At 41.9% G+C, this 71,414-nt stretch overlaps 3 protein-coding genes across 7 annotated transcripts; 2 read left to right on the top strand and 1 right to left on the bottom strand.

The window, feature by feature from the left end:
- Positions 1–23,465: 23,465 nt before the first annotated feature.
- On the top strand, positions 23,466–37,845 carry CHRNB4 (cholinergic receptor nicotinic beta 4 subunit). The gene is made up of 6 exons (XM_026110181.2): positions 23,466–23,664; positions 28,392–28,537; positions 30,193–30,237; positions 30,365–30,474; positions 33,909–34,881; positions 37,016–37,845. The coding sequence occupies exons 1-6, from the start codon at positions 23,610–23,612 to the stop codon at positions 37,154–37,156; spliced, it is 1,470 nt and encodes a 489-aa protein (XP_025965966.1). The 5' UTR covers positions 23,466–23,609; the 3' UTR covers positions 37,157–37,845.
- A 5,425-nt stretch (positions 37,846–43,270) lies between these two features.
- Positions 43,271–50,921, top strand: CHRNA3 (cholinergic receptor nicotinic alpha 3 subunit). 3 transcript variants are annotated; one of them, XM_064517550.1, is made up of 6 exons: positions 43,271–43,334; positions 44,952–45,091; positions 45,159–45,203; positions 46,154–46,263; positions 47,335–48,346; positions 49,729–50,921. In XM_064517550.1, exons 1-6 carry the CDS (start codon positions 43,280–43,282, stop codon positions 49,855–49,857), a joined length of 1,491 nt encoding a protein of 496 aa, XP_064373620.1. In that variant the 5' UTR covers positions 43,271–43,279; the 3' UTR covers positions 49,858–50,921. The 3 variants fall into 3 exon arrangements, with proteins under 3 accessions (XP_064373620.1, XP_064373619.1, XP_025965987.2); XM_064517549.1 differs by having other exon boundaries at positions 44,949–45,091; XM_026110202.2 differs by lacking the exon at positions 43,271–43,334 and having other exon boundaries at positions 44,304–45,091.
- A 6-nt stretch (positions 50,922–50,927) lies between these two features.
- On the bottom strand, positions 50,928–71,169 carry CHRNA5 (cholinergic receptor nicotinic alpha 5 subunit). Of its 3 annotated transcripts, none has more exons than XM_064517552.1 (7): positions 70,912–71,050; positions 66,438–68,945; positions 59,836–59,987; positions 58,937–58,981; positions 57,457–57,566; positions 55,609–56,440; positions 50,928–53,485 (listed from the first exon to the last, which is right to left on the bottom strand). In XM_064517552.1, the coding sequence occupies exons 2-7, from the start codon at positions 66,517–66,519 to the stop codon at positions 53,324–53,326; spliced, it is 1,383 nt and encodes a 460-aa protein (XP_064373622.1). In that variant the 5' UTR covers positions 66,520–68,945; positions 70,912–71,050; the 3' UTR covers positions 50,928–53,323. The 3 variants fall into 3 exon arrangements, with proteins under 3 accessions (XP_064373622.1, XP_064373623.1, XP_064373621.1); XM_064517553.1 differs by having other exon boundaries at positions 66,438–68,942; positions 70,912–70,944; XM_064517551.1 differs by lacking the exon at positions 66,438–68,945 and having other exon boundaries at positions 70,912–71,169.
- Positions 71,170–71,414: the final 245 nt, after the last annotated feature.

Here is a 71,414-nt window from a genome sequence, read left to right as displayed (position 1 = left end):
GGGGAGAAGAAAGGATCCTGGCTTTGAATTTCTACACAGATCAGTTTATTTGTATGGGCCAAAGGGAGCAAGGTGCCAATTAGTCTAAATGGAGGCCAAGGGAGCTCCTGAATCCGGTTCTTAGAGGACACCGTAGACGCACTTTGCTTGGTTTGCACACTGTAACTCCCTGGATATTTTGCCCTTAGCAGAAGGTATTCCCCACCTTTCTACCAGTTTGACTCAGGCAATCTTGTGGAGCAGAATACTTAGCCTTTGCCAGGGCAGGCCTCCAAAAATATCATTGTTGAAAGGTATACTGTCCTGCATTTGCATTTGTTTTTCTGTTCCTCAGTCTCTGAATTTTCTGTGAAAGAGTCAGAAGCCAGTCACACTATGACAGAACATATTCAAAAAGGATTGCAAAGCCTTCAATCCAATTTCCAATATAAAGAGGACTTTTTGGTTGGACTTTCCATTCCCCTCCCCAAATATAAAACATCTTAGTTTAAAAACCTGTCTCATTGTCCTGACATTCCAGCTGCTGTAAATAGCTCCTTTCAGACTAAAGAAAAGGTCCTTTGCATAATCATAGCCTGGAGATGACACCACTAGAGCACTTTTTGTAAGTATTTCTAAAACTACGGGAAATCTATTGAATACTCTGGGCAAGTGAAGCTCAGACTAAAAGCTGGCACATGAACAAAGCTGAATAGTTATAATTCAAATTAATTTGTTGTGAAAAATGGGCACTATGTACTTGATATGGAATCCATAATAAAATGCAAGATGTTAGTTGTCATGGATATTACCTTGTTGATGAATTATTTGCTAATTCTATATATGTTCTTATTTTCTGCATTTTTTCCTCTTTCCATGCATTGCATACAAGACATCAACAAAGAATAATAAAAAAAGAATAACCTACCTATATAAAAATGCCCTTGCTGTGTTATATATGGAAATTGAATTTAGAATCTATGCAGGTATCAGACTGAGAAGAGAAAAGGGAAGAGGGAGGTGGTGGGAAAGCACAGGGAGAAGAAACAAAATTCTTCCAAGATTTCCTCACCCTCTGATCTTAGATCTGGGATCCATCATTGGGTGGACAGCTTTGAGTTTGCTACCTGATAAATGATGGAAGTAACCATAATCTCCCCAACTTGCTCCTTTTAGGATCCTAAGGAAGGTGAACCTAAGAGCTGACAAGATAATTCAGTCATCTGACCCTGGCTTCCGTTTCGGATGGGAACACTAACCACGCTAAGTGTAAGTCACCAATGTGAAATAGCAGTCTTCCCCTACTGAAGGGATTGGGACACTTTGCATCACTTGGCATTAATATACCACCTTCTGCAAAGGGAAGGAAAAACACATTACTTGGCTTGCACAGTATAGCCCAACCACTGTAACAGCTGGAGATGTTACTGAGGTATGCTTATGTAAGTGTGCATACATGAACCCTATTAGCACAGCACTTGACAGTTTCCCAGCTTTAAAATTCATTTATCCTCTCAATTTCTCAGCAAGGAAGAAGAGAGAAGCTAGATGACTTGTCTAAGAACACAGAGAAAGCAGGAACAGGGTGAGGGATGGGCTGCCCACGACCTGGACAAACCCAAGCTTCAGCAGCAGAGCTCTGCAGGACCAGCACGTGCCGAACCATCAGTGCAAAACAAAGTCATGAGGAAACATCATGTAATAAGCCAGGCCTTGGGCAAAGCCAGGAGATCTTTCTGGCCTCCTCTCCGACCACTGCAACTCGCCAATAAGCTCCAGCGACTTTGGCAAGGCTCATGCAGGATGCTCTTACTTGCAGTCAGGGGCCAATTCTCTATTCACTAGTGAACCCTCTTACACAGCAACACCATCTTCTCCCTGCTGCTAAGACAAAACTTACAGATGTAGGAGAAATGGTGATAAGAACTGTCTTGCCTTTTGGCTGCTCCATTTTTTCCTGTTATTTTAACTACTATTATTAATTAAATCATCAGCAATAAACTGGCAGGAAATCATCTTTTCTAGTGATAGACACAAGTTAATTGCTGCAAGATAAAACATCTTCAAATGAAAGCACAGTTATGAGCCCAACAGCAGCAGGGCATGACATGACTTCCCCAGAAGCATATACCACAAGGAATCAGTTACAAAGCAAGCACCAGAAACAAATTCAGTGCTACATCCCCTGTGAGCTGTACCGTGACAGCAGTCTTCCTAGCAGAATACACAGTTGGCCCTGAAGCCACATATCAGGAGCTGAGCTATTCATTTTTTGCCTCACAAAAGTAATCAACTTTTGCTATGCTGCATTCATCAGAAAAATTCTCCTTTAGTAGCCTGGTGATGGATGCAAATTGTTTGCTAAACAGTGATAGGAGGAGGGAAAACACAAACACACAAAAAAACCCGACTTTTTTTTTTTAAATTTAAAATCAATAATGCCTGCAATAAATGGAGAGCCAGTACCAGAAATTCCAGTATCTTGTTACCAGGCTTACAGTGCCTGTTTTCCATCCCACCCGATTAAGGTGAACTCGAGTTTGCAAGGCCTCACGCTCGAGCGACCATCCCCAGGAGCTGTGCAGTTCCCCATGGCGCGTGAGCCAGCAGGACCAGTGGTGACGCAGCCAAGTTGGCCTCACATTTTGATTCCCTCCCCAAACAACCAGCAGCGCTGCCAGCGTGAGCATCGATCTGCTTACGCCGATGACTGGTTGCGCACAGGAGGCGACAGCTTCCCAGCCCTGTGCTCCTCTCCGGGTGCCCGGGGATGGGCTGCTCTCCGAGGAGCAGACAGAGCCTCACCGCCAGACCGTACCGCACTGCACCGCACCGCAGGCCTGCCGCTCCGCTCTGGGCTGGGGCCAAACCTGCCTTGCCGCCACCGAGCTGCTCCAGCTGGCTGGCTCCTCCTGCAGCGCACCGTGGAAGAGGTTCATAAGGCACGTGGGCCAAAAGCAGCGTCTGCACGTGAGCAGAGGGGTGACAGCCGGCGAGGGGCTGTGCACAGTGCTGGTGCCGCAGGACCCAGACTACTGCCATGTCAGGTGGCAAAAATGGGGGGATTTAGCTTCCTTACATCCCTTATACCTTCACAGCTGTGTTATGAAAGAAGCCATGGAGTTCCAGCTGAAACGGCTATAAGCCAGGTACCGGCACTTGCTAGGCCAGGCTCTCGCCTGAGCGGACAACGAAAGGAAAGCCCAACACACACCACGTACATTCAGCACTAGGAGGAAAGGAGGTAACACACAAAACCAGCACTAATGCTGCTCCTGGATAAACGAACAGGAAAGGACCAGCTGACACAGGGGCAAGGGAAAGGGGAGGATGGTTCAGACGCACTGTCACATGGAGGTCAGGGAAACGAGACTATCTGGTTTGCCAGCACACAGCTCTCCAGGCAGCTGGCAGCACACACACGGCAACGGCTGACACTGAAGTAGCTTCATGCATTTCCAACTCGCTGTGCGCCCACTGGCACAATAAAATTGGAAGCAAAAACAGCTGGCATGTGAAGCAAAGAAGAGGAGGTGGGTAAAAGCAGGGGAGAAGAGTAAGAAGGTGCAAAGAGTGAAGACAGAAGAGGTGAGAGACCCATCTGAACTAAACAGTGAAAGGGATCCTGTGGAAAGTCAGTTCATGAGGATGCAGGAATAAACCAATGCTGACAGAGTTGAGAGAGAGAGAAGAGATTGGAAAAGAAGATTCAATACAAGAACAGCCCTGACATTTAAAAACCCCATACACTATGCATACACGAAAGCAAGTAAAAGCAAGGTTACAGCAGAGAGGAGAAGCCAAGCTCCTTAACTCAAATGGCACTGACTTTATGGTTTATATTGCCTTGTTTCCTGGGGAAATGAGGCTTTTCTCACACATCACACCCCTATCTATTTGGCCCCCAGTAACACCAGAGCTTCCCAGCTCATTTCAGCATGCCCACCAGGAGGACTGGGCTCCAAACATCCCAGCACCTTTGCAGACAGGCAACCAGCTGGGGGAGAAATCCCAGTATGATCACCTTGTATTAAGCGCTGGTGAACCTCTACTGGAAACAGGCTTGCAAACCAGGCTCCTTTAGTGCTGAAGCTCCTGACTCTGATCTAGTCAGGACTGCAAGCAATCTTCCTTGCATGACTCAAGCCACTAAAGATGATGTGGCTACACACGAGCTTCTGGGTTTTGCTGGTGGTGAGGTTTGGGGTGACAGCAGCTCCTTAACAGTAACAGCACAACTTAATATTGTATGCAGTTAGCATTAACTCCAAACACAGTCTGACCTACATCTACATAAGCGAACCACCTACTTTGGGGAATACAAACCTGGCCTTGGTTTCAGTAACGGGTTGTCTGGATTCTTTGCATGACCTCAAGCAAATCAGTTGAAACAGCTCCTGTGCTAATATTCAGATGCTTTAAAGTGTTGCCAGGCAAACTGCAAAGGGTTGTCCCCCTCTCCTCCCATGCATGCACACAGGCACACTAGTCCTAGGCATTCTGGTATTCTGTTGTCCTAACAGCTCTTACCTGTAAAAGCATCTGTCTCGCACACAAGCGGGTTGCCTAGAGCTTTGGGAACCTGTCAGGCAGCTGCCCAAGGAGACTCGGAGGCATTGCAGCGCTGAGCTGCACAACCTCCAGAGCCCCCTCCATGGGTCTCGTTCAGACCCCAGTCTTGCAGACTGCTCCTGGTGATGAGTAGCTCCAGGCAGGTGGCTGGAGCAGCTGCCTGGGCAGAGCGGGCTGTCGGGGAGGCACTTGAGCCTCTTGGCACCTTGGTTTCCTCAAACAAGTAAAAACTCTGAGACAATGAGGTTTCCTTTATCAAAAGACAACCTCCTGGGGAGACACTACTGCAGAAATACTGACTGCGCCCACAGGCAGCCTTTCAAATGTACTTCAAAGCACAGCATTGTTTCCAGCACTTACCAGACATCCATCCAGATCAGCAACACACCAGAGTATTTCTGTTTTGCCTTGCACCAGTGAGTTTAAAGCTATCTTTTGTGATGACTGCAATACAGAAGGAGGTTTCAGGCATAACCTTTCCAACTGAGAGTTTTTTATGCCCTGTCCCATTTGCTTTGAGATTCCATCTCTTTTATTGCAGCTGCCTGAAAACAGCCTGGATATGTAGCATATTAATAAAATGCTAATCTGCCTTAATTGAAATATTTTTCAAGTGTGCATAATGAGGTAATAAGGAACATCCTAAAGATAATTTAGTAAAGATCACTGAAGCCAACATAAACCTCAACCTGGAGATCATAATTGCTTGGCAAAGCCTGAGGAAAAAGAGACCTTGTGGGATCTGCAGTTCCCTACAGGCTCACAACCTGGCTACCCCAGGCTCATGCAATACGTGAGGGCAAGAACAAACAAGCTGGAGCTGGACTGAAATTTCAGTCCAGCTGTGCTTTGGAGAACATAACCCGCAGCAGCCACCAGCACTGCTTTTGGTTTAACAGGAAGCAGCGTTTCACACTGACTGTGTGCGTGTGCTCAGATCAACTCTACCTCTGCAGCTCTGGAGCGTTCTTGGCAAAGGAACCCGCACACACACAGCAGGGGTAGCGCTAAGCGGCGGATCAGGCAAGTGAGTGCTCCGAGCACACGAGCTGGCAGACGCAGGACTTAAGGAGGCGGCAGAATGGGATATTCCTCCCTACCCACCACAGGGCGATTAGTTTTGGTCAATCAGCCAGAGAGGAATGAAAGCAGAATTCCAAAGTTAGCTACTACATCACATGCTAATATTCTGTGCTTGGTTGTGAATACCCTTCTCCAAAATCATCCATTTTACCAGGAGACCCACTTAGTCACAGAAAGGCTGAAATACTTCTTCAGGATGTAGAGAGGTTTCCCGACCCACCCAGAATGCAGGTTTCCAAGATGCTCCTGTTTAACACCTCTGTACGCTAACAAACAGCATCACCCGCTCTCTCCTCTTCAGCCCTAGCTGACAATGACCTACAATTCCACTCAAAGCAGAAGAGAAACTACACTGGCTTGAAAAAAATCCAGCTTCATTCCCGACACAGATATTTGTATTTTTTTAATCTACACATTCTGCTTTCCAGTGCCAGCCACTCACTTCCAACAGCCTCCCTGTTCCTAATGTTTAGCCCAAAGCCAAGAAAGAATCACTACAGTCAGACATACACAAGCCAATTTGTTTATAAATGGATTATAAGCTTTGCATATCAGAAAACTGAGCTTTTTTTCCTTTTTTTTGTGAGAATTAAGGAGAGCCCAACAGATTCATCCAAAAGGGAGGTTTTTCAGTCTTAGAAGGATACACCCTCTCAAGGCCAGCTTCCCTTAGCATTGCTGGAGGTGCTTTGGAAGGCCTTTCACATCTTGATTTTTAATTCTCACACCTTCAATTTAAGGATGATGAATCTTTAACAAACAACAGATTTCTGCTTCCTTTCTCTAAAGTGCAAATTATTCAGTTAAAGTAGAAAAACAAGAAGTGCAAAAAAATCCAAACAAATTTTAAGTACCCACAGTGAAAATCCCATCCCATCTTGCTCCTGATTCTCTGTAGCAGCCATTTCACTCTGGTCCTTAGTTTCCGAGGCCACAAGAGAGCTGAATTTAATATAAGTGAGGGGAAGTCTCTCCTTATTTTAAAACCCTAAATAGTTTTTTCCTTACACTTTTCACCCACCTTTATATAAATCAGAAGCAAATCCAGCTCAGAACATCCCTGGGATAGCCATATACAGAGAAAGGATTGACCACTCATGCACAGACTGTTCTTGATACTGCTTCAAAGAGGGTGACTGCTTTTCTGATGGAGCATGACCTCTTCAGCAAAGTGGAAAGTTCTGCAAAAAATAATCCAGTTCAGTTAAAAATCTGTTTGCTTTTTAATTGAAAAAATAAAAGACAACTTTTTCCTCAATTTTCTGCAATTCTCAAAAGCCAGTTTCAATAGAAAAAAATGCCTTAATGACTAAAAAAAGGATATAATTTCCTACCCTGCTATCACACTCTTTCCTCTGCCCTACACCTCCCACTGTTAGCCTGGTAAGTGTAGCTTCACAGTGCCAGCTCTAGGAGCTTTATCCCTCCACTGCCACAGGCCTGTGGAATGAGCACTTACCATCACGGGGTGCAGCTGGGCCAAGCAGCCTCTCTCCATGCCCCACATGTGTGGGAGCTGCTGAAGCCACGGTCAGCACAGCACCTCTCTCTGTAAATGCTCTGAAGCTTGCTGCCCAGTGCCAGTGCAGAACCTGATCACTAATTATGGAAGATTTGTTTTATCTCCTCTCCAAACCTACAAAAAGAAGAAGAAAAAAGTTAGTATTAATTAACAGTACAGCACTATCATTTTCTATGGCATGTGTGTCTTTGCTGATATAAAAAGTATTCTTTAGGGAATGCTTAAAATTCTTGTATATAAAATGGTTGAGAACATTCAGATTGAGCTGTCTTTCGCTCCATTTTCTTTTTAAAAAGTTTATGTTGAAGCTATTTTAAATTCTTCATCCTGACAGATCTACCCTTTATAAAGGAATCAAGCATTACAAGCTCTCTGGGAAACTCTCCCCCTTCCTCAGCCAGTGTAACTGATCCCTGGAGGAAATCTAATTCGAGGACTGTTTCCAAACACCTTGATTTCCAAAGCCTTTCATCTTCCCTCTAAGGCTGGTTCAGCTCTGTGCTTCAGAGACAGCCACCCAGGCACAGCATCCTCCCAGAGCACAAGCACTGATGGGGCTCGGGGCACCAGGAGAGCTCGGAGGATGCACGTGGTCACTGGGCCAAACCACACAGCTCTAATGGCAAAGGAGTCACCTCTCTCTCAGATGCTCACATTCAGCTGCTGTCCTCAGGTGAAAAATAACCTCTCGCTAACAGTCGCTAATTCTTGCAGCTCTAACTTGACAAAAACTAACTGCACTTAGAAGTAACTGAAACCTTAACAAAATGGTATTTGGGCAGAAAAACTGCTCAGGTAAAACACAAGAAGTCAGGGCATTTCTATATGACACAAGGTAGGGGCAGACATAAATCCCCAAGCGAAGTCTGAATTTCAAATTACTGCATATGCTTCAAACCTGCATATGCAGGTCTATGGCTTCCTGTACTGGGAAGTGGTCATTTAAAGTAGAGGAATTAGAAAGAAAGGGATACAAATATTTTAAAAGCTCTGGGAAATCAAAGCAGAGGAGGCTGGAAGCATTCCACCCCAGAATGTCTCCAGTGCAGTGATCGTGATGTTTACACGCTACTCAAAATCAAAACATTTTGCTTGGAATGATGACAAAACAAAATCTTTTTAAAAATTTTCAGCAAGAAAATTCTTCAAGAAATTTGTTCAGCATTGATTTGGCCTGATATGTTTGTTTTTATGCCAATTCCCCTAAATCAATTACTCCTACAGCCTCAAATGGGACCGTACCAAGGAAGTCACAGACACAGTTCTAGCCAAAATGGGATTGCATTTGTTCTCTTGCATGCTGGCACGCTTCAGGCTGTCACAAATAAGGAGCAGATGGAAGTGTGGATTGCACTGGGTAGAACTCTAAATAGATTTTAGCTACCCAAGACACTGTAGTCTCTGGAGACTCTCAACTACATATAAGAAATCGTAATGTTCCAGTTGAATTCTATAAATATACCATCTTCACTGACAAGCAAATGTATTATATGTTTATATTTAGCTCATACTCACATTCAGAGTGACTGTTGCTGTATTTTATGTGACAACAGGAACTTATTGTGTTTGACCGTGCACTGGGATAGACAACTCACAAAAGAAATCTAATAGAGATTATATGGACAGCTAGAGATTAATCTCACACACATACACGAGGTAATTATTCAGGAGAAAAAAACAGATCATCTACTAAGCCAGATGCCTTGTTAATTACATTATGTGCACTACTTGCCAAGTAAATAAATGACCCAGTGAATCAGATCTATGACTTGCTGAATCAGATCTATTACCTACTGAATCAGATACATCATCTCTTCAAATAGAAACATAATTTCTTAAACCAGAGGCAATATATTATCTAATATGTCATACGACATGATGAGCTATACTAGATCTATGCTAGTTGAAGAGAACATCCCAGGAGTCAAAAGCTGTATTATCAGCCAATAACTAAAAGAGCAAAGATGCTCCTCTATAAGCAGGGAAAAATCACACAGAATTTGGAAGGAACTGACCCATGAGCCTGTAGTGAGCTCACCAGCCCAACACTGCGGACACAAGAACTACGAGCACCTTGACAAATTACAAAAAGAACTTCAAGAATGATTTATGGTCTGGGAAAAAAACCCTGCTTTATTAATGAGATACCAAGAAGCCCAATCTATTTTGTTGATCCAAAAGACAGCTAAGAATCTAAAACATATTTAATAGGGGAGATTTCAGAGTGCAGCTGGATCTTTGACAAGGACATAATGATATCCAGGGGCTGAAACCCAAAAATAATGCACAAACTTTTAAATATTAAATTAATTAATCAGTGGAACTGTGCTATTTAAAGATATGGTTATTCTTCATCATTTGATGTCTTTAGCTCAAATGTGGAAGTTTAAAAGTTACATTCTGGATTAACCTAAAGTTATGTGCTAGAGGTAAGACTCCCACGGTGCACAGTAGGAAGGACTCCAGATAATGTGTTCTGATTTTAGAGTCTACATGTCTACAAATGTCACACAAATACATAACTCTTACATTCTCATGAAGTGAATCTTCCGGTGCCTACATTAACGTATATGTGAACTAAGAACCCAAATCGTTCCACGTGCTGTGTATTCACACACTGAACCCTACAGCAAACAGCATGCCACGGGTAGAAAAGCTGTCATCAATTTATTGTAAGACTCTTCTGCAGTTAGACACAGCCCTCTGTTAGGACGGGGGAACAAGTCTAAGAAGGTGGGAAAGGTCAAACACTGGGAAGGTTTGAACTGGATACAAATCCATCCCATTCCCTAGGGAAGCAGCACAGGTATGTGACTGTGACTTCTGAGAACTGAGAAGAAAATTCTAATCCTGATCTTCTCACTGATCTCCCCCACGACCGGCCTAAATTGCATGCTCTCATTTTACCTTGTTTTCCCTTCTATAAAATGGGACTAGCAGTATTTCAACTGCCTAGCAAAATACTTTGGTAGCTGTGCCGCACATGTGCTATGTTAGTATTAGACAGGGAATCATCATAACCTCTGGCCAGAAGCAGAAGTCTTGGGGTGAAAATTTGGCTCCGGAGCTGGGTAGCTTTTGGAGGACAAAAAGTTTTATACTTGTGAAGTCCTGGAAATTTTCAGAAGATAAGTAAACACACAAAAGAAAGCCACTGTATCCCCAGAGGGATACACATACAGCTGTTTTGTGATCCAGCCTAGGCATAACATTGTCATTCTGCAGCACTTTTAAAAGCTCTAAGTGCTGCTGTTGTACATCGCACAGTGAAGCCACTAATCAGACATGCACGTGAAATGCCCTTACAGACAAGAAATAGATACACGATATAAAAAAGCACGTCCTGCCCCAAGGCCCATAATCCAGGATCACATAAAGAAGAAGAATGTCCTTACAAGAGACATAACATTCGGCAAAACATTTTTGCTAAAAAACATAGAAAGTTTTCCTTCACAACTGAAATGAAAAGGACGTGGAAGAAACACTACAGCCGTACACCTTTAGGACAGGATGTGGGGAATGCCATATATATTTAAAATGACAGGAGTGACATAAATGATCCTGTGGTAACCACGATTTGGATTTACTTATTGGTCATGAAGTGCCACCTCCCACGTGGACCGTCTGTCCTCGGAGGCAGCTCTGAGCGCACACAGCAGCACGTCAGACGTGCCATACGGAGCACAGGGATGTTCAACGCCGCAGATGCTGTCGGACAGAGCTCCCCGTGGAGCTGCGTGCGGCTTGGGGACACCACGTGCCTGAGAACGGAGAGCACGTGGGAGTCCCAAGACCCTCGCAGCATCGGCACGGGCCTGGCCGGCTACGGAGCTCCGCAGAAGCACCAAGGGCACCTCGGTTCGGGGAGGCTGTCAGACCGCTTTGCGGCCGGTACGGGAGGAGACCCTTGCTGCCGTTCCTCATCAGCCCCCCTTCACGCAGAAACGTCAATATTTGTGTGCTCCTTTTCGCTTGGAGAAACAAACCGCTCCTGAGTTCTCATAAGCACAATTGCCACGAAGGATAATAAACGCCAGAAGTGGTCACAAAACGGAGGTCCTCGTAACGATTTCCTTTGAGTCATAACGTATTATATCCACGCGACAGAACACAGAGGCATCGCTAATGATAGCACAATCTGTCAGCATGCAAGATGCTGTGAGACTTCGTGAATTAAACCCCATTATTGTCCTAAATTATAGATAAATTTCTCCCTTTACTTGGTGATATGCAACATATTTTTTCTTTGGGGGAGTTAGATAATGTCAGCACAAATTACTGCTTTCCGCACAGTGCGGATAATAGGACCAGAGGCATTAAAGGAGCTTATGAAAACCAAATCGGAATAGACAGAAGGAACTGCTTCCCTTGACTTGGAAATAACAAATTTTGCAGTGGCGTGCTGGGTAAGGCAAAGGAGAGGAGCATAATTTGGGACACTGAAGCAGCTTTAAGAGACTCAGATAATTAAAAATCAAAATTCAAGTTCAGATTCTTGCTCTGGATTACAAAAAAGCAATAGAGGTGTCTGTCTTTGGGGGCTCATACCCCCCTATTGAATATACATTGATGTGCAACACTGAGATAATAGGTTACTGTCTGGTAAACTAGGGAGCTTTATTTTTGGCTTGGAAAACAAATGAGAACACTGTTATCTAGAGTGGTTTTATCGATGATCTCCTATTCTTTTAGTTTTTCCTGATGGACCAATGTTCAAGAAAGTAGAGAGGAAAGGCTGGAGCTTACTCGTCTGGGAAAGGCTCGCAGGTTCCCCGCAAGGCAAGGTTGGCAGGAGGCGGAAGTATCTTTTACTAGATCAAGTGATACAATCGGAAAAAAAAAAAAAAGAAAAGAAAAAAACCCAAAACAACAGGCAAGCTTTCAGACATATGGCTCTATAAAATTCTTTGTTACTTGATATACAGATAATTAATTTGCAAAGCCTAGAACAGGGAATTACTTCATTATCCTGCATAATTTTCCGTTATTATCATGTTGTTATTGCCCCACGTGCACCAGCAGTCAAGCTGCAGGTTGCCATCTGCTGGCTCTTCGTCTAAGTTTCAGTATTTTTATCAGAGCGGCTGGCTCACGCCAGGCATCCTAAAGGCTTGTTACGGGCAGGCGCAGGCAGGCCGGCGACTGAAGGCTCTCAGCGCAGCGCTGCCCAGCTACCCGCACGGAGGGTGTGCGGTGGCCCCTCTACCCCAAAGGCAGATATATTGGGCCCTGCACATCTAGCCTGGCCACACTTCTTCACAGTTAACATGTTTAACTTTTAACGCGGGAGGACAGATCAAATATATGTTGCATGCTAAACACTTTCCGAGCACTAGCCAGCGCTGTCAGTGCCTCTGAGGAGGCCTGACATTAAAAGCACATTAGGCATTCAGCTCTGTCCCACCAGAAATAGCACCAAAGAACTTCTGCTAGGAATTTCTGTGCTTCCGCGGACAACTGCTGTCCGGTTGCCCGTTTCGCTCTTCGCAGCCCGTCCCGCTGTGTGCACCTCGGCGGCTGCGGCAGCTGCCCGCAGGCAGAAGCAGCAGCACTGGTGCTCCCCGACGAGGCTCTGGCCGCCCGTCGCTGCGGGCCGCGGGGAGCTGCAGGGCCTGCCCAGGCGAGCGCTGCGGGGCAGCCGATCTGCCGGGCTAACACCGGCTCCGCGGAGGGATCCGGCTCTCGCCGACAGCGCTGGCAACAAAGGCCAGCTCCAGCAATACTTCCTGTTAAACCTCAATGGGAAGCTGGATTTTATTTTCCTTTTTTAAAAGGAAGAGGAATCTCGCTGCTAACCTCCTGCGCTGCGCTGAGAGTCGGGGCACTGCAGAAGCCTGAAAACTAGAAGTGGGAAGTCCAGCCAGTCCCCAGCTCTCAAACGGGCTTGTGCCAGCCCTCAATGTGATTTGAATGATCCTTACTTGGAGGCACTGATGATGCAGGCTATTGCTCAAGATGTATTTAGCACTCTAGCCACACCTGGGGTTTTGTTTTTAAGGAAGGGGGGGAAGTATTAAAAGTTAAAAGGACTTTTATGCCTACTAGTCCCCACGAAGGACCATTGCCAGGCTAGCTTCACGACAGACGATCCTGCTCCAGAGCTCGAATCCCCTCAGAGATCTGCAAACCAGTCTGGAAACCAAGCCAGAAAGATCTCTGTAGTTCATGACGGAGCTGTGTGGAAGGACTTCTTACTGCTGCCTGTCAGCGCGCACTTCTGCAGGGCACGGGCAGCATCGCGCTTGCTGCCGCTCCCGAGCGGCCAGCAGCGGTTTCAGAGCCGCGTGGGCGGCTGTACATACATTAAAGAACAAGCGAAAACCTCTTCAGCAGTAAAAGCATTAAAGTGTGAAAGCCACAGTAACACAAGGCTTCCTTTTGTTTTCAACTCTGCTTTTCATTCATTGCCGTCCAAGCTCTTTGCAAACATTAGTTAATTCTTTGCAAATCATTAACTTTGCTTTACACCTGGGGAAACCGGAGCACCAAGTAGGTATGGCAGTTACCCAAAAGTGGTGCCGGAGGCTGACGGTAGAGCCGAGGACAAAGCCCAGGTCTTTGGGATCCCAGTCTTGTATCCCAAAGCCCTCCTTTCTCTCTGCTTTTCAAATACATTCCTCTTGCGATGCAGCAGTTCCAAGTAAAAAGGTCAGTCCCAAGCAGCGCGGCTGCGGCTCACCGCCCTCCGGTTCTTCCCTTGGCTGAGGCATGCGGCAGGTGCAGCGGGTCGATTCTCTGCATCACCAGCGTGAGACACAAAAGCCTCTGGACTCCATCACAAACCGGTTTCTTTTTTTCTGGTGCACAGGTCTTCTGAATGGCAGAATAATGGCCCACACATGCTAATGCCCCCTCCTATAAGCCTCAGTGGGCAAAACAGCCATTACGCTCCTGGCACGGGCCCAACCCAGTGAAAGCAAGGCAGGAGACGGCGATGTGCAGCTCTGCCTCAGTGAAGACGACTGATGTTCAGAAACAAAGCAAAGCTCTTCACAGGTACTGCAGCGAGATGTGCAGCCACTCGGCACCACAGCACACCAGGGTTTTCCAGATGACCATGCACCCACAAGAAAGCTCTCTATTGCAATTCGCATCCTGCGGTATACGGAGGCCGCTCGAGAAGGAAAATCATTCTATTGCCAAGTAAACACTGATCCTTTCAACACAATTTTGTCTGCTCAAAATTTGCCAACCTCAGAGGTAAGCGTCCTGCCACACTGTGATCTGAGCAAGATCTGCAAATCTGGCCTTGCAACACTAAACTCTACATACGGCTTGAAAATACCGTGTGTGGTTCATCCATAACATACACTTTTAATAGCCAGTAGAGCTTTCCTCAATAGCTTACTAATTACTGCAGAAAACACCATGCTAGTGTAAGAGTATTACAGTGTCAATCTGCATGGTTGAATGTGTATTTGCCTTAGCACGGGCTGCTTATGCTTTCCTGTCCTTGCTCTTGGGATAGGTATGTTTCATCTCACAGGAAAATTATACACTTCACTTCATAATTTATGGTGCTCATAGTAAACAGTTGTTTGCACCAGGATTTCACCATACAGTGTTCCAGATGCTTCAGTGAAAAAGTATAAATACTGAAAAAGCTGGAAATAAAGCCCTATTATCTGACCCTTAGGTTGAGCCTGATAAAGCAGAATAAAATAATGAGGATGAAAAGGGGCAATTCTTGCTGAATCTAGAATACATGTTTTAAATCATAAAAATTTATCACTGGAAATTCTATCAAGGGATGTAACACTGTCAGCTGTTACGCCAAAACTGGGAACTGGGCAACAAGCACAGTGATTCGGCAGGCAAGGAAGCACAGCTCCCTAGTCAGATAGCGAGGCAAGGCAGACAAAGGCAAGAAATGGAGCTTCCTGCTCCTGGAATTTACCTTTAGAGTTTACTTCATAAAGCAAGAGCATACAAAATGTTTACACTGCATATAGGAAGGCACTGGTTGGTATTTGCTAAGATCTGTTCCTAGGCATGCACATATTTAGCCTCTTTTTATTATTTTCTTACAAAATGCAGCCACTGCACGAACAGCCAGGGCTTCATTTACAATGTTTAAGAAGAATACATGACTGTCTGCCACCACGCCCTTACTAAAAAGTCAGGGAAAAGCTTCGAAGATAATGTGAGTGCATAGGCCTTTCTGCAATAAGCATCAAATTCTTTCTGGGTGACAGTCTAGCGATTCAGCTAAAGAGAGAGACCACGTCAGATATCAGAAAAGACTTGATTGACCAAACTTCAGGGACTAGATCCTGAGGAGAGCTGAAATCAGTGGTCAAACCCCCAACCAAAAGAGTGTAACCCCCAACAGCATATTTCAAATCCAGGCAAGAGCTGCTGTAAATATCATCAAAAACTTGTGGTCAGCAATAGTAAATGCAGTAGACAGACATAAATGAATGAGCACACATGCAATCTTGGAAAAGGCAATCTTAGATATTTCTACAGCACCTAATGCCATGGAATCTAATTTAGCAGCTAATGTCAGGGAATCCAATTTAATTACTGAGACCAATACAGTTTCTGCACTCTGTACAAGTCAAAAGCCTAGTAAGGAGGAATTTGAAATTCTGAAGACTTAGACGATAGCACAGCTTCTACAACAGCCTTGAAACAGAGAAGGCTGGAGGCAGGATAGTGATTGAGGTCATGCGTCTTAGAGATGGGTGGGAATTAACTCCCCAAGGTACTGCAGCTGTTGGGTGATAATACAGTGAGAAGCGGTCCGCGAGCAACATGACCAAATTCAACGTGAATCTTAAAGAACGAGACAAGCACCATGACATGGATCACGAACTGGACGGGGAATCAGTGCAAAACATGGCATCTCACTGCATTCAGCTCTCCTAGGACTACCTTGCTTAGAGCGTTCTCCTGTGTTACATTTTCCACCGAAAGAAATTTATTCTACTGAAGCTTTAAAAGCAGTTTCCCTAAGCTGGAATTTTAGTTCATCTCCCTCTTTTGTGTATCTCAGCTGTAAGTTTAAAAGAAATCGATAGGATCTCCTTGTGAGGACTCCATTGCCTTATATGAACTGGCCTGTGTATCACCTTGTTTTATTTTATTTTATTTTATTATGCCATGTTGTTCTGGAGTGGCAATTTCATAGGTCACCTCCCCTCTCCTCCTCCTGTTTTTATACAAACATGCTCACTTTAGAACAAGTGGAAGTTTATTTTCAGTACAGCAACAACAACATGTTTTACAGTCCTCTGAAAGACTTTTGTATTTTTCCTTCAGATCCCAGAGAGGATTTCCCTCAGTAAACTTACAGCAAAATTCAGTCTAGATTTTGGCAACATCTCTTCTGCCAGTGACACGAGTATGGCATGCACACCAAAGAAAATGACCTCTTTTATTCAGGGTCATTATTTTTTGAAATCCAGAAGAGAAATTAGGGCCACACTCCAGATACCTCACTTTTTTTTTTAATCTTCCTATCAGTTGATATTTTGCATAAATACAACTGAGCCACAATTCAGTAATACTGCTGGAGTTTTTTAAATTCTGTTTGTGATTTTGCACAAAGGAAAGCCTCTCACTTCTGTTACAATTCACCTCCACTTGTTTTTCTAGCTTCTATTAAATTTTCAGTTTGATGATTGGGAAACAGATTATTAGACTGAAATCTGCATAAACTGCCTGTTAGATTAGATTCACCAAAAGCTATACAGCGAATGGCTCCTCTAGATGTTTTTAATCTTCAAACACTTACCAAAACTCTTGAATCATCACAGTATCACACAAGGAGAAATTCTGCCTACTATATTTATGAAAAATTTGCTTTTTAAAACTTCAGCATGTGATCTTTTTACTTAAGAGTGAAAATTACTCCAATGCCTCGGCATCAACTCAGTAATGTCCTTTGGAGGCTTGCTATAGAGTGTTTCAATGAGGTTATCCCTTAAAGCTGTAATTCACCAGCTGGGCTTAATACCGCCACAGTATAGTTTAAACGAGGAGTGATTTAATGGAGGCGAGTAGTTCCAGCACCACAAATTTGAGATTAAAAAACTCAAAAACTCAAGCTGATGCACCCAGTAACAAACTCCTCCTTTTGAAGCAGGCACTAGCAGAATATCTGTTCACTTGATTACTTGCCACTTCAGGGCATATGTTAAAGACAGCATGAAACAGGCTTATAACAATATTGCTGGTGTTCAGAGTAGGACTGAAATGTTTTGCTGTATGCATGCGCAACAGGTTACCCTGTAAAACATACAAAAGAAAGCCAAAAAGACTGAGCAAAATAAAAGCAACAGCTCCAAAACAGCATAACACATCCTCAGATGCTGCTTCTGCAGTGTTTCAGAGAGCTCTCTGGGCCTGTTACACTTGTGCAAGCTGGAGATTAAAGGTGGTGGGACTAATAATCGGTGAGTGTCAGAGGCCTCATTATTACAGCCCCAAATACTCCAGAAACATAACTGACATGCCAGCTCACAAGGCATAGGTTCATGACTTTCAAAACTGATCCAAAAAAAGAAAGCATTGCTTTTGCAGGAGTGACTTTGTCTACCCTCAGACATTTTTGAGATCCATACTCATTCATATTTGACAATGATAGCCAGAATCATATCCACTGCTACCAAGTCATTTGTATGCAGCATTTGCATTATCATCGTTGTCATATTGCTGAGAGTGGCAACTCTTTGGAACATTTTGTGGGTTTGGAGCAGATTCCAAGGTGGTGGCATATCAGGCACCAACACATATCATCATCACTGTTTAAAACCTTAAAGGACTGTTCTTTATCTGAAAACTCAGTAGCATCCACAGGAGTATGATGGTATTATACCTTGCCTGAAAACAGCTTATTACAAATACCTGTACACATCAGTCAGATCCCATTTGCCAAGGCAAATACATTTACAGAGGTGCAGTACGAGGTGAACTTCGCAACATATGATCTCACACGCAGACATAGCCCATCACTGTAGGGTAAGCCACTTAACGAAAACTAGTTTGTCAGTACACACAGCAACTATTAATCCCCAAAATCTTATTACATTCCAAAGTTTTAGATTACCACATACCAAATACTCTATATATCCATGCCCTTCCCACTGCTTCTTACCAACAGGTGTTTGGTATGAGGACCTGACTAGGCTCATACAACTGACAGTAGTGGAATTACAGTGCCACAGTTTTGTTTTGCCCTGAAGACTCTAAATGAGGACACACTGCAGCACTGTTAAAGGAAGCTGCACCAGTAAAACTTACCCCAGTGACACCTGCACCAGAATGGCTCAGGTACCAGTCTGGTCTGATTTTGCTCTCACACATCTCTACTGGGACTTTACAAGACTGTAACTGCATTTGTAGAGGGGAAAAAAGTCCCAGAAATGCAGAAAATTAGCCCCATAATGAGCTTGTTTAGAGAGTGGTAACTGGGAAAAAAACTATGATTTTACCTGCAGAAGGCCAGGTCTGATATTTGCAGAAGAGGAGTTACTTGTAAGAAGTTCCATTTTTCAACTGAACAGAGAGCAGAGGAAAGTATTCCTTGACGTTGATAAGGTCAGCCAGGATTTTGACAGATATCATTTGACGGACTCAATGGAAGGTGCTAGAAAAACACAAAGTTTGCCATTAGGTGACAATTTTCTATGGCAATTTTCAACCAGAAAGTGACAGCTGTTCCACTAGCAGAATAGTAAGTCAACCCTATGCACTCTGCAAGGCCAGGATTTAATAAGCTCATCTGAAGTTCCTTTTCAATTCAGTTTAGCCATAAGCCCAACCCTGAACTTCATCTCAGTATCACAACTACTGGAAACTATTTGTGGCTTTCCACCTGGAACCATTTATTTTTGGAGCAATTTCCCTATACCTGCGCCTGTCTCATTAAGGAGACCAGCTGTGCCCCAGGCTGTTTCTGCTTTGGAAGCTTCAGCATCTCTGATTGGTTCTTTCCTAATGCAAACAGCAGCTTGAAATCACCATGACAAATCCTCAAAACGTACCTGCCAATTTTCTTGGACACTCGGACATCTTGCATTCCTCATGCACCTAAGAGCTCTGACCAAGACTCTAAGGCAGGCAAAGCATTACGGTACCAGGAGCAATCCACCAGCCAGCTTAGTGGATGGCTCTCTGCCCCACCACTCCCATGCTTGCACAGTACATTAACACGCAAATCCAGAAAAGACCTTTCATTTCAGGATCACAACTTAATGACCAAAGGGAGTCCTACAGCATCACTGTGGGAAAAATGACTGTGTAGCACAAACGATCAAAGAAGAACTTCAGCGACCTGTCAGTAGGACTGAACACAAGTGAATGGCAGAGGAAGGGACACTGCCAGAGAGAAGATAAAGAGCTGCAGTCATCAGACATCCATTCTCCTTGTCCATCCTCTCTTCAGCAGCAAATGCAGTGCAATTGGTGAATGACCAAAGAACTGATGGGTCAGGATTAATGGACAGACCAATGTGGGTGACACTGTAGTAGGTGTCTGCTACAGACCACTTGATCAAGGTGAAGAAATAGATAAGGCCTTCTTCTGACAACTGGAAGAATCCTCACATTTGCAGGCCCTCGTCCTCATAGGGGACTTTAATCACCCTGATGTCTGCTGGAGGGACAACACAGTAGGACACAAACAATCCACAAGGTTTCTGCAGTGCATTGATGACAACTTACTAACACAGGTGATCGAGGCGCTGACAAGGAGAGGCACTCTGCTGGACCTCATACTCACAAACAAGAAAAAACTGGTCAGAGATGCGAAAGTTGGGTGCTGCCCTGGCTGCAGCGACCACGAGATGGTGGAGTTCAGGATCTTGTGAGGAGGGAGCTGAACAAAAAGCAGGATCATAACCCTGGACTTCAGGAGAGCAGGCTTCAGCCTGTTTAGGGACCTGCTTGGAAGAATCCCATGGGATACAGCCCTGGGAGGAACAGGGGTCCAGGAGAACTGGTTTACATTCAGAGACCACCCCAGGCACCAGTACAGGCTGGGGGTCGACCATCTGGAGATCCAACTTTGCAGAGAATTACCTGTGGGTCTTGGTGGACAACAAGCTGAACATGAGCTAGTAATGTGCCCTCATGGCAAAGAAGACCAATGGTATCTTAGTCTGCATTAGGCAGACTGTTGCCAAAAGGTCGAGGGAGGTGACCTTTCCCCTCTGCTCAGCCCTGACGAGGCCACACCTGGAGTGCTGCGTCCTGTGCTGGGCTCCCCAGTACAAGAGAGACATGGAACAAGCAAAGGGCCACGAAGATGATTAAGCAACTGGAGCATCTCTTATACGAAGAAAGGCTGAGAGCTATGACTGTTTAACCCAGACAGGAGAAGGCTTAGGGCATCTTAGCGATGTGTATAAATACCTGATGGGAGGGTGTAAAGAAGATGGAGCCAGACTCTTCTCAGTGATGCCCAGAGACAGGATGAGAGGCAACGGGCACAAATTGAAACACAGGAAATTCTGTTTGAACATAACACTTTTTTACTGTGAGGGTGGCTGAACACTGGAACAGGTTACCAGCTTGTCCCTGACTTGATGGGGTCCTGGGCAAGCCATCCTGGCTGACCCTGCTTGAGCAGGGGGGTTGGACCAGATGATCTCCAGAGGTGCCTTCCAACCCAGCTGTTCTGTGATTCTGTCACCTGTGATCCTTCGGCTCTGTGCCGGCTGATCTCTTTGGTGAAGCAATCCCAATTGGTTTTGTTAGACCTTGAGATCTTATTCAGCTCTCAAGCATCAAACTGTGGACTTGGTACAAGTGCAATGACTTCAGGGCCTATACATCTGTTACTCCTGTGCTGAAGCACAGAGGATATGTTGGCAGATGGAAAATTTGCCTTTGAGGAGAAAAAGGTCAGAAAACAGAGAGTACAAACAGAGAAAAAGATGTGGTCCTTCTTTCTCCCCCAGCAGACTGGTATTTTGCTCAACTGTACCCTTAGTAACTGAAGAGAAAGACACAGCTCCTTGAGAGCAATTCCCTGTACATCGCAGAAGCTGAAACTGCCCAGCAGGCTGAATGGTGTAGGAAGGTCTATGGCCATAGAGGCCTCTGACAAAGCACAAGCCAAGCAGCCCACAGTGAGGAGCAAGAGGTGGAGGGCTCATCAAAACCACTTTGTCTGGGACACACCTACTAGGGGTTTTCACTATTACAGGAGGGTAGTTTTTTTCAGGGAAATGTCTCTATTCTGTTTCTATACGATGTTAATTAAAACCTGGGGGAAAAGCAGGGAAATACAGTGTTATATTTTCACTGCAGTTAGTTCATTCGCATTCACTAGGATTCCACTGGCTCTTTTCATCCAAGCAGATGTCCACAGAGTGACTGTTCTTCTGTTTGTCTTGCTGAAACCATTCTCCTGCTCTGTACTTCCCATGCTGTTTTGAGATAAGAATTCTAACTTCTATGTAAATCACTTAGAGCTAATGGATAGCAAATAAGAGGGAAAAAAGAAAGTGATGAAAGCACAAAAAAGCTTGAAAATAATGTGTAAGACCTAGCACAGGAGATCCCTGATATGAGGTGGATCAATCATTTGGATAAGCAACAACAACAGCACATTTGTGTTGGTACGGTTAAAGATCAAGGCAACAGGATTTGTGTGCTGTGAAAATTTTTTGAGTATACAGATACCATCAAACACCAATTCTTACATAGTCCACCAAACCTTTTATCGTCAGAGATGTTTACATAACACTTAAGATGCGATAGAAAGGAATTAAAAACTCATCTATAAACAAAATATGTAAACATTTAGTAGTTAGAAGAGATCAAAAGGCTACACTTCTGAAATAGTTAAAAATACTATATAACCTGAGAGACTATAAATGAGAGTGTTAGATTAACAGAAATTGCTTGAGATTGCAGGCAAGTAGCAGAAAGGCAAGAATGTACAAGAAATGCTTCTCATGATAGATGCCTGCGAGCTTTTTAAAATACCAACTGAGAAGCCTCAGTGAAGGATATGGTATAATTGACATATCTTGAGTTTTCAGAATAAGGGAAGGCAACAGTCCAAGCCACTTCAAAGCTGACTCGTAGCAGCTTGTTTTATCCAAGGATAAGTCCATGCAGTCAGTGCTCTTCCATTTGTCTCACTGAATCCATCCTCCTCCCCTACGCAGATGAGTCCAAAACACTCAAGAGACTGTTAAAAGGAATAAGGGGAGATTATAACTACCTAGAACTGGAGTAGAGTTTCTTTTCTTGTTGGGCTGTCTCTAATGGCAGCTCCTTTAAAGCCAGTAAAGCGACAACAAATGGGGCTATTTAGTGGAAAAAGCAGAAGTGGTTTAGGCAGAAGGTAATAACTTCTCAACATTACACTGACAGCTTGTCTAAAAACAGCAGCAGATGACCTTCTCCAAATAATCCAAGTCAGAAAGTAACCGTGCTAGATGCAGAAGTAAAGATAAAAGGTCTGGTAGACACATAAATTACTCTGGTAAATCAGGAGTATTTCCATCCCAGCCAATGGAATTAGACTGCTGGGAGACGGAATGAGGGCAGAACTGCATCCTGCGGCCAACTAAAGCAGAGAGGAATGGAGACAGAACAGTATTTAGAAGACTAGCGTCTGCTTTCTCTCCAGGAATTTCAGTCTGTCTTACAGTGCTTGCAAAGGGCTCATAAGCTCTTCTCCCTTCCTTCTACATAACTCTCTCCACGGCACGTCCCAAACGCAGGACACGCTATATTCTGCTGAACTCTTCAGCTGTAAATGATGATTTCCATAGAATTTCTCTAATGCTCCTCTGGAGTGTCTTTATGGCTGTTGCTGCTATTTCTCACCAGGATGCTTTAGCTTTCTTTTAAAATCTCCGTCAAATGCTAATGAGAACAAATTCCCCATTCTTCTCCTCCTGCTCCCAAAAGGCTTTTGGAGTTTTAGTTTTAACAGATCACAGGTAGCATGGGACTTGGAGTGGAAATGGGTTGGAAGTAGGTAATCAACTTTTTCTCTTGACAAAGAAAATGACCCTTTGCTAGGGCTATAATTCATTGACATGACATTCATAACAGAGCTTATGGCACAAACTTACCTCCAGCTCTTCCCGCACACCTATCCCCACTCACTGCACTTTAACCAGAAAGCCTTCTAAATGTTATCTAGCAAGAATTAAGCAGTTGTGTTTTGCAAATCATATTGCTTAGCTTGCTCTTTCATTTCCTCTTATTCAACATTATCACATTACGCTCCCTCTTCTTATGTGCTTTTCCTCTTCACAAAGCTCTTTAAACAGCTGCAAAGGGGGAGGGACCACTATGCTCATGAAAACTCCACTTTGCCGAATGCTTCTGCCAGGTCCTACTGTCTGTCTCTTTCCAGGGATTTAATACCTCCAAGGTTCGGGTTTGCTTTTACATCTCTTCCTTGTGCAACCCTGACAGCAGAGCCTATTGCCGGCTGTCTTTAGTGAAGAACAGTAATCCACTACTTCTTGTTATTGCCATGAGGAATACCTACACCCTCTTTCTCTTTGTAGTGGTCTCCTTTTATTTTAACGGTAAGTGATCTTTTCTTTCAGATACAGTTTGCAGAACAATGACAGCTTTCGGGGCTCGGAGGCAGGAGTGTGATATAAGCTCTCAGAACATTTGTAACTGTCATCACAGTAGGTTGCAGACTTTAAGATGCATGAAATTGATTATTTTGTTGTTTCTGGCTTGTTTGGTATTAGCAAATCCACTGTGATAGATAGGGACAGACAGTAAGTTGGACATAAAATGACGAACAGTAGGAGATGACAGTGATGATCACTAAAGAATGCTCCTTTAGATGCTCCCAGGTTCATCTGTGATGGGAAAAGCAGGGATTGTGTTGAGAGTGAACAAAATAAAAACGAACAGTGTGGCATGAACCATAAATGAGCTGGCTCTCACCCCTCTACAATTATTGACTCAAGTTTTAAGAACTGTGTATTTTGCAAAGTTCATACTTCCTAATTGTCTAATTAGTAGCATGTAAATAGCATTTAAATTAAGTTGTAATAAGTAAATATATGCTAAAAAATTCAAACATACATCACAAACATTTTCTTTAGCTTACCAGGATTTCTCATATACGTTTTAGCCAACATGCACAGCCTGATGGCAGCATTAAACAGTGCATTTACCAAGGGAGTCTCTTCCCAGGGAGAGACTCCACTGAAGTGTACAGAGTGAAATTGGCAGAAAGTGAACTGAGGCAGAATCACATCTTCCCCATATTTATTTATTCATCCCACAGTTGTTTTGCTTCTTTAACTACTGAAAAGCAACTTTGGAAAACATCTGCTTTGTTACAATGGAAGAGTGAGGGCCTACTTTAGATTTTTAGATTACACATTTTTAAACCCCTTGGTATGTCCTTTTTATTTGCACTAATTGTAGTGTGGAAATTAAAACAATCTTTAAAATATAGTAAATTCAGTACTACTTCCATTAGAACAACAAGCCTTCCACATCAGCACACATTGTTCTAGGAGGTTATATAAATGATTTCACTCAAGAGTATGCTGAGACTTAACTTCACTAAGTAATTTCAGAGGATAACAGAATCGTCTTAGTGCTGCACCCTATTTGCTTTATCCTGATTACACATGGGAACTTGGTATGGCACCATTGTCCACATAAGTCATTTGAGAGGGAGGAAAGAGCAAAAATGACAACATGTGGTAAAATATATTATTTCTAAATGTGACTCAACATTTATCAAAATAAATGAAGTCAGGGAAATGGGGGAAATATGCCTTATCTAAGTTTTCCAGTTTAGACAGTGCACTTGCCTGTATTTGTCAATATTTCTCCTCATTCTGTTCTGTGGAAATCACTCCAACATATTTGTCATCACACTCTGAAAATAACCAGCATAACACAGGGTGAGTAGTCATTTCATCTTATATTTTTAAATTATATCATGTAAAAGGGAAATTTTGCACAGGCGACTGAATCAAGTCTGTGTTTTCGCTTCTTCTAGCATGAAACAGGAAGGATCCTGAGGCTTTTTTTTTTAATGGTTATACCCCAGTAGAGAAAACAAACTTGCTGCAGAAACGCGTACCGCAAGTTATGCGGCAATTTGCTCTCCTTGTTATGGAGCAGATGTGTAGCGTGTTCAGTGAAGCTAAGACAATTTACCGAGCTCAGGATCCGCCCCAACCTGTTTTTCCTATTACTGTTTTCAGTATACTAAAATACTCCACCCCCAATTTAGAACTGCTTCATCATTCTTGTTAAAATCATTTGCCTAAAAGCACTTGTCTACCCTCCGGAACATTTCTGGTGATTCCTGCTACTTGGCAAAAACCAGTTTTGCCGGGGAAAGCAGCGCGCTTCCAGTTCTTCCAGCTCCCCGGGGAAAAAGAGGAGTTTTCAAACGCACTGACACTAACGTTTTGAAATGCACGGAAAGACGAACTTGAAGGCCTGGTAGTTTTGTTTTCATTCGGTGCCACCCGGCTAACGTGCAGACTGGCACTGGGAAGCAGGCGGCCACACGGATGCCAGCAGCCCCCCTTTTCACGCGTTACTTGCGGGCGGCCCGGAGCCCGCAGCGGTGCCGTGCTGCCACCTAGTGGTGCTGGAAGCAGGCACCCGGGGGAGACCAGAGAGGCGCCTCGGAGCTGCACTTCAGATGATTACAAGCTATTTAAAGTTGGGGCTAGGATGGCAATCTTATAAAGAATAATTCCTTCCAGGAACCCCTTACCTAATAACAGCAAAATAATTCTTAAAGGGATTCATTATTTGACAAATCACTTTATAATTAAGCCTTGGCCGGTCATTCATCTGCATAAAGTTTACTGAAAGAGGTCAGTACTCTGAAATGTGAGCTGTTCTCGTCAGACACGCAAACCCCACTGTCTGTCCTGATTTACAGACCAGATGACTATGACCATTAAAACCAGGCTTCAGAGAATGAATAATGATCATTACAAATTCAGAATTAGCTTTCTGGAAATATTCTGCAGTTTTCACTGCTTACTGGCTGTTTGGGCAAATGCTCCATATGGTGGAATATTTACAGAAAGAGACGGGAACACAGTGAAAGTGTATTTATTTAACAATGCAAACAAGAATTTACTCTGTTTGCAGCACTCAAACACCACCGTGTGAAACAAGTCAAATGACAATTTATTTATATTTGGCCCTGAATTACAGCAGTCTGCTTCTGTCACTTACCTCTGCAACAGAGGGAATGTTTGTTCAAAAGAAATCAATGAAATAACTTTAACAGAGACGCTGTCCTTAGCACCCACAAGGTTTTTCGCCCATCCTCATAAACACAGAACAATTCATTCCTAGTGTACAGCCCCATTTGCTTCACAGCACCAAATTTATCTTAATTGCAATACCCAAGAAGAAACAAAGCCTGGAGCTTAGCAAGGATCAGCGTAGCTCTAGCTTTATAAGCCTTTGATTAGGCAGGCTTAGGTTGAGAATGAATGTAGTATTAAAATGTCACATGGTACTAAGGCTTTTACAAGGCAACTGTGAATCAAACCCAACCCAGCCCAACAGATACAGATGTATTCACCCAAATTTGTTTTTCCAAATGGCTTGGGAGGTACTTGAGAGGTTGGTTCTGGGGTACAATGTTACAGTTATGTGTGGCAAAACTTGTGCTACTGGTGCCATGCTACACACCGGTCTTAAAAGAACTGAAGCAAGTCTGGTGCTTATCTCAACCTTTCCCCAGAGCTTGAGTAAAAGCTGTTCTTAGATGTGAAAATCTCTTAGATCATTTTTTTTTAATGCCTCTCCTCTTCCTTATTGCCTCAGAAACAGGAAGTTCTTATAATATTTTTTAATATGAGTGGAATTCAGAAGTACAAAGTCTCAAGAGAGACTTGTTCCCCCTGGCAGCTTACTGCCCAGTTCATGTGGAAATTAGACACCTTCCAGAAACGCACCAGACTTTGGCTGTCTACGTGATCCTGGCCTGCTGATGTCTGCCTTTCTCTGTATCTCATGCTGCAATGTAAGAAACACACCAAATTCATGTATCACAAATTTAAAATATGTGCAGAGCCAGTGGTTTTTATTGTGTGCAACTGCTTTGGGGAGTAATGAAGCACATACGCTGCAGGGATCCCCTCCTCTTCTCTGAATTTCTAGGGTGGAGTTAGGTGCCCTTCTACATGGGATGGACATATTTGAAGAATGTTTTTTCTACCAACTGGACTAGAATCTGCTGTCGTTGACACCTGTGTCCACTGCCGTCAGCTGTATCACACAACACAGAATTACCCCACATACAGCAGAATCTGTCTCCTGCAAAGGGTCAATACTGTTGGCAGGATCTTACCAGGACTTTAGCCTACAGTGTTACTGAGCACTGGTAGACAGATTCTGTTTCTATCCCTCAAATTAAGATAGTCAACAGAGAAGAACTGACCTTTTTATATTCTGTAGCATGGTCAATACTAGTTTGAAAAGTCCAGTAGAACGGCTTTAAAAAGCACAAGCAAGAGCCTGGGGGCAGGAGCAGTTACCTCTGGAGTTGTGCCATGAGCTATTCTGCTCCATGGAGAATGCTCAGGGTTGTTTGACAATCTGAGACCCTGCAGATACCGTATTCTGCAGTCACTGAAATCCAGCTTTGGCCATCTAAGATTCATAATATTTGTGCTAGTCCATAATTCAGGTTTTGCTTCCACCTATCAGAAGACTCCCTTTTATATTAGTGCCTCAGGTTTCAAATAACATGATTCTGAAACAGAAACATCACTGGCTACCAAAGAGCTCCCAACCATTACAAAACCCTGCAGCTCATAGCCTGGCTTTTCCCTACACGGATCAGAGTCTTCCAATTTTGTGCATGTGCCTGCAACTCCTCCTTTGTCTCGTATGACAATAAAGAGGGAAGTCGCAGCCAGACTCCCTGCCTTTGGATCTTTGAAATTTTCTCCTTCTGTTATTAAAAGGGTGGTTTGCTTCCAGTTTCTATTTCTGAACATTCTGCCAAAAGTATCTATCAATTTGAGTTTCAGATTTTACTGGGGGGGGGGGGGGGGGAAACAAAGGCCTCTGTTTTATCTGCGTTATTTATGCTCTGTGAGAGACAGTCAACTTCAGTAGTACAGGTGTTGGTGCAAAGGACTTACCTTTCTGTTCACACAAACCTACAGACTTTAGAAAATCAAAAGCCCTAATTATTTCATGAAGATGATCCGATGCACAGGAATCCTGTGCTTCCTACATCATGTCATTTGGTCGCTCTTCTGTAGTCATGTTATGTGATGTTTTACAGGAAGCACCGCAGCAGATGCTGAAGAAAAGCTAATGAACCACCTACTGAGTCCTGACAGGTACAATAAGTTAATTCGTCCAGCTGTCAACTCGTCCCAGTTGGTATCTATAGAACTGCAGGTTTCCCTGGCACAGCTCATCAGTGTGGTAAGCTCAAATTAGGCTGTTCCTTTTAATTCATTACTATCTGCACAGAAGTCTAACTGAAAGTCACACTGGTATTACTATGTCCCTATTATTTTCTGGCTTACATAACAACATTTAGTTGGCAGGGCCCTTACATGTGATTTTTCGGTCTTACTTTAAATCAGATGTGGCTACAACAGGGAGATGTATTTATGCCTAAGCAATAAAGGATAGTGGCAGAAAAATACAGGATAAATACAGGATAAAGGATAGTGGCAGATCTTCATCCAATAAAATTCCACTGATAAAAAAACAAACTCATTCTACAGACTCCCATACAGCTACAGTAAGTTACACATGATCAGGGTCTATCCTGGACTGTGTATGTGATGCTAAACTATCTTCTGCTCTTTGCATTGAGGAAATGTGGTTGAGTGGTCTGAAAACAAGCTAAGGAGTCCTGCTCAGATTCTGCGGGCACAGCAACAAAGCACAGGGAAATGTTGTAAAGGGAAGAAAAGCTAGCTCTGGCTGGAATAGCTCCACGTGGTTAAATCAATCCCCATACTCAGTAACACTGACTTCAGTGGGTCCAAAAGACACTTTCACTCACAAAGTTAACATGTGTTAAACAGTTCTTCCAAGGCAAAAATAGGCACCTTGATGCCAAGAGAGATTTTAGCATTAACTGCAGTGGGAACAAGATCCAGGACATAAGCAGGAATAATTTCCTGAATCTGGGCTTTTAACTCTGCTGCTCTCTCCCTGGATGAAAAAGGGGATATGGAGGGCTGCCTCCCTGACGGCATTTTTCTATGGGCCAGTGACTAAAGTGCTGCAAAGTTTAAGAGCACTATATAATTTTTATCCTGAAACTCGAGCGGAAAAGTGAAAGACACTAACGGAAGCTAAGGGAAGCTGTACAAACAGATGTGCTTTTGTACACAAGCGCAGGCTGAGGTAGAAAGCAGGTACTGTCCCATACGCTGGATGACTCTAGGCCAAGTGCTCCCCCTCTCCGGGAGAAGGGAACCTGGAGAGGGGCCTCCTCACTGCAGGCACTGACACGTGTCCTCCCAGACTGCCTATTCTAGACAGAAAAAATGGGGTGTCTTGTCCCTTCAGGCCCCAAAGATCAACAGCCTCACCAGAGTAGCCACATGGGCGAGGATCAAGAACGGCACAGCTCAGTCTCTATCCCGCTGTATCCTCACTCTTCAGAGAAAAAGCAGCATATAGGCATCTTATAGACACTATCAAGCACCTTCAGCATCAGAGAATTAACTTCTTTTCCTGCAGAAATCCTCCTGACTCTTTGACCTCCTATTTCAGCCCTCAGTAAAGCCCCAGCCATATAAAGCCAACCCACAAAAAAATCAGCTCAGGGTGGGAAAATTGGTTCCCAAGGATGCCACAATCATTCCAGTCACGGCCGTTCTTGTTAATGGCCACCTGGAACTAGGTACTTGTAGGGTACTTTTTTTTGTCAGTATGTGTACAAAACTGGGCACCTTACCAGTAAACAGAGAAACGTCTGACTTGAAATACACTAAACAAAATCATTTTGTTTATGCATGCAGCTGGAAATATCCTTGAAAGCCAGCTGAATAAATTTACTATTGCAATAAAAGGAAACATTTTAGAGGACAACTTTTCTCTTTCTTTTTCTCCTGCAGAATGAACGGGAGCAGATCATGACTACGAACGTTTGGCTGAACCAGGTAAGCAAGCCCACAAAGGCATGCTCTTGCAAACCGCAAACACCACTGCTTCCACTCTGTTATAGAGATTTTCTTTTTTTGTGCTGGTCAGGATATTCCCATCACTACTGTACAATTTTTCTCTTAGGAGTGGATTGATTACCGTTTGGCTTGGAAGCCCTCTGACTACGAAGGGATAAATAAGCTGAGGATACCTGCAAAACACATCTGGCTGCCAGACATTGTACTTTACAATAAGTAAGTAAAACTGCTGTTGTTCACACAGACAGTGATCAAAAACTGTAACCATATAACAAGAAACAAGCAGTCCCGCATCAAAACCAATCAGGTAGGTCTGATAAACTTCCAAAACTGAATTTTGAAACTTTTTGCCACTATCAGATATACCTGACTGAGAGGTACTGGCCGCAAAGGTAATTGCACTAAAATCAGGGCTCCAGTTAGAGACAGTCTGGTAGAGTTGGAGCATGTCTGCAGCGAGCTGTTAGAAAGCAGAGGATCTGCGCTAAGGCTCACTACTGAGACATAAGTCTGCATCGAGCGAGGCTATACATAGAGCATAAACTGTAAGTACAAGCACAGCCGCACACTAGTCATGCTTGCAAGAAGAGAAGACATCTGGAATCCAAATGGAAATTTAGTCTAAAGCAACAGGAATATACTTGAATTCTCACAACAGCAGAAAACACCACATTCCTGAGACCTGTCCCACCCTTTTAAAAATCTGGGGTGATTCTGAAGTATTTAGTTTGAGTTGAAATGTGGAAAAGTTTCAATTTTAGACAGGAAAGAAAAATGCTGTTAAGTCTGCTAGAAACTCTTCCCCAGAGATCACTGAGTAGCTCTATAAAATACACTGCGGTACTAAACAATTTGCCTCAGATCGCGGGTTCCAAAAATCTGGACCAAAACTGGAAGCGGCTCTGATGGTTAAGATCACGCTGCAGCGCCCAGTCAGTCTGGGGCACTGGAAGCCCAAAACACACAGCCAAAATACCTGGCGTTTAGCCAGATGGGTCAGCGTGGTCGCCCCCCCAGCAGCGGCTCCTCCGGGCTCGCAGCTCCCGCACAGCACGGCGTGCTACGGCGCGAGACCGCACTGGTGCCCAGCGGCCACGCCACAAGCTGTGGCAGCATCCACAGTGCTGAAGAGCAAACGACAGGGAAACGCAGGCAGTTCTGAACAGTCAGCCAGGGCCAACTAAAGCGCGTACGCTTAGCCTCTGCCCCAGCGCTGCCAGTGTAAGGAGCAGGTAAACCAGGCAGGAAGGCCATAGCAGCCAGCGCTAAAGCTCACGGGAATACAGAAGAATTGGTGGGGCTACAGGACAAAACCCTGCAACCCAGCCCAGCGAGGCATGGGACCGTGCCAGCTTTCCTGCCTACAGAGACCTGGAAGCACCGTTGTAGGTGGATAATAAGCACGTTGGTAGAGAAGCACTGAGGCATCTGTATGGCCCTTACCTTTGTTCAAAAAGGGACTGTAAATAACCCTAAAGACCAAAGAACATCTTAGTCCTTGGTCTGCTTTCTGGTCAGGCACAACCAGCTCCTTTGTGAGAGTATGCAAAAACATCCAACTACAGTAATGTCAGACAAATCCCACCCTTTATCAGACATGTTAGGTTCTGAGCTACACTTTTTTCTCTTATTCCTTGTTCCTCCCTTCCACCACAGACTTCAAAGCATCAACCTGTTACAAAGCCCACAGGTACCAGAACTCCATGAGTTAATACTCATTTTCAAAAACAGATCACATTCTGTTTTCATAAAGCATTCAAAATCAATTATAAGAATGCATAATAAATCTGTCAGCATTTGACCTCAGTACTTTAGAGTACAGAGAGAAAGAAAGGCTTGGAGCTAGACTGTAGCTCAGTGCTTCTTTCAGACAAACAGCTTGGTGCCAGTATTTTTTAGTTTAAGTCTTTAGCAGAGTCTTAAAGGAGATGACACCAAGTCTTTGGGAAAAAAAACAACAATCAAAGCTTAAAATACACTACCTCCATGACATTTTAAAAACCAATGAATTCTTGAACACATGATGGTTTACAAACACATACAGATGGGAAACCTAGGAAGTTTATATATAACTGAGTTAAGTCTTTGGAATCCTCCTACTAGAAATCAGATTTAAGAAATATTTAAATACTAAAAACTATTGTATTAGTCACAAAATAATTCAGCCAGTGGATTAGGATGTACTCTGCCTTGTCAAATCTTGTTCTGCTAAATTGTGCCCCTCCCTGGCTTCTTTCTTGCCTACTGCCCAAACGGTACCATTTAATGGGTTACAAGAAAGGGAGGAACAGTTTAAAAAGGCTTCTTGAAAATAGAGAAAGAAGCTTTTAGCCTCACTATATTGGCTTTATACCTTAGTACTAAGCTGCAAGTTAAAATTTGAGCTGAAGGACATCCCATGGCAACACCCACCCTGTGACTTTCTCCTGCTGAAGCGCTGTTTCCCCGGCAGAGTCCAAGGCCGCGCTAAGGGGAACACAAGGCGCGTTCCCACGCACAGCTGCAGGCAGCACGCACGGCCGCGGAGGGCTCCGAGACAGCCACGCAGCCGGCCCTGCAGTGCGTCCTGCTTTGAAAAATCACCTTTAGCACTGAAAAAGCTCTATTTTTCAGGGGCCTTATCAACAAATATGACTTAATTAGACTCATTATTAACTGTTAAGGCGCAAATTTTCCACTGGACTAAAGGGGTGCTACTTAATCAGAGTCAGCTGAACTTTATTTGTTTACACTTACAGTGAGTTTGGTCTGATATTTCTGCTGATAATGTACAGTCTTTATTTTATGTGCATTTCTTTACGTAAGTATCTGTTCATCAAAAAGAAAGTGTATGGGATGTAACTAGTCCAGACTCACTTTTGCGGTCTAACAAAGTGGCTAAGTGACTTACTATTAAAACATTGTTTGTCCAGAAGCACTGGACAAGCACTGACCACAGATCGATAATGAACCCTCCCTGAATTAAATGACCCACCATAGCATAAGAGACTCTCCTGGTGGAAGTTCAGCATCTGGAGGAGGTACAAAGCCAAGGCTGTTTGTGAGCACTAAGAACCCTGTAGCTTGTCTGTTCTGGTTATGTAATAAGCAAACATCAACTGGAGTGATACAATAAATTATAATCTGTATAATTACATTTCCTCTGCCTACATTCTCCCTGCATTTCTAACTAACACTGCTTGTCCTTATTTCCTCCTGCAAGTCATTTAGGAGTGTTGCTGCGTGCTGTTAGCAGTGGCTGTGTTCCAGACCAAAGGTACCAGCATCTCAGTGCTGAATGATCTCATTTCTACTTAGCCTCCAGAGATGTTACTTACTCTAAGAAGTATTTATATAATACTTTGAGTTCTTTGGATCAAACCAACATGAATGCTTATTATTTAATAATCATTTTATATAATAATGATTTTATGCCAGTATTGGACAAAATGTTAATTCTCTGACTGGGAAAAATGCATATACCATTCTCCCTATCATGTTATAGCTGCCTAAAAAATAGATTTCAAAACCGAAATCTTACTAAGGTTTAATTCTAGCAACAACTGAGGCCCCGAGGACCAAAAACACCAGAGCTTTTCTGTTTTGAACCATGTTTTGCCCCTTTATGTTTGCTGGTCTTTTCTCCTTTTTCTTTTCTCTCGTTTCATTAGTGCGGATGGCACATATGAAGTTTCCCTATACACAAATGCGATTGTACAGAATAATGGAAGCATTCGCTGGTTGCCTCCAGCCATTTACAAGAGCGCCTGCAAGATTGAGGTTAAGCATTTTCCATTTGATCAGCAAAACTGCACACTAAAGTTCCGGTCTTGGACATACGATCATACAGAAATTGATATGGTACTTAAAACTTCCACGGCAAGCATGGACGACTTCACACCGAGTGGAGAATGGGATATTGTAGCACTCCCAGGAAGGAGAACTGTAAACCCTCTGGACCCCAATTATGTCGATGTGACATATGACTTCATTATTAAAAGGAAACCTCTTTTTTATACCATCAATCTTATCATTCCCTGTGTGCTAATTACATCCTTAGCCATCCTGGTGTTCTACTTGCCTTCAGACTGTGGTGAAAAGATGACCTTATGCATATCTGTGTTGCTTGCCTTGACAGTGTTCTTGCTGCTGATCTCCAAAATCGTCCCGCCAACATCTCTAGATGTTCCACTGATTGGGAAGTACCTCATGTTCACAATGGTATTAGTGACATTTTCAATAGTTACCAGCGTCTGTGTACTCAATGTCCACCACAGATCCCCAAGTACTCACACTATGCCCCCCTGGGTAAAGCTCGTTTTCCTTGAGAGACTCCCAGCCTATTTGTTCATGAAGCGCCCAGAAAATAATTCTCCACAGCAAAGGCTGTGCAACCGCAGAAGGACAAGATCTGAGAATCTTTGTATGGACCCAGCTGAGCTGTACAAGAACTCCACCTACTTTATGAATACAGCCTCTACCAAAAAATACGATATGAAAATCACAGAGACTCTTGACAATGTCAGTAGCCATCAAGATTTTAGGTTAAGATCAACCATGAAATTTTCTCCTGAAGTCCAAGAAGCAATTGATGGAGTCAGTTTTATAGCAGAACACATGAAAAGCGATGACAATGACCAGAGTGTAAGTAGAAAGGAGAAATCATTCTAGTCTTCCCAAATGTCATCCCCTGTCTTTCCCTGTGCTGTTCTTTAGAAAGGAGATTTGAACTCCCTAGCCATCTTAAAGTTTTTAGAGAGATTCTAGATATAACTTGTAAGAGGACATAATTTTTGTCATTAAAAGATCTTAATGAATAACAGTTTGGTAAAGCCAATACTGTACTGAAAAGTAACATGACTGTTTCTACAAAGAGAAACTGTTGATTATCCAGCAAGTGGTGAAACACCCTTGAAAAAGCCATGTTGCTACATTTAAGTAGTGTTTGGCAGGGAGAGAAATTAATATTCAGTTCCAAGTCAGAGAATGTTATTAAGAATATTTTTCCCCATTGTCTTCAACGAAACTGTAACACAACCCATGCCCAGCCTGTGTTACCAAGAAATGATCTACATGCAGCTCAAGCACTCATTTACTTAATTAGGCGTAGAAGGAGGATGTGGTGAAATGGGTAAGAAGTCCTTTGCAAACACTCTTCCTGGGCTAAGATCCCTGTCTTTAATTGAGAAACAGATGCTGCTTATCATAATCTGCCATGGCAAACAATGGGTAGCATCAAACTCCTAACACCAATAGAGCTGAGACTTCTTCCATTTGAGCTAAATCGGACTCTCCATTGGACACGTAAAGTCCTGGATCCAGGACACATTTAAGCAGCGCTGTTGTTGTTCTGTTCACATGCCCTAGTCATGTGCTACCAGGTAGCACACTAAAGCTCATATAAACACCCAGTGAACAATGCTTGGAAAAACTCAGACAGTTCAGAGTTTTGTTTAGACAAGCATCCGTGGTCACAAGAAATCATCCTCACATCTACGTACATCCTCTCTGTGACCCTGCTCAGTCCCAGATCCCAGTCAGATTCCAGGGTCTCTGCTCCTGCTGTGCTCTCCCTCCTTCAGCCAAGCAGACTGAGTAACTCTGAAAGTCTGCTTTCAGATCTGGCAGGAGTCCCTTGGGGAGCACGCTACTGAGTTGTTCATGTTTTCTATTAACTGAAATTACTGTCAATATAAATAAAGAAGATCAGATATTAACATTAGACATGAGCTTGCGCATATTGAAACTGACTGAACAGAAGCAGATTTGTAGTGGAGAAAAGAAGCTTTCCAATAGCACAGAAACTCTTGCAAGAATGTGTTGCATATTAAAGAATCTATGAAGCATCCATTTGAGATTAAGAGCAATTTTCAAGGGAATTTTCTACAGTAAACATGAATTGAATGTTTTTTACACAAGGCCCTCTGATATTACATATTACTGTTTTCTTCATGCATAATTTTAATCTCTGCTTTTCCTTCATTATCATGGTCTGATAACAACTGTTTGTGTACATCTACTATAGTCTCATTTCAGAAGGGCACAATTCCCATTAGCAGCAGTGGGAATTACAAGTGTGCAGTGAATAAAAAATACGCAATGGTCTGATACGAGACATCAGATAAATGAGAAGCATTGTAAAGTCATTGAGGTGAATATGTCCCATGTGTAACTAGAATCAGTGAGAGAGGAAAGAATAACCATTCCTGAGATTCAAATGAACAGATTAAAATATTCCCCCTTTATAGCAATAGGATTATAGTCACTTCAGTTTGAGAATGAAATCTAAGGCTGGCCCTATGACTTTCACAGACAACACATGCAAGGCAAAAAGGGATATTAATAAAAGCAAAAGTATTAATATGCATTAAAACTCTTGATTAAGAAGATTTCTGATAAGAAAAGAACTCTGAAGCTAACCTTGTTTAATAGCACTAAATATTGTCCATCTTTGTCCACGGAGATTAATAGCATCTGCAAACTAAAATTCATGCAAGAATTCATTTAGTTGTACTATATTGTGAGTCCTTCTAGACCAGCACAAGACACTCAACCACACTCACTACCTGATGTGTCAAAGAAATGTTTACATTATTTTTCTGCACTGCCCCAAATGGTTGTAAGAAAAAAATTCCTCCCTGAACTCTAAAGTCGGTTTGTTCCCTGATCCTTGAGATTTGCTTCCTTTTGTTTTCACATAGAAAGACTCGGTGTCAGCAATACCAAGGAGGATGAATATGACAAATTGCTAATATCTTTAATTGGCTTTTTCTTCCAGGTCATTGAAGATTGGAAGTATGTTGCCATGGTAGTGGACAGGCTGTTTCTCTGGATATTCGTCTTTGTTTGTGTCCTGGGGACGGTTGGATTATTTCTGCAGCCACTTTTTCAAAACCACACTGCTACCATGAACCCTTAGTTGTAATTTAAAATTGGCAATGCTTATGTAGATGCTGGGCCTCACTCTGCTCTCAGTTCCCCTCTGATAAATCCAGAGAGATATCAATGGAGTTGCTCTTGCATCAGATTTACAGTAGGGGAATGGAAAGTGGAATTTGACCTGCTAGATTATTGTGATAGGAAAAATCCAGAAAACAAGTATTTTTTCCAATGACTTCATTACTTCTGGTGATATGTTTGCCCTTTTTTCAATCATCTGAAGCCCAAATATTACAAAGAAAGGCATTTACTTTACAATATGCCAGCTTGGCTCAGGCTTATTATTAAAATGATATTTTATATACATTGCCTCAGGAAGGACATTTTCTTTCCTCAAAATGCTGCAGTTTCCACATTGCAGTTTCCATATTACAAAGAAGCTATTGCTATGATATTTATTTCCTTCAAATGCCTCAAAACTACTTATGTCTGGTTTATAAAGAGTGTTACAGGTGGAATTATTACTGTTTAGATGCTTTGAACATGATATTTAAGATTGAACTGAAAAATAGAGCCACACTTTTGAAGTGCCACTATCAGGTTTCTCATCTTGCCATCTCTGCCAGCAGATTGACCAACAGAGGCCAAACTAATATGTGATAAACAAACATTTATATATTCTGTTCAGTCAAGAAATACAAATAAAATGTGAAAATTCTCCTATATATAGATTTAGTCCTGAAATGTTCCTGCAATTTTTACTGCTTTTATAAGTGGGGTTCATATATGCTTTCACGAATCTAAGACTAACAGTATAGGGAAGCATCTAGCAGAGAAGACAACTGTAATAAGCCACAGCTGATAAAATAGGGATAGAACACATGAGAACAAACAGGCCTTCATGTTCTGCTGGGGAGATTTTAGTATGGATTAAAGTATAATCCCCAACAAATTAGCAATGCGAGCACATAGTACTTGTACAGTCTTAAATTCTTTGGCAGAGGACTGTTCAGAGCCTGAGACTCCTGCTGCAGAACAGTCCCACCAGCCTGGTTCCAGGTAGCTTTCCAACTGCAAAAAGAGAATTGGGCTTCTGATATTTTTTGAGCTAAAACAACTTTAGCTCTTTGTTGGGGTGCTGTCAGGACACAGCAATTCTGCCACCATTAAGAGGCACAATTAATGGCTACTGAACAAATAGGTAAGATCCACCACTGCCTGTGAAGGGGGGAACCTCCGCCCCCACCGTCCCATGGGAGGATTAGCAGACATCCAGACTCACGTTCTCCAACGGGCCACAGCTGAAGGCACCTCTGGCTTTACCTGCCCACATCAGAACTGAGCTGTGGCCCTACCCGGATCACTGTTCCCAGGCAGCTGCAGATACGACACAGATTTAGACATGCTAAACCAGCTACACTGAAAGCTTTTCAGCTACTCAGAGCACCTCCAGCACCTTTGCTGCCCAGGGGTTCGCTCCCTGCTCGCGTGCTGAACTCCCCAGCACTGCCGGCCACCCTCGCTCCCTGCTCCCTGTGCCTGGCCCATCTCTCCCAGTGCCACCGCCTGGAGCTGGAGAGCGGTCCCAGTGCCAGAAGAGCTCTCCGAGGGGCCTGAGCACTGCATCACGGCCTGGTGCACTGCAGCCCTTGCAAAGATATAAGGAAAAAAGCAACAGAAGTGTGTGGGACGGGGGAGGGGGGAGTGAGGGTCTTTGAGCAGCAGCAACAGCTCCCCTTAGCCATACGCTGGGAGAAAGAAAGGTTGTAACACCGTCATCCTCCCTTCCAGTCCCCTTCCTCCATACAGGACAGGGCAGGAGAGTGAAGGGGGCCTCTGTGACAGCCGTATCAATGCAGCCATGCCCTGTGCACGCTTCTGTGGAGAAGCTGCCATATCCTCCTCTCCCAGAGGAGAGATGCTCTGGTCCTCCCCCCAGCATCCACTGTTCTGGACATATCCCATGGTGATGGGTGGCAGTGCAACTGTTGGGAGGAGTCAGACCTACTTCCCCTGCTCAGATGGGTTCTTCTACCTCTTTCGCCCAAACAGCAGAGCTGCAGTTGCTTTTACCTGCAGGCAATTGAAACGGCAGTGGCAAAATGAGCAGGGGTACGCACAGCCCCAAGGGAGCGGAGAGGTGCCTCCGTCCATGCAGGGGGATGCTCCTCCACACTAGGTTATACGCCAGGAGCTGCTGTGCCTTGGCCCATCACTAGCACGTGTGCACACCCTGCCCCTGCTGCTACGCAGCTTGTTTTGCTCACAGAGAAGCCAGAGCAGCTGCCAGTGCTGCGCTGACGGTGTGAAAGTAAAGCCGCCTTAAATCCCACAGTAACCCCGAACACGAATCTGAGAGGCAGTGCAGGCATCAGCGTTGCTGCGAACCACCACACACTCTGGCGGGGAAAAGGGAGAGGGGCTCACCTAGCCGAGCAGTCGAGGACACGGCGAGTCGGCCTCGGACCCGCCAGTCCACCCCGACAGACACCAGACCTAGGAGCCTGTGCGGAGCAAAGGCCCCTCTCCGCACTCCTCTCCCCCAGCACCAACAGCACGTTTGGCTCTGTCCCACTGTCACACGCTACGGCCAGTCTCCTGCTGACCATTACCCCCTTCCCCTCTCCCACTTTCCCCCTATTCCTCCCCCCTGCCTGAATGCAATTAGATCAAGATTTCCTGCACTCCCTTCTCACGGTCGGTCTTATCTTTACGAGCAGCAATGACTGGTAACGCTCGGCTCCATCCCTGCAGCCTTCAGCTGAATTATCCTCAGCATGAGGAGAGTTTCAGATAGACTTTGGCAGCTCAGCCAGCCATGGGGCACAGGCAAGTGGAGGCCTCAAACTGCACCAGCCCAGACAGGGTTTTTAAAAGGCCCTTCCCTGGCCTCAGGGAGATCCCTGCAGAACTAGAGTTGCTCATCCAGGATACGGTGGCTCTAGCGCTTTCCATGTATCTTATTCGTTTTTTAATCATGAGTGAAGCAGTATACTTTTCCTTATTACATTCTCAGAAATCGCCACCATATTTTTGTAAAGCTTTCAGAAATAATTCAGTCCATGGCAAACTTCAGCATGGAAAAGCTCACCCAAATTGTTAAGGTTTGGCAAAATTCTGACCTACCAGAAACTGGTTTCAAAATGGAAAATCCTATTTTTGCCTAACCCTCAGCAGCTTCACCAGCTCTGCCTACATAATCCATAAAACTCTTCCCAGTTTAGCTTCTCAAATAATAGTAGGGTTTTGCTTTGATTTTTTGGCACTATATCAAAAATAGAAATTTTCTGGAGAAACGGAAACAGATTAAAAATGCCATCTTGCATGGTGACTGTTGTGAGTATTGTAGAGTCCCAGTTCATCAAACAAAATAATTTTCAACACTTCCAGTTCTCAGAGTTTTTACAGCAATGCTCATTAAAAAAAAAAAAAGAATCTTATTCAAAACTTAGTTTCTAACAAATCTGTTTCAATAGAAGCGTGCACCCTGCCTTTGCTTCCCTCCTAGTGGGGGAAGTCTCTGGTGGCTCCATCCCCATTTCACGCCTTGACAAAACTCCTTCAGCCTAGACCAATCCTGTCTTCGCTCAAACACGTGGCACAACCAACACCATCACGCACACGTGCCCTCTGCCTCCTGGTGAGTTTGTTTGGGACCCTTTTGCACCCCTGCAGACAAACAACCCAGAAGAGCCAGCAGTGTTGGCTTTTTATAGAGAGACCATCAATATTCCAGAGTAAGGTGGGAAAATATTCCCTTCCTCGTGACCTGAGCTGGTTCCAAGATTTGACCTGGAGAAATAGCCTTAGAAGTGGCATGGTTATTAAAAGAAAAGGCTACACAGTTTGTTACTGCAGATATTCACGGGTGGATGAGCTTCCCCCTGCCCGTACAAATTCTTCCCCTATGTAGCTCTGCAATGCAGTCACGGTGACGTGTTCTTATCATATCGCTCTCCCTAGCCACAAAAATAAGCCTACCGCAAACCCATCTGATTTCACCGGGAGCTCCAGCAAATGATGTCAGAGAGAAAATATCATCTGTGCATATAAACACTGATGAAAATTTCAGCAGCTAGACAAATTAAGCTAAAATACCTGAAAGATACAATGGCTCTTCACTGCCTCTATAGATCAGCCATTTCCAAACTCTTCAGGTTTAAACCTGACTTTTTGGGAACCTGGTTCTGATCCAGTCTTTGAAGCTGTAGCTCATTTCTGCCTGTGACTAAAAACAAACAAACATCCTAGCGATAATGCTGCTCATTCAGGGAAACCAAGAATAAAGCAGAAACGGAAAAAAACCTAGTCTGCATGCCCTAGAAAGGCAACAAAATGTGTCCACAAAAGGGTTAAGCTACAAGACCAAATGGCTGAGTTCTCTGGAAATAATAAATAAAATCAAATGGACACTAAAGCCTATTTCCTCCAAGCTAATACAATTACAGAAATTATCAAAAGAACATGTGTCTGGGGATGGACTGAATGATGCTCTGAGAGATGGCGTAAACAGGATGAACGAGCTCTGCGCCAAGAGCAGCCGAACCCCGTCTGCTGCTCCTTCGCCCAGTGCTACTGCTTAACACCGTGAGAAGTGGGGTTGTCATTCACCCTTCCCCACCAACACTCCTGTCCCACTGGGCTTCCCTGTCACCTTTACCCAAAACAAGGGTGGAATCCCAAATTCTTCCCTCTCCCCCCTGCACAGACTGCCCAGATGTGTGCAACAACCATGGCTCCCATGTTCCCCGCATCACCTTGCTTTTCAAGAGGGAGGCAAAAAGTGACATACAATTAGATAAGGAAGCTGACGGTCACCTGATGAATGAGCCACTTTGCAAACCATGATTTTACGACTAAAAAGGAAACTAATCAAATATCTGTGGCTCTGAAAGGCTGATATGGGATGATCCCAGGCAGTAAGTCCTCCACAGACAAGAGAGAAAGGCAGCTCCTTACCACCCAACTTCAGTTACTTGTTTTTACTGAAGGGCCCAATTCCAGAAAAACATGAGAAGAAAACGTCCCATTTTCCCACTTCCTTGACTGGTGCTACATCCTCTCTCCAGAAGATTTTTTATTATAAAAATTCTTTGCCAAAAAAAAATCCCAAGCCTATTTTTTTTTAACTTCAGAAAGAAAATCCATGACAGTAGAAAAAAATGAAATCTGTACAATCTGCAATGAGAATTTAAAGGTCTGCTGGAGCTCTCCCAGCCTAGATTACTGCTTGAGAATAATCTTGACCAGAACTTCAAACACAACACCCCCATTTTCCCCCATCTCCTTTCCCATGTTTCGTGGGATCAGGCTGGCATCTGGGGCTCTTACACTCCTTCCCAGATCTGACCTTTCCAGCCCATGAAAGCAGGAATGGTCCCAAACCAGTTATTCTCAGGAGCTTTGGTCTAGTTTGGCTCCAGCCCAAACTCCTGGCTCTGGCTGGATCCTGCCTGCTGTGCATACATCTCTGCGCTCAGATCCTGGCAACATTTATGAGTGTGCTTAAGGTTACTCCAGGGAATAATAACATCCTTTCTATACAGTAAAGAACCAGGCTAGAGACAAGCACTTAGCACATGTGCTTGCAAGGATGAGACCCTGTTAGGAAAAAAACCCTCAAACATTAACTATGCATAGTTGGAAATCCAGGTCTCATGATCTCAGTTCACTGCTACATCAGGTGTCCCTAATGTCAGTATCCATTTCAGCACAATTCAATTATAAGATTTTCATTAACTAAACCTGTCCTAATAGCTTGGCATAAACTTCTTAAAAAGAAGGATCCTGTACAGCAGCCGACTGGAAAAATCTTTAGCGTTGTCAGATTAGTGGGTTCATTTATGCACCAGTTTATGGACTCCTGCCCACTGTCCTTGCCAGATGACTGCTCCTTGCCTACAGTAATAACATCTTTTTTGCCTACAATTTATTTCCTGTTTCCAACACTGTTTATGACAGTCTGGGCAGCTGGAAAGGGGGCAGCACAGCAAACCTAACGGGAACTCACTGCGCAGAGCTGTGCTCGGGGTCGTGCTGTCTGCTGCTTCCAGGCATTTCCTACATCGGAGGAGCGGAGCTCTCAGCGCTTCCCGTGCTCCTCAGTCCTGCCAGCTGAGCTTGCCTTCAGCAGCCGCTGCGACCAGCAGCAATCCACGCCACCATGGAGAGCACGCACACTCTCCTCCTAACTGCTGCTGTTTGCTTTCTCTTTAAAGGTGAGTGATCCTTAATTTGCTTGTTCTTTGTTGGTTTGGGAACTAAAGAGGTGAATGGGAGATGGTTTTGTGCAATTTATTTTTAGTAAGTATTGAAGCTTACTCCAGGCTAATGAATGAAATATATAGATTCCTAGGACAGTTTTTTCTGTTAGGCTTTTTATTTCTCCTTGTGAAGTAGTAACAAGTTAGGTAGTCCTGATCCGAGATGTCAAACAGAACAACAAAGCCATTTTAACACGAAGAAGAGAAAGCTCCCTGCGTGTAAAGGTTTAGAATTACATACTGTAGAGTACAGAAGGACCAGAAGAGACAATATTAAATAGCTTTAAATGTGTGAACAGTGCACCTTATGTCTGCATTAAGGTGCATATAGAGAACACTGAAGCATTTAAACAAAAATCCATTAAGGCACTTACTGTCTAGATACAGTGGATGCTAGATTTAATTATTGTACTGTGGACATGTAAAAAGGCTGACAATTTGGTAGGGACTATAATAAAGATCTATCTTAAAACTATTTACCTAAAAGGTTATGGAGCATTTATTCCAGAAATCTTGATCTGAGAGATACACCTCATAAATATAAGATATCAATAAATAATTATAAGGGCAAGGGTAGCTGTTAAAAAGCTATTTCCCCAAAAGCATGAAAGAGGGGTGTGCATTTTTAAATTAGCAAGTTTGCTTGAGTGACTTCACTAACCTGAAAATAAAATTGGCATCTAAGTGTTTTCAGCTGAACACAGTTTGACATGGGAGGACCCTCTTGTCTCAGGCAGAGCGGGGCTCTTCCAAACATCAGAAAGTAGCATCTGCTTTGTGAAATGCTGCAGATCAGTCGCACGCAGACACTTTGCTTCCTTTCCCTTTGTTGACTGAAAAATAGCAAAATCCAGGAAAAAAACAATATACATGTCCTTGCAATTATCTGTAGTTTTATATTTATGTTTCAAAGGAATCATAGGGTTTGTTCAACAGACTTCAGTTCTGTGCTTTTGCCAAATTCATGTACAGTGTCATCCATAAAGGCAAAAATAGGTGGTTTTTTTCCAGTTAAAATGCTGGAGGATATTTTGTCCAGGAGAGATTTCAAGAGAAAGTGCTCTAGAAAGAAAAGACCACTGGCTTCTGGATACTGGCCAGCTCTCAAGACACTTACTGCTTGGCTCTGCGAGTAGAAAGATAGTTTGCAATGCAGACTCTCACAACTCACCCCGAAACAGCTGAAGTGGGTTATGCTTTAAAACAATTTCAATTTGCAGCTTTTTCACCAACCACAAGGCACCACGGGCAGTAGAACCAGCAACAAAATGGACAGGAGGAATATATTGTGGATAGAAATTATTTAGAAGAGTAAGTGGGCTATCAGCAGGCACTCTCTTTGGATATAGCTCTGAATGTAAGGGTTAAGCAATTTTAATCCCTCTCACGTTTTAACAAACGGGCTGTTACCACCACTATAATCACGCAACATGACTCAGGCTAGAGAGCAGAGTCACCCTTTTCCTGCGAGCCCTCACGTTACAAATCGCCCTGCCCCGGACCGCCCAGCCACGGCGGCGGGAGGCCCGGGCCGGGCCCGCTCGCCTCGACGCCGTCCCCTCTCGCCAGCAGGCGCCGGGGGCTCCGAGGCCGAGCACCGGCTCTACGACGCCCTGTTCGAGAACTACAACCAGTTCGTGCGGCCGGTGAGGAACGCCTCGGAGCCGGTCATCATCCAGTTCGAGGTGTCCATGTCGCAGCTGGTGAAGGTGGTGAGTACCGGGGCCCCGCGGGCGGCCGCGGCCCCGCTGCCCGGCCCGACGCCTCCCTCTTTTCCAGGACGAAGTGAACCAGATCATGGAAACCAACCTGTGGCTGAAGCACGTGAGTAGCAGGGCGCAGCCAGGGCCCCGCCAACGGCCGCGGCAACGGCCGCCCCCCGCCGCGCCTCAGCCGCGAGGCGCCTTCCCGCCCCTCCCCCCTCCCCCGTGAGGCGCCTTCCCGCCCGGCCCGCTGCCTGGCGAACGCGGGCTGCAGGGCGCCGCAGCCCCAGCCCCAGCCCCAGCCGCAGCCGCAGCCCCCGGGCGCGCGGAGGAGCCGCTACGCGCCGGTTTTGCCCCTTAAGCGCCGGTTTGGCCCCAGCAGCGCCCGTCGCCGCGGCGCCGTCCATCCCCGGGAAGGCGGAGGGCGGGCGGAGGGAGCGGGAGCGAGAGCGAGCGCGGCTTGGCGAAGGCGCTGGTGACCCACCGGCCGGCCCCTTCCCTCGGTGCCGACGTGCGGGACCGGGCTCCAACCGAGCTCTTCTCGCCGCCGGGACCTGCATGATCACTCGAGTCCTCCGCTCCTGGCAAGGACCAAATGCGACGACGGCACGTGCCAGCCCTACTGTTATCCCCTCGTTAGGGGCACTGCTGTAAGGTTAAAGGATTAAAACACCCAAACCAAGAGCAGCCTAAGGCAATGATGGTAAAAGAACAGAAAGAAGGGAGTCGAAGAAAAAAGACTTGTTAATGCCTTTTTACCCTACTGTAGTCCTATTTCTACTAATCTGCATGTCTAGGAACCTGCCACATCTTACGTCCTCTTGCACCTTCTGTTTCCAGCATACAAATTCCTGGGACAGGCCCTCACACCCTGTCTAAGTCATAAAAGCACCCAATCTCCATGGGGTCCCACAAACCATACACAGATGTTTGTTAAAGAAACATCTAGTCAGTGCAGTATCCAAAATAAAGCCACCCTAAAAGTGATACAGCAGCACTTGGTTGGAGCCTAGTCCACATAATTGCAATGTCTTCCCCAACCCTACGGGGACTTGCTTCTCACGCAATTAGATCTGGAACGACTACAAGCTTCGGTGGAACCCCGTGGACTACGGAGGTGCCGAATTCATCCGAGTGCCATCCAGCCAGATCTGGAAGCCAGATATTGTTTTATACAACAAGTAAGACTCTTGCATGTTTATCTTACTCATTCAGGAAGAGGGAAGGTGATGTTATTTTTAAAAAATCCTGTTCACTGTACTCACGGAAGCAGCCTGCTTTTCCACACGCCTGCGTCCCACATCCCCCTTACGGCTGCACTCACCTGTGTGTCACCTGCATCAACATCACTGGGCAAGAGCCAGCTCCTGCCCCTCACCAGCTCCCACCTTTACTGCTGTTTTTATCACTGTCTACATGGGAAGTGGCAAGAAGTTCCCTTACACTGGAAATTCTGATCTGTGGTTCAGACCTTTAACTGAAAGCAACTAATTCTAGCTTTTTTAGCAGCTAAATTTACAAGCTGACATCTACGCAACAATAGCATTGACATCCAAAAGCCTCGGCTATGGTGTGCTTTGGATGTTTGTTTCCAGGACTGTGAAATACCAAACCATGAGTAAATAGATCCCTCTGCTACGTAAGGAAGCCGCTCTCAGTGAAAGGGGCTTAGCTACGCTAATCCAAAACTGAGGCCACTGACCAACAGCTCATGCCAGTCCTTTTCTACTTGTGGTCAGCTAATCCTAAGAACTTAAATCACCTCTTTAGTTTTACTTGTTCATATGAACAAGTGAAACTGGCACATGGTTCTTGCATGACAACAATCAGGACAGCAATATGGGACACAAAAACCCCTCACTAAACACATCCTTTACACAAAGATACCTCCCAAACCTAATCCATCTCTCCATAATTACTACCTCCCCTGCCCACTACAGGGCTGGAAATACCAGTATGGCAGGTATCCTGAGGCACTCAAGCTCACATTTGCCCCTTTGAGTATTGATTACACCAAGTCATAAAGGAAAATATTTCCCTCCACATCATTCATGGTAAATTTATACAACTGTTCATTTAAGCTTATCTATGCAAATTCACGACAGCCAGTGAGTCAATCCGGTACATGCAATTCAGCTCCCTGTGAACATGTAATTGCTTACTTTCAAAAACAGATTAAAGATTTTATAAATATGATCTCATTGTATGAAACTAAAAGGAACAGTCACATTCTGACTTTGTGTTGTTTACAGTGCAGTTGGAGATTTCCAGGTTGATGACAAGACAAAGGCCCTACTGAAATACACAGGTGATGTGACCTGGATACCTCCGGCTATATTTAAAAGCTCATGTAAAATAGATGTAACCTACTTCCCTTTTGACTATCAGAACTGCACCATGAAGTTTGGTTCCTGGTCTTATGATAAAGCCAAAATTGACTTAGTTTTAATTGGCTCTACGATGAACCTGAAAGATTACTGGGAGAGTGGAGAATGGGCTATTATTAAAGCTCCTGGGTATAAACATGACATCAAATACAACTGCTGTGAAGAGATATATCCAGACATCACATACTCTCTTTACATCAGGCGTTTACCCTTATTTTACACTATCAACATGATTATTCCATGTCTGCTGATTTCTTTTCTGACTGTCTTGGTTTTCTATTTGCCTTCAGACTGTGGTGAGAAGGTGACACTCTGCATATCGGTCCTTTTATCTTTAACAGTGTTCCTTCTTGTTATCACAGAAACCATACCTTCTACTTCTCTGGTAATTCCACTTATTGGGGAATACCTCCTTTTCACCATGATATTTGTAACTCTATCTATTGTCATTACGGTATTTGTACTTAACGTGCACTACAGAACACCCAAGACGCACACAATGCCCGTGTGGGTGAGAACCATCTTCTTGAACTTACTTCCCAGGATCATGTTTATGACAAGGCCTGCCAGTGATGAAGAGAATAATCAGAAGCCAAAACCATTTTATGCCTCTGAGTTTTCAAACTTAAACTGCTTCAACAGTTCTGAAACCAAATGCTGCAAAGATGGCTTTGTGTGTCAAGATACAGCATGCAGCTGTTGTCAGTATCAACGAATGAAGTTCTCAGATTTCAGTGGCAATCTCACAAGAAGTTCAAGCTCTGAAGCTGTAGATCCTCTGCTTTCATTTTCACTTCTGTCACCAGAAATGAGAGATGCTATTGAAAGTGTTAAATACATTGCAGAAAATATGAAAATGCAGAATGAAGCAAAAGAGGTAAGAACATATTTTACCATTACTCAGACTGCAGACACCATTTACCAATTCACATAGTGGAACTGTTTTGCAAGAGAAGACTCCCTTAGGAAACCATGGACAACATAGACCATTGTTTATTACAGGTGAATTACATAAACTGCATTATAAATATCTGCATTACAAATTAACTAAACACAGTTAATTTGGGGGAGCAGCTCTGTTGCATTCTCCTTATTGACAATGCACACACAGAGTGAAACACGTCACAGTAGCCATTGCTAGGGAAGCACAGCTGAGTAGCCTCCTACGAGATTTGTAGTTAGGATTTCCAAATTACAACTTAGTAGTGGCATCTGCCAACTCTATGGCATTTAGCAAGTTACATCCTCCCTCCCACAGTTCCCCATCAATAAAGAGGCTAAGAATTTGTCTTTCACAGAGCCAGTGTCATCTCCCATAACACTGCATCTTGATGCAATTAACAAAAAAGTTTTCTTTTGTTATCACTATTCCTCAAACATTCTAAGAACAGCAGCCACATCACCACTATCTTCATTGAATTTAAATCCTAGGCAGCATGACACTTAAGGTTAGAATGAAGTTATTCCATTTATGCTGAAATCAGAATTTTACTTAGAATTAGTTAGTATAGAAAATAGGGTGCTTTTTTAGTCTGCCTTAACTTAAAGAACAAGTTCTAAATTTAAAGTTTCAAAAACAAAAAAAATGCATTATTTATTTCATATTAGCCTACCTGGGGAAAAAATGAATTCAAAATTGAAATTGTAATCCCTAAGTAACTAAAATTGTCACCTACCATTGTTTCTACTAACATGCAACATATATACTATTTTAGCGTCACTCTTGTTATAACGCCCCCTAAAAAAATAAAAACAAACATGTTCTTGGAAATTTGGTTCATTTCCACATGGAAGGTAAGGAGTTGAATTTTATATCATGCACAAAAATGTCATTAAATTCCAGTACCACTTAAGAAATTAAAACATCAACATACCAAATTATCATGTATCAATTAACTTCTGTCTTTTCATATACTGCTTAAGGACCAGTAGGAGGAGTCTGTTTCAATTTCAGTAGGATTTACATTCCCAGGTAGTCAGGTTTGTCCAGAATATCTTTTCAGTTCCAAGACTTGCATACAGAAGAGAAATTGTATCTCATGAGGTCCAATGTCTTGGCGAACAACTTAATTGTATTTCAAGAGATGAAAAAATAATTTGTCTACAAAAACACTGGTATTAAAATTGTGCATATATGAAAGACAATCCGCATATGGGGAAAAAAAATCTACATTCACCATATTAAATTATCTTAATGTTAATGCAAGTTATTGATCTAATAAACATGCCTACTTTCTATTTGATCTGTTTATTTTTCAGATTCAGGATGACTGGAAATACGTTGCTATGGTAATCGATCGCATTTTTCTATGGGTTTTCATCCTGGTATGTATTCTAGGAACAGCAGGATTGTTTTTACAACCTTTGATGGCTGGAGATGAAATGTAAAAATTCAAAATGTTACTTTACAAAACCAAATCAAACTTTTGTCAACTAAACCTTTTCTCCCCTGCATCTGATGTCTTTTGTATGCATTTCATTAGTAGAATAAGGATCTTTCTTAGCCTCAACTTTGCTTGACCAAGAGGCTTTATTAAAAATGTGAAAAAGTTTATTTTGAATCGTTGTGACAGCCGATCTCAAGGTAATATGCTTTAGGCTTGCCAGCTACTTTTTGTAATAACTGGAAAAGATGTAGGTAGCACATTAAAATTTATAGGAATGGTTTAAGAAGGGTTTGACAAAGAAACTGATAATTACATGGATAGTATGAAGGTTGAGACAAGTTCAATACTTGGGCTACCAGATTTGTTTCCAGGAGTCTGGTGCTAAGTCTTTTCACACTGCGACAAGTTCTTCTGGGAATAAGTTCATAATTAGTTCAATGAATGTCCCCACAATAATGAAGCAATTGAGGAAGCTTAGCTACTGAATTGTTAGAATGGAGAACATTGCCACCTGGTGTATAAACAATGATTCAAATTGTGGGAGGAAAGGATCCTGGGCAGCATTATTTACAAAAGGAAAATCAGTATGTGATTAATAGATGATGATAATAAAGCAGCTAGAATATAAACTCTGTGCATCCCCATTTTTTTTACTATATAAAAAGACTGTCAGAAAAACATCAAGATATTCAGATCTAATAATGTTTTAAACTGTATACAAATAAAACAATAATATGCAGTCAGGAGGTTATGCAAAGGATCAAAATACAGTAGGATAGTTTAGACATGGAAGCATCCTGTTACAGCAAAGTGCTTTATTATGTGGGAAGGCAGGCAGATACAAAGCATTTCTGTACAGTATGCTAAAAGTTGCCTTTTAGGCATACTTTTTTTTTAGTCTGTAACTACAGATAATTTGAGTGCATGAATAAACAGTGCAACAAAATACTGTAATGAGAAAACATTTTGTAAAGTTATGAACTGTTCTCTCTATGCCAAACTGGAAACTTTTTGGAAATACAGTGGTATCAAAATGATGCATCATTTATGAAAATAAAGAGAATCAAGCTGTTGAAATTTGTGATTTTTTTCATTTATTTTGACTGAGTGACAAAAGCTATATAAAGGTAGCACTACCAACAGTTCAGCACATTCAGAAACCAGTTACGTAAGCCCACACTTCTGAGTCTATTAAAAATTATTTTGGTTTGGACACCCAAGGATGAGCTGAAGACCCTAAGGATTCTACTGTCAGCTGTTTTATCCATATGTTCCATAATCAGCTTACAGAAATGAGTGAAGGAATTTCATACATTTTCAAAAAATTGTTAGTTACTAGTATAAAGTTTGGGACTCCACTGGCCAATATGCTGCTAATCACATTACAATATAATTGGGCAATCTACAGCCATCATTTAGCAGGGGGAAAACAGATGCAGGAGAGGAGTTAGAAACACATCGCTAACCTGTACCTTTACTTACTTTACTTCCTGTTTGGGTAATAGTAAATTTTTTATAAGTAATTCAAACCCAGTGAGAACTAAAAAAGAAACTTTGCATTTGAAGAGGAAATAATGTATCTGAAGTAATTTTTGCAGTTTCCACACACAGGAAGTGACTGATGCACTGGTGTATCTTAATAATACTGAGAAAGGTAAAGTTATGATATTAATGGATTAAATCAGACTCACTTTCACTGCAAATTCACTTTTAAAAGGATTTATGATGAAGAACACTGATATCTTATGCCAGATGTAACTGCACGATTGAATAAGAGTAACTCTCTTTTCAGTCTTAAGTATTTGTAAGTTGAACAACAAAAATACGTCAGCCTGCATCATTTCCCTGCCTGTGAGCCTTAAAAAGCTACATAAAACCAAGAACATCTTACAGGTGGAACAATCTGAAATAAATATTCAATTATATGTAGATTATGACATAGGCAAACAGCATTATAATCACTACAATACCAAACAATTCTTATTCTAAAGGAGATATAAAAAGAAAAATACATAGAAAATATAATCTGTTTTTCTAAGTCCGTAACTACTACCACTTACCATTACCAAAGATTTACATGAAGTTTTCACATAAACCTGAATGTTGTTTTTCATATAGTTATTTAAATAAATAAATAACTTCCCAAGACTTGTTCTTGTTTGCCTTACTATATTAGCCCTGAGGGATACAACTATTATGAAATACATTGTCAGAAACTTAAGTATATGGAAACCCCCATATATTTTAGAGTTTGTTCTGGAAATATAACTCTTCTTTAAGAGAAGTAGCACTGGAATGAGTTTACATTCTTTATTCTCATGAAATGATTAAAAAGTCCTAATACATAAACAAACATACTTGTTAACAATCTCAGAAAAGAGAAAGTAGGGAAAGTCATCTATAACAAGTCTTTGCTATTCAAAGTTGCATATGATCCAATAAGTGAGAGAAGCTATGCAGCTAGTTTTATAAATTGATTTTAAACAAATGTGTAAAAATTTATCAACAATACTTGGTTATGCAGTCTAAGAATTTTCAAATTATTTCCTTCAGAAAGGCATTCCCCAAATTCCTGCCAACTGTACTTACAAACTTCATTTTGAGAAACAAAGTTAGGGAAGGAATATGTTTGCAACTAAAATATTGTATCAAGTTATTTATCAAGAATAAAGAAATCTGAATGTTCTGGTCTATTAGGACACTTGTGCAACTTGGGCAAGTCATTTAAGTGTATTTGCTTCCCTTTCCATAACTGATATGGAGAGATCAATATGCACATATCCTCTAAGCATTTTAAGGCTTACTACATTAGGTGTTCACATGAGTATTACAGAACTAACGAGGTTTTAAATTTAGCAGAAAATTTTGCAGAAAATTTCACTGAAAATTTATGAAGGCAAAATGTAGTCATATCACTATTTTCATTTATATATTAAATATATGATAAAGTTCAACTGCTGTTTATGTTATTGTTTTTAATTTTCTCTGTAGAAACCTTATACTTTACAACACATTCAAAAGGACTTATGCCAATAAAAATCCTCCTTTGCATACTCTAATAACTGAAAGAAGCAACTCTATTGCATAGGTGTCTGCAAATATTTAATACTCAGTATAATACTTTACATAGTAATTTAATAATTGGACTACAGTGATCCTCTTTAAAAAAATTTAAATCCTTATATTTCTCAGTAGGTGTCAGGGTATATTTTTTGACATATCATACATGCAAGTGTTTGAGAAGGTCCTCTTGATTCTGAACAGATTTAGAAGTGATTTAGTAGGTTAGCACTAAGCAAACTGACTTCCTTGTGTCCTAGGGTGCCATGCTTTAAAATAAGCATCATTTTCTGTTCTTGGATTTTTTTTATTCTATCAGAAACATACCTACAAAGAACATGGATGGAAACAGGGCTGCTATGGACCCTTTTAGAGCCTTGTCAGCTGGAGACAGATCCAAAAATATTTTACGTATTTGTACTTCCTATATGCATAGGTACTATTATATTTGCCCATTTATGAATAACAGGAATAAATAACACAAGTGATCCAATTACTGAAACCAGAAGAAAAGTCCACAAGAACATTCGATCAAGCACCTGAGCAATAAATTTCCAGTCTTCAACAACCTAAAAAACAAAGAATATAAGAGTTGCTCAGTGTCTGTGAGAACAGGTGAGAATACGCTATCAAACTCTTGCATTTCTTATTCAGATATCTTACAGGATACATTCTTCAAGCAGGTCAATTTAATAACCCCTTTTTATAAATCTTCTGTAATTACACTATGAGCTAGTGCAGGAATGGAGCCTAAATACTAGACTTTAATGCAGTAACTGACCGTGAAGAGTACTGAACATCCTCAGCTACACAGAGGAGAAATCAGTACGCATTTTATAATGTACTCGAAGCTTTAGGATTCAGGCCATAACCTTATCATAAAGTAAAATTCGTAAAATTCCCGAACAGGAGCTAGATTCAGAAGTTGTAAAAAAGAAGGAAAAAAAAATCAAGGGTAGACAATAACTGTTGTGTCATAAACTCTAAAAGCTGTGAAGCTACAGCTGCATGGAATTATACACTGAGGAGAGTACTCACAATACTTTCAAGTTTGTTTTCCTTTTTGATAGAATTATTCGTATCCGTACAGTTTCACATGTACAGTCAATATAATTGTGCATTAACACTCTGCTAAGCTCTTGCCTTAAGTATGAACTGGAGCTATCCGTATCTCCCAAGCCTACTGCTTCATAACAGGTAATGTTAGATCAACTGCGTAGTTTTTATTTGCAACAGTCAGGGCTAACAGCTTTACTCTTTCTGCAATTCAAGCTTGCATTTTTAAGGCCAAATAATATGAGACAAATGACTCCCCAGTCAGCTGTCTATTCAGCTCCGAGGTTTAGAGTCTTCTGGTATAATTATTTACAAGTTTAGAAAAATAATTCATAATATAGTGTTTCTGGCAGAAGAACAGAGAAGGACAATCTTAACATAATGTGTATCAGTTAGTTACTGATAGCGTTTTACTGAAGAATATAAAGAACACAGTTTATCAGTAACAATTTAGTAGTGTGCTGTGGTAAAAGGCCACGACATATGTAGCACCTGTTCCAGTGTGAAGTCATTTGAGTGTGTCATTGCTAGATGCAACTTCAAGTACTCTTGCAAACTTTTTTTTTCTTTTAAGAGAAGGCAAAAAAGCCCTCCCAAACAAAACCTTGTCAATTCAACACAAAGGAACCCTGTTAACCAAGAGCCCTACATCACAGCACCATTACACCTGGAAAAAAAAAAAAAAGAAAAGAAAAAAAATACAGATCACCTCTTTTGTCACTCACAGTCAAACAGGGCAAGTCCACTAAGAAAGACAACCCTGTAGTTTACAGAAAAATATATATTTAATAGTCCACTCTGTGCTCTATAGAAAACGCAACGCAGGGGTACAAGACGCTGTTTTAACACTGCCTCAGATACAGTTATTCAAAATTTTGCCTGGATCCCTTGTGATACTTAGCATCAGAGCAGAGGCCTGCGAAGCTGCATTAGAGAAGCTAGCTTACTCCTTGGCTAGCATGGGAGAACAGGCTATCAGCAACCAGAAACTTTTGCAAATCATCATTTCTGCATAAAGATAAATTAGAATAATCTGAAGCCTTGCTATCAGGAACAGATGGTAGCATCATGAGATCAGACAACAAACTTCTATCTTTCCAAGCAGGCCTGAAAACAGCAGTTGGGTCTATGAGGCTCCTATAGTGCTTGTTTCCTTTAAAAGCAAGGAAAAAATATATTCAAAATGCTCTTACCTGAATGGTTAAGGAAAGGATAGTTCAACATATTCCGATATAATTTAAAGACATAATAATGGTGATAGAAGAGATCACTCAAGAGGTCATCTAGCCCATGTTCGACCTCAACACAAAATGAATAATAGATGGCTACAGCCTGTATCTAAACTAATGTAATTTATGGTATTTAAAATCTGAACTTACTTCTAGAGGAGAGCAAAGGTTTTTAAAGAACAGAAGGACTGTACAGATATTAGGCTGATGCAAAAAAATGTCTCAGTATTGCACTATATTTGCACTTATTTCCAGTGGAAATAATTATACAGCTTACAGTGAAGTAGAAGAACTGGAAATCCGAGTACACATTTAATACGAGACTGCATGCAGACAATCTAAACCATTATTTGGTTCTCCAATTTCTGGTTTTAGAAAAAAAAGTGTAATATGGTTAATATACCCACCTCACGAACTTCATTCTCCTTCATGACATGCCTTGTAATGTATCGGATAGAATCTAGAGCTGCTTCCAACGTGTTCCTAGATGATTCTGATCCACTGATATTGACTGTTTCCTCCTTCTGAGCAAAGTATCTATCTACATGACTTCTCATGCAAAGCAGCTTAGGAAGTCTGTGAAGAAATATCTTGCGGACCCAAGGTGCCATAGCATTGTGCGTAGATGAAGATCGATGATGAATATTGATAGCAAAGACTGTTATCACAATGGACAATGTCACAAATATCATAGTAAACACCAAGTACTCTCCTATAAGCGGAATAACTTTAGAAGACGATGGAATAATCTCTTCAATAACAAGAAGAAAAACAGTCAAAGACACCAATACTGAAGTGCAAAGGGAAATTTTTTCACCTTCATTTGAAGGAAGATAGAAGACAAGAACAGTTAAAAATGAGAGTCCTATACAGGGAATAATGAGAAACAATGTGTAAAAAAGTGGCAAACGTCTAATTATAAATGAATATGTAATAAATGGATACCAGCAGCATCCATCAGTTCTATTTCCTTTGCTCCCTGTTGCAGTCACTATTTCCCATTCTCCATTATCAAAGAAATCTCTTTTGTCAACATCATAATCTTCTAAAATTATATCAACCTGTGAGCCATCATAAGTCCAGGAACCAAATTTCATAGAGCAGTTTTGAAGGTCAAAGGGGAAGAAGGTTACATCAATAGTACAGGAACTTTTGTAGTTTGCTGGTGGAGTCCAAGCAATGGTGCCATCATATTTTACCACAGTTTTTGTAGATGTTCCCTCAAAACGTCCATCTGCACTGAAAGAAAAGAAGAAATATATGCATGCAATTACAGTGTGGTGTTTATTTTATATCTATATAAAAATATACACATATATAAACATATATTCATAGGAAAATAAAGTTATTTAAGGTTTCATCACATTTTTATTACTGTCATTTCAACTGCTTATCCTTTCTCCCCTTCACAGTCAAAATTTTATAGTTGTGTTCATATTCCACTTTATTTTTAATCTGAATCTCACACAGGTAAACAGCTTTGGAAGAGTGAAGAACAACTTCAAGTCATGAAAGAGTCCGCGCAAGCTTCTGTGGTCCTAATGATTTAAGCAAGAGATTGGAAAAAAACAACACAACAACAAAAATCCAACCTTCGACAGCACAACCAGACTCTGTTGTTTCTATTTATAATAATACACCAGACACACTTTTCAATTTGGGCAAATTACACTATAACTGAAGAAAAAAAAATCACCAAAGAAAATACCTGGCGTGCCACCTCCAGACTTAAATTTATAATCATTGTAACAGACTTTTTCCTCCACTCGGCAAGTGTCCTACAACCACTGTACATGCATCTGAGTTGAATAGAAAGGTTCACTCAAAATAATTTCTGCTGAGATCTGTTACTTCCCCACAAAACTTAAAGCCAAGCATACTTAATTTTAAATCCATGATGAATATGACTTACAACAGTATGGATGAGTTGCTCCCCTCCCATCACTCCACATTATTAGTTTGTACCCAACATTGTGCAAGATACTGTCTTCTTATTAACAAAGAGTTTACATGAAGAAGTGAAAATAAACGTTTCGAAGACTAGAAATTCCATACAGAAGCAAAGCAAAACAGTTAAGCATTTAACAAAGCAACAAAAATCAATCTGCATTTGGAGGCAAATTGTAAAGTCTTCCCACACGTTCTTAGCTCTACTTAATGCATACGCATAATCCATTCAATGAGTCTCTTCTACAAGCAGGCTGAATAGTAAAGTTAGAGTAAATGTATTTTACATTAAAAGATTAAAATCTTACTTGTCATACAAAACAATATCTGGAATCCAAATAGAATCTGACGGGACACGAATAGATGTTATTCCAGCATAGTCCTCAGGATTCCACCTTAGTTTTACATCTATCCATTCCTATAGATGCAAAAATCGTAACTGTGAAATTGATTTAAGCAGGGCAAGATTGGATAAAAATAAAGGCGATGAAAAAAAGATCAAATTGGCTTCTAAAATTTGAGTATAACAGTGCATTTGCTGAATAGATGTCTACTTACCTCATTCAGTGTTCACTTTTTGTTGTAAGAGCCATTTGGCAGTATTTCTATGCAGAACTTAAAATATTAAAATCCTTTTCAGTTTAGGTTTACATAAGTAAAAGCTATTACAAGTAGAAACAATGAAATATTAAAAGGCTTATTCTGAATTAACATCAAGGAGTTTGGAAGCTTATCAGAAGCAATCTAAACTTTCTGGCCAAAGCTAACAAACAAAAAAAAATGTTGCAGCTCTCATTACAAACTCCTTCCTAGTTTCAGCAGCAGCACCAAAAATAACGCCAGTAAAAGCACATTATTATTTTGGTGTTATTATATTTGAATAAAAGCTCAAGAGGAAAAAATGCAAGTTTTAGGAGTTTAAAACACATATTCAAGTTTAAGTTTAAACACACATTCAAGTCAGTTCTTATTTTATTTGAACTGGTTTGACTGCCAGAAGTCCAACAGAAACTATTAAGAGGGCACAAAGCATTATCGTCTACATATTCCCATTTTATATTTTCTGGATAGTCTGAAAATTTCTCCTGAAAAGAAATACCTGAACTTATGTGGCAGTTACTGGGGAAGAAGGGAATGGGAAGCAGCAGGACAAACAAAGGAAGTAGCCCAAATAAAAATAACATAGCAAATATAATTAGGGGCTGCAAACATTCTCCATAGTTTAATTAAGATTGCTTTGTGAGGTGCATGTCCCATGCTAACAGTGATCACAAAGTTTAGCATGGGACTCTAATTTTTATAAAGCTTGAGCCTTTTTCCTGCCCATAAAGAAATATTCTTAAGAGAAAAAGTAGCTCTTTATAGGAAGCATATCCAACTATGAAATTAAAGTTCTTCAGCAATGTTTATCTGACAGTCTAAAATATAACGCAAGAGACAGACGTTAAAACAATCATACAAATTATTACACAAACCTATCATACTTTTCTTACCACAGTTTTTTGAAGAAAAGTTCGATAATAAAGCAGTAACTTTTAAGGTTGGATATATGTATCTTTACTTCCTAAATATCCATGCAATGCTTTACCAGACTTTTTAAATCAGGTAAGTTTTATAGCAATTTTGTAACAATTAAACCTTTAAAGACATTTTGTAAAGATGCCATGGAAAATAAAGATTAATGCAACTAAAGTGATGTTCTGAATACACAAATAACTAGAAAACTGGCTTCCAACTTGACTTCCAGTTACGATGCTTCAGAACTTTCTGTTGGTATTTTGCACCTACCTGTTTCAACCAAACATTTGTCGTCATTAATTGGTTTTTCTCGTCCTGTTAAAAGAAGTGTATTTATGAAAAAACAAAATTGTATAGCACATTCATTGCAACTAACTGCTTTAGTTCAAATAGGTCTGTAATTTAAAAGACAAAAAGCAGTTCTAAAAGCGTTCCAATCCTTGATAAGTATGAACACTTTTTAAACTCACAACTACAATCTTAGTTATTTAACTGTTAAAAAAAGTGATTCCCCCCCCCCATCTCCCCTTCCTCCCTTTCCTTTCTCAATTTGACTGTATTGTATGCAGTCCTGTTTTTCTGTAGAAACAAAGGAAGCACCAACCTGTGGGGGGAAAAAATCCTCTTATGGCTGTAAACAGTGAATTCAACTCAAGAATAATATTTTAAAGCAAGTAAGTTTTAGAAAAAATGTCAAGTTGATCTCTTTAATGCTACAGGTTATGCCAAGAGATAATCTTCATTTTTATGGAAGCGACACATTTGAAGGCTTTTAGGTTTTTTGTTACTTATGGGGAGAAAAGCGTAGTATTTGCAAGTGTTCCTGAATTTTACAGAAATAAGACTAAGGTAAAAATATGCATTTTTTGCATTGAATAAATAAAACCTCAATTCCCTAGGTTTATTATGAATTTCACTTTTTTTCCCTGCTGTAAACTTAACAAAATCTAAGAGTTGCTTGTTTTCTCAGCCTCCTTTTCTTCACTTCTTTGACCTCTTCTTTATGCTCCCATCTACGATGCATTTTTCATTACACTGATGATCATTTTAAAGGTCTAACTACTGTGTTTAAACAAGGAGATGAACAACTATTTCATATGATATTATGTTGCTTTTTACTATTCCAGAATTTTAAGAATTAGGGGGAAAAAAGTATATACTATACGTACCACATCTACTAGCTGAGAGATTGCAAGACCAAACTTTATTTTTATTGTATCATTCAACCGTTCCACCGGACGAACCCATCTTTGATAGTCTTGAAATAAATGTTTAAACAAACGATCTTCACTTTTAGCAATAAAAGAAGGTTCAGATATACCTGTACAAAAAAAGTATACTGTTAATATTGATTTAAATTACTAGAGTATATCTGTATTCCTATGTCCAAACAGCTACAGCTTTGCTTATACAGAATTAAATTTCTCATCTTACCCCCTTTTCTCTGCAAGCATGGTTGAGGTCTTGGAAGGAGAATTTTATAAAATTACCTGTTTTTCCTCAGTATCTCCATACAACTATCGCACACTGCTGAAATCTAAGGCCCAAGAACATCAAAATAATTCTAGGAATACTAAAGGCAAAATACATTTATATCATGTACCTGGTGACACGTAATCATGGCAATCTAGATATAAAAGCTTACCAAGATGAGGGAGTGTGGTTATATCACTCTAAACCAAGATGGCAATGAATAACAGTACCTGCATCCTCACTATAGGGGCCTTTAGCATATTGCAACTGATGAGACATTGCATAACTTGTGCTCCTGTTTGAAACATCAGTATCTTCATGTTTTATATGTTTTTTCTTCTAATGTTTATGTGCTCGCATCTGGTATGCATAAGCTTTGCAGTAGTTCTACAAAGGAATGTGGAAAAATCCTGTGCTTTAACCACACGTGCTAAACTACCAGTGTAATCTCTACCTATTCTAGTGTTACACTGACTGCAAAACATCTTTCTAGTTAAATAACAGTACGCAGTCAGTTATTTCATTTTCAGTTACATGTGCCTTAGGTAAGTACAGATAACATTTTATTCTTACTTTCTGTGCCATAATCCCACCGCACATTCAATTGCAGCTATTCCAAGCCCAAAGATCACTTCCTCCTTGAGGAGGCATCAAAACAAGGTAGTTGCTAAATAAATGCTGTCATAAAATACAAATACTGACCTAACTTCATCTCCAATAGTGCCAATGCAAGTGAAACAGGTGAAGACTCAGGATCACCAGAAGATAAGCATCTAAGCAAGGATCTCTTATGTAAGATAAAACTCCACTGAGACTGTCTCGACTATTCAGTAACCCAGCCTCAGTATTAGCGAGCTTTCTTGGCTTGAAAGCTCTCCAAACTTTCACGGCCAACCTTGAAAGAAGCAGGCCTGTCACTTCTGCCTTTGTCCCAGCTTGATAATCTTACATGCTATGATAAGCATCTGGCATTTTTATTCTTAGAGATCGAATCCACTGTTACGCAGATGTGAACTAAAAGACTTACTGATGTTTACTTTCCATTTTACGCTCACAGTAGACAGGAACAACTCCAAAATCAGTGAGAATACAAAGACATGCTTTGTAATCACCAGCTACATACTCTCAAGTTTCTGTTCCAACCCTTCCCAGTGAGCCCTTCCCAAGAATCTTTATGTTGAAATTCTGAGTCTGCAATTTAAAGAAAGTCCCAGCAAAAAATATGCTTGACAGCATTGTTTCCTATTTTTCTGTTACAAAATCCACAATACATTTTGATCAAGGAAGAAATTATTCATTCATTGAAAGGTGGCAAGGATGTACGCCATTTTAAATAGTGGAAATGTTGTCAGTCTTCCTCTCAGTACAAGAGCATACTGCAGCAATGAGCACTACACACTGCAAACTATGCAAGTCTGCACCAAAATGTAACCAAGGACCAAAAACAGGACAAATGATCACTGAAAAGCCACAATTACTTCTGTAAAATCTAAGCATAGCCACAAGGTTATGTAGTGAAAAATCTAGATAACAGGACTTCAGAAAGGAACCTAACATTAGAAGATGCAGCTATCTTCTTTTCTGATCCACAAATGGTAGTTATGCCCTTTTGGTAACAAAAAGCATTAGAAAGCACTCTTAAAAGGGTAGCATCATCACTTCTCTCAACTTTTGTAAATGAACACTTCCTTTATGTTTTGCTAATGTCAGTCTGGGACTTGTGCTTTCCAATGTTGGAAATAACTAATTATGCAGACGCTAACCAGCTGTATCGCTACATTGCATTGCCATACCTTACATATATTAGTTTGCCACTGCAACGCAATGCCCTATTTACAAATATTAGTCTGTGATTGAGAAACAAACTACTACAGCAGCTTCTTAAAGAGGTACAAATGTGCGTTAATACCCTGAGCATAAAATTGCCCAAAATTCTGGTGATATACACACAAATGTGAATGCCACTGGACCAACTGGCATGTACCTATAGCACAGGAGATTAAGGACAACAGTTTAAATCTCCATATCCACAATTACAAAATTCTCTTAGATCCTGACACGAGATTACCTCGCTCACACGGGAGACAATGAGAAGATACATCTCAGACATCCATGCTAAAGTTTCCGCTGAATTTAGATCTGATGAAAACAGTGATGAAAACAGGCAATTCCTTAGCAGGGGAGGGTGGCAAGGGAGAGAGAAGGAAATGGCATGAAACAAGGTAGAAACAGGAATTCTCAAAAATATTAGTTATATGAAAAGCTGTATCAAAGATCATCCTGGTTTGTGTTCTAGAGCTCCTATTTACTACCAAGATGTTGCAACAAAGTTAGAATTGCAGGGGGTACCGGTACCAGTGGCATAAAAATAGTTTAGACCACAAAAAGAGATTGCACGACTCAGGGATAAAACAACAACTTCCTTGCTACACATCTACTTGTGGCACAGCTGGTATTGAGAGCAGGGGTACTACTTCTGCTTAGGATTCCACTTCTGTTAGCAGCAGAACACATCTCTTTAAGAAGAACCACATCCTGCTGTCGACCAAGGTGTACGTTCCTTCTTCAATACCACTAAAGCCAAAAGTATTTTCATCTAAGCCAAGACAGCATCTACAGTCCTCCAGAGCTCAAAGAATCATTTCAATACCTGGAGACAGATTGATGACCTGGAACAGCCAAAATTTTTATACTGCTTACCAAGAACTGGGAACTAGAAGTCTTATTTCATCTCCTGAGAGAAAGGAATACATGATAGAGCTTTGAGGAAAAGCACTGCAGATGGAGAAACAGCAGGTAAAGAGCAGCCAAGACTAGAAAAATAGATCCATAAATTGCCCTAAAAGATACCCCATCAAGCAACTGCTGTCTTTTACCTTAAGGAATTCAGTAAAACGTATCTTTTACCAATACATTCTCACTTAAGCATATCAGTAGAAAAACTGCTATCCAAATGCAAAGTCTAAGGTTTCTCCATTGTGAGAACGCATGCAAAATATAATATAACCTAAATAACACAAGAAGGACAAAGCTGGAGAAGGTATGAGCAGAGGAGAGGACAAAAAGAGAAATCAGCTGCTAAGTAAGACAAGTGAGAACAGCTTTCAGCAGAGGCTAAATAAGGCCACTGCCTCCAGAAGCAGCACAAGCTGCACACATGCCCTGGAAGCGAATGGCTTCGAAAGGGTCTCCAACCCCCAGACAGAAGTCAGAGCAACCATCAGAAGACATGAATGTATGCTCCAGGCAAAGATTTCTACTACTCACCAATGCGATTTAAAGGGACTGAAACCAGTGGGGAAAAAGACCTAACAATTATTATAGTCAGTTTAACAGACAGTAAACCAAACTAGAAAGATGTTAATAATAATCTCTTTTCTTAATGCAGATTTAAAATATGATACCATTATATAAACATATGGCATGACCTATCTAGAAATTACGTGTTCACTAACAGTATCCACCTAAAAAAAGATATAGCAGAAATAGAAAAGCACCAGAGAAGGGCATAGAGAGATTAAAACCAGAGAGAGTCATCCATATGAGGAGAGATTTAGAAGATTAAGATTATTTTGTTTGGAGAGGAGGTGAATTTAGTGAACATAACAGAAGTAGATGAAGTAGTGAATGGTAAATGCAGAATGTCACTCATCGTGTTTAACCTTTCTCATAAAAGAGGGTAAAGCAAACAAAATAAAAGTAACAATTAAAAGCAGTATAAACAATTACTATTTGAAGTTCATATCACATTCAGTGAATCAGAGATTACTAGAAATAAAAGAGGACTACCATTTATGCCATTAATTTGAATGAACCTAAGCTAGTCCTAAGTGGGTGCAACCACTGCAGTGTAGACAACTAAGACAGGCACAGAGGTTTTAGCTTCCTCCCATTCGTTGAAGTGCTCCCGCCACAGCAGTGGCCGTTCTGCTGTGCAGACGCGAGAGGCTGCATTTACAGATCCCGCGGTGGGGACAAACACCAGGAGCACTGCAGAGCCCAACTGTGTGAGAATCCCCTGCCTTCCTACGCACCGCGGATTCGGAGCAGGCCAGCAGAACTATTATTATGGATATTAACTGACTTTTCCATGAAATTTTACCGTAGGAGCAAAAGCAGAACGTAGCTTAACAAACAGGACGAACAGAAGAGGAGCATCAGGAGGATCCCTTCTCCCTCCAAATCCTAGCACACACTAACACACTGCTGAACTGTCCCTGTTGCACGCCAAATCAGGGCCTGGGATTTAAGACTGTTGACCCTTCCATTTCAGAGCACAATTCTGTTTACACTGTATTTCATTCATTCACAAACACCTAGCAACTGTGGTTCTCTGAGATGTATTATCTGTGCACGCTCTACACTGTAGCTTCTTCCTGTTTCAAGACTGTTGACACCGGGATCCTGTAACCACAGAGAACCGGTGAGCAACACACCATGTACTGCTTCCAGTGGGTACACAAAAATGTCAGGATAGAAGAACTGCTCCCAAAGACCATTCAAATTCAAGCCAGTAGGAAATGTATACAGCAACAGACTATGTTACACACAGAAGTTACCTTCACAGCTATTGGGTTAAAGTATATTTATTTTTAATGAAGTCTTAGGTTCAACAAACCGGCATTAGCCAGGGAATATTTCCTGTTTGTAACTACAGAGCAAGAGTGTAGACTTGCCAAGTCCTGCTTTTTACAGATACTTAAATGAAAGCTTCCTGAAGACACAACCTAATTTCTCTATTTCTGTGTCCCTATTTCCTGAGTTATGCATAGTTTTCTGTTCATTTCAGCCTAATGTTTCATAGATACTTTATTTTTGTATTAGCATTAATGACATTTCCCTTTGATAGTTACAACTCCGATTTTTTTTGTACAATTTGAGAATACCCAGCTGCATAGCCAATCTCTCTCCATTAATTAACCTTGAAACAATGCAGAGGCAGAGCTGCACTTTCAGTTCCTGTGCTCCTGTAAGATTACCTCTGGTAGAGAAACACAGCATTTTCAGGGTACATCCTGCTTCCTGATGAAGCTTCTCTTAAACATAGTATTTCTTCATGTAAGCTAAGTGGGGATCATTCCCTTACTACTTTTTTATACTTCCAAATATTTTTCCAACATTTTACATTCCAACCTACTGTATATCTACTGATTTAATGACTATATTTGCTAAAAATAGAGTCCCATCACATTTTGCTAACTTTTTTCTGTCACAGGAATATCTACACCTTTTCAAATTTCTGCTTAGCTATTCTGTTTATTAATAAACTGGGACATACCAGTACTTCATAGCTAATAAAGGAGAGCATATACCCAGGAGAACTTCCCATGAGGAGGCTGGAGATGGTAATAACATGCTAAGAGTTGGCAAAAGTAAAATTGAAAACCTCTACCTTTCCTTATTTAATAGGATGACAGCTCACTCCTTACACAGGCTGCACGTGTTTATCTTTTTTATGTGTCTATATGCTTTCGGGATTAGAATAAAGCAGGTACATGTTAAATTTACTGACTGGTGTTAGCAACAGCAAAAGAAAAATTGTGGAAGAACTGGTGGTCCGCAGAAAAAAAGTATACAAGAAAACAAGAGAGGAAAAAATACAGCTAATGACTTAAGACAGCAAACTGGCTACAGTGGTTAGAGAAGAGCAAAGTCAAGTCTAACTTCCACTACTGCTGCTAAGGGCAGGTCTTTTTAAAGGCTTCAGAAAAAGGCCAAAAAAAGATGCTTTTTACATTGATTCATACTGTACCATTATAGAATAAAATTTCTTAGCACCTTAATATCATGTAGCAGCAAGTGTAAACCTAACATTCTGTGCTGCCAGCTTCTTAAGGTACTGTCAGTTTCCCAAGACACTTACCATAAGAAATTGCCCCCAAGCTATTTTTAATTGAAGCTTTGTCAATAGTTCTTTCTAAAAGACAAGAGATGGTACCTAGCTAAAGGAAATAAGAACATCAACAAATCAAACGAGTGATTTAAAAACAAACTCTTCATGTAAGAACTATGAGCAAAATATTTAGTGAGTGTTATAGTTAGGACACTATTCACCTGCGTATTTTAGAAAATTGCTGTTTCCTTTTTTAAAGGAGAGCATCATACTCTGTCGTTCTCCAGAGAATAAACTGTCTTTGAACTATATGTTCCCCTGCACCTCCTTAGACAAAGTATTTAAGAACCACATTGGGATTCCAGGTATAAGGCTGGTCCTCAAACTGTCAACGATGAAGTTCAAAGCATTTTCTAATTGGTATAATCAAATGCTAATGATTTCACGTTTTCCTTCAATCCCTACCTGGTGCATGCTGAGGTCCATGGGAGCATGAGAAGGTCACTTTTAGAAGCCTAATATTAAGACGTAGATTCAGAAAAAACATATATTCCTAGAGGAAATGCTTAGAAAAATCAGATTATAACCATGTATCACTGTAACACAACAGGACAATATTAAGGACTATAAACATGGCCAACTAGCCGTACTTTACTGTTAGCACCAGACTCTTTAATGGTACATTATCATAATATATAGATTGTTATTCAGTATACCTGCTTTCAGTACACTAGTATTTTTATTGATACCATACTGTAAGTTTTAAAATAATACATTTTTACATAATTTATAACAAAAGCAGCACTTTGAAGGCCAGAAGTGGAGTGGTAACATTTAAATGTTACTCTAAAAGTTATTCAATGGTCATTTTGAAAGAAAATACTTAACAGAAAGAAGTTTCTTCTCCATCTTTCATAAGAATTCTAACTTACTCTGCTCTGAGCATCATTTTTTCCCCCCACAAACAGATCTAATCACATCACAATATTTTGGTATCTGGTGACAATTCTTACCGCAAGATCCATTTGTATTGTAGTAGAGAGGAAAGTATTTATAATGAGATGATGTTCAATTTTAACTATAGTGCTCTCTCTAAGCTTCCCTTTGTATTATAAGGGATCTTCTCCCATTACTTAATTAAGCAGATGAGATATGTAATATATTAAATAAAGTATAAAACAGAAGTTTTATTTCTGTACTGCCCCTGCCTTAGAAGGATCATGAGTCATATTTTCTGTATGATCTTAAGTCCCCCCCCACACTTTTCCTTCTACGCTTTAGCAGATGCCAAGAATCCAAACGCTAACAGTTAAGAAAGAAGAAAACCACCCTTATCAGAAGAAATGCCTATAAAGTAAAACAGCATTATTAACACTATCCAGTTTACTGGAAAAAAATATATACCAGAAAAGCCAGCTATTGCATTCTCTATTTCCTACAGTCCCCCTACTCTCCCTCAGTTAAAAAAATAAAACCAAACCCCACCCCTACAGCTACAAGCATGGAGGCGAAGGATACTCCTGCCCCTTATTGGCGAGGATTGTTGGTGAGGTTTTTGCAAGGTCGTTTTGCTTTCTTTTGTTCAGAGGTTGAGAGCAGGAAAACAATAGCTTTCTTTTTCTCTCACTGTGTACAAATACACGCCTGACGGCTGCTAGCTACTGCAGAAACTTTTGAGGTTTTTGTTTTAAACTTCAGGGCTTTCAGGATATTGTGAAGATTTCTACCTTCTCTCTTATCTAGTGCATTAATCTCCTGCCAACCAAGAGCAAAATGAAATGATGTATTGTGAATGTGAAACTGTCAAGGATTTTGAACTGCAATATTGCTTAGCAGCTACAAATATGAGCAGAGGTACACAATCTGCATGTAGTAGGGAAGATGCTTCTTATATTCAACTCAAATTCAAAAGATTGAAATTTCCAGCTTGGTAATTTTAAAGGATAATTAAACTATCCCCTAATAGCTTAGCATCAAGGGATAATTACTCCTCATCCAATTAACAGACTATATTGTCAAGGAGTTTGCAACTAATTAACTTAATTTGTAGATATGAAAAACTACAGAGTTACATTTCCGTATTCAGTCTTTAGATTAAGAGCTAGCTAGCCAGAGCAGAAGTCACTCCTTTCTGAACACCTATACTATGGATTTTATTGTAAATACAAATGATGCACCAGACAGTATCCTTAACCTACAGTTTCATAAATTTTATAGTGATGCTATGGTCAGCAAGACTCTCCTGATTAACAACCACCTATAGCACTGCTGGGCCATGCTGCAGATCTGTAACAGTATTTCCTTAGGAGTTCTTTCACACTAACATTTTCCACTCAGTTTTCAGTGGACAGACTGATCCTTTTCCTTGCTCGACAGCTAGCACAAGTGAAAACTGCCTCACATCAGGCTGCCTGAAAGTGTGGACAGAGCCTCCAGGTAAAAATTGTGGTCACTCTGAAGTCGGTGGGACTTTTCCTGTCGCCTTCAACACATCCAGGATTTTGCCATCTCTCTTCAGACCGCTTTCATCCTAAATACATCACAGGACTTGCATACTTCTCACTGACTGGGAACCTGTCAGTAAGCACAGAAGATGGACCACAAAGACAGCACGGAGGAATGCTGAACGCAAGCAGCAAAGGCGGTGCGTACAGAAAGTGTGGACAGTGCAAGAGGTAGGAGGAAGAGCAAGCATGTACAGTCTTAGAAGTAGCTGCATTTAGTCATATGGATTTAATTTAGAGGGTATGCATCATGGAAGTAAACACAGATTGACAATCTATGTAAACACTTATGCGAATAAGACGTAGGCCTCTGGCTTTTGACAAGTTGCCAGCGCAGCCCTGGATGCCGCAGAAGTTGCGCACTGGCGTTATCTTCGGCCCACAGCAGCAGTCAGCTCATGCAGCTAGATCCCAGCCTCAGCTGCACAGGAGCGTACGGGGCTATGGATCATCGAAATTAGATACTCTGCTAAAAAATACAAGCAGAGCAGATTTCAGAACATATGCTATCGTAACGAAATCAGGTGTGATCATTCCGGAAAGCGTTAAATTGTGGAAATGCTTCCTTCCCCAATTTCTCTACAAACCAACATGAACATTTCTCTACAAATCAGTGGTTTTTTTTTTCCCCCAAGAGTCTCCGAAGAAAGCTCAAAATATTTTAAGAGAAAAATCACAACAAACCCATCCTTCCTACTTATGTAGGAAGGTTTGAGTAATTCTAACGCATGCAATTTCTCTCAGTTCAATTCATATAGTTCAATCTCACCTCTCAGTTTAAGATACACACTATGGAATGAAACGTAAATGCCGATTTAAAATACAATCAATTTGTATTTTGTCTTGTAAAATCAGAATTACCCAGGATAAATAGTTAGTTCACCTCCAAACTATTAACTAAGGAAAAGGCAAATTCATTTTCAAGCACTTTTACACAATCATAAAAACAGAGTCACATCCACATATTCACTCCTACTCCATTAAAAAGATTACTGTGTCACATGCAAAGCAATGCCCCTGAAAAAACTGTAATTGTAAGAGAAATTTTGATTCAGGTTACTATTTCAGTTCGCCCTACATTTTACAGTAGATGGCCTTGAATATTTTTATACTTTTTTAAAGTAAGTTTCATTTTATTTTAGAACAAATAAATTGTAAAAGGAAAATTTTATCCTCGTATACGTATGAACAACTCTCACTGGCTCATGCCAAAAGACAAAATTTGGACTACCCTGACTGCGAATAATTCCATACACAGCCATATATACTATATAATATAACATCATAATTTCACACAGTATTTTCTTCCACTATGATGAAAAACACTACTTTTCCAAACACTGATGCCAAGAGTAATCTTTTAAATATTATCTAGTAGTAACAGAGAAGTTTTGATAGGTTGAATTACAAACTGAATATAAAGCCAATTTACTTTTCTTGTACTATTTTTATGCTCATTTTTTGTAAGTTTTGGGCTAAAATTCCAAAAAGACAATTTTATTTTGAATTAATTTCCTTTGCACTGTTATGACTCTAAGATGTCTTGCAAAACTCTTGGGAATATAGTCTTAAATTATGTAAAAGCAGTGCTCTGAAAGAATTATTTATGAATAATTCTTTGAAGGAGCATTGATTTTGCTCCTTTAATCTTTGTGTAATTTTATAAACATTATAGCTCCGTGTACTGTTTCATATCCCTTAACTCAAAGAGTTACACCCTGATTGAATTATGAGCCTGACTCTTCAGAATTCAAATAAAGCAGGACTAAACTAAAGAGAATGTTACAAATTCATAAGGGCAGCATTTTTATGCTCAGCAAGACTCACAATGTAATCCAGCAATTATTAAAACGTGTTTTGCAGACTTACCCCCAAGTCAGCTGCAAACACAAAGAGTGTGCCCCACAGAACTGCGATGGCGTGTAAGTCAAGCGAAGGGAGCAAGAACCCAAAGCTAGGGTATTTTAAAGCCTCGTGAGTGTTATTTATTAATTTGAAAGGCATAAGGACTGTGCAGTGAGATGTGTAGCAGTCAAGGGTGATGTGCACATGAAAGACCCAAGTTTAGCAATGACATTTTTTTCCTTCTTCTGTGAAAGGGGCAGCTCAGGTGAGTGCGTTTAACCACAGTCTCTGCAGGTTATGTTCCTTTTTTTTTTTTCTTTTTTCCCCTCGTAAAAAGTAACCGAAACCCTCCCGCCTCCGCCTCCACCTCCCCGCTCCCCGCGGCCGCTCGGTGAGCGCCAGGCCCGGGTCTAACCCGCCAGGCGGGCTCCGGCGGCTCAGCCTGCCCTCAACAGCCGCCGGCGGCACGAGGCACGGCCCCGCGGGAACGGCGCCCCGCGGACACGGACCCCCGGGCAGCGCTCAGGCGGCCCCGCCGCGCCCGGGGCGGGGGGGGGGGGGGAAAGCCGCCGCGAGGCGCCTCTACTCACCGGCGTGAGGGGCGCGGCCGGCGGCGGGACGGGGCTCGCCGAGGAAGGGCGCGAAGAGGCAGGTGAGCAGGAGCAGGGGGCGGCCGCAGAGCGGGCGGCCGCCGCGCAGCCGGGCGCCGAGCGCGGCCATGGCCGGGGCCGGGCCCCCGCTGCCTCGGAGCCGCGCGGCGGAGGACGGGGCGCCGCGGCGGGCGCCGCTCCTAACGGGAGGCGCTGGCCACGCCCCGCGGGGCAGCGGGGAGGGGGGGGCGAGGGGCGGGAACGGCGCGAGCGACACCCCCCCCGCCCCGCGCGCGGCGGGAGCCGTTGGGGGGGGCGGGGCGCTGCCTCCCCGCGAGCGCGTCCCGCGGCGGCGGCGGGCGGGTGACGGGCGGGGGTCACCGCCGCTGCCCCTGCAGCAGCCTCGCGGCGGGTTTCCCGTCAGCTGGGCTCGCGGGCGCCCGCCCCGCCCCGCCCCGCCCCCGGGACCCGCCGCCACGAGAGAAACGGCAAAGAACGACAGC

Source organism: Dromaius novaehollandiae, chromosome 10 (assembly GCF_036370855.1).
Source record: "Dromaius novaehollandiae isolate bDroNov1 chromosome 10, bDroNov1.hap1, whole genome shotgun sequence".
NCBI classification, from domain to species: Eukaryota; Metazoa; Chordata; class Aves; order Casuariiformes; family Dromaiidae; genus Dromaius; species Dromaius novaehollandiae.
Note: the sequence above shows the minus strand (reverse complement) of the source record. Positions and strands in the feature narration are given on the sequence as shown.

Coding starts and splice junctions, on each gene's coding strand:
- CHRNB4 (XM_026110181.2), top strand. CDS start 23,610: ATGAGGAATACCTACACCCTCTTTCTCTTTGTAGTGGTCTCCTTTTAT. Junction 28,538..30,192: donor TGGCACAGCTCATCAGTGTG/GTAAGCTCAAAT, acceptor TTTCTCCTGCAG/AATGAACGGGAGCAGATCAT. Junction 30,238..30,364: donor CGAACGTTTGGCTGAACCAG/GTAAGCAAGCCC, acceptor TTTTTCTCTTAG/GAGTGGATTGATTACCGTTT.
- CHRNA3 (XM_026110202.2), top strand. CDS start 44,810: ATGACTCAGGCTAGAGAGCAGAGTCACCCTTTTCCTGCGAGCCCTCAC. Junction 45,092..45,158: donor TGTCGCAGCTGGTGAAGGTG/GTGAGTACCGGG, acceptor CCTCTTTTCCAG/GACGAAGTGAACCAGATCAT. Junction 45,204..46,153: donor CCAACCTGTGGCTGAAGCAC/GTGAGTAGCAGG, acceptor TCACGCAATTAG/ATCTGGAACGACTACAAGCT.
- CHRNA5 (XM_064517551.1), bottom strand. CDS start 71,041: ATGGCCGCGCTCGGCGCCCGGCTGCGCGGCGGCCGCCCGCTCTGCGGC. Junction 59,988..70,911: donor CGGCCGCGCCCCTCACGCCG/GTGAGTAGAGGC, acceptor TTTTTTGTACAG/GTATATCTGAACCTTCTTTT. Junction 58,982..59,835: donor TCTCTCAGCTAGTAGATGTG/GTACGTATAGTA, acceptor TTCTTTTAACAG/GACGAGAAAAACCAATTAAT.